The sequence below is a fragment of the Scomber japonicus genome, chromosome 23, assembly GCF_027409825.1.
Source record: "Scomber japonicus isolate fScoJap1 chromosome 23, fScoJap1.pri, whole genome shotgun sequence".
NCBI lineage: Eukaryota > Metazoa > Chordata > Actinopteri > Scombriformes > Scombridae > Scomber > Scomber japonicus.
In genome coordinates, this window is record NC_070600.1 from 13,941,133 (window position 1) to 14,012,248 (window position 71,116).

General features: G+C 38.3%; 6 protein-coding genes across 6 annotated transcripts; 1 reads left to right on the forward strand and 5 right to left on the reverse strand.

The window, feature by feature from the left end:
• Positions 1-15,957: 15,957 nt before the first annotated feature.
• Positions 15,958-20,924, reverse strand: ube2nb (ubiquitin-conjugating enzyme E2Nb). The gene is made up of 4 exons (XM_053344089.1): positions 20,816-20,924; positions 18,595-18,841; positions 17,492-17,632; positions 15,958-16,377 (listed from the first exon to the last, which is right to left on the reverse strand). Exons 1-4 carry the CDS (start codon positions 20,843-20,845, stop codon positions 16,334-16,336), a joined length of 462 nt encoding a protein of 153 aa, XP_053200064.1. The 5' UTR covers positions 20,846-20,924; the 3' UTR covers positions 15,958-16,333.
• Positions 20,925-22,871: 1,947 nt separating this feature from the next.
• Positions 22,872-25,491, reverse strand: mrpl42 (mitochondrial ribosomal protein L42). Its single transcript, XM_053344090.1, has 5 exons — positions 25,391-25,491; positions 23,886-23,949; positions 23,690-23,774; positions 23,368-23,531; positions 22,872-22,983 (listed from the first exon to the last, which is right to left on the reverse strand). Exons 1-5 carry the CDS (start codon positions 25,467-25,469, stop codon positions 22,938-22,940), a joined length of 438 nt encoding a protein of 145 aa, XP_053200065.1. The 5' UTR covers positions 25,470-25,491; the 3' UTR covers positions 22,872-22,937.
• A 1,275-nt stretch (positions 25,492-26,766) lies between these two features.
• pwp1 (PWP1 homolog, endonuclein) lies at positions 26,767-32,422 on the reverse strand. The gene is made up of 15 exons (XM_053344079.1): positions 32,254-32,422; positions 31,193-31,251; positions 30,931-31,100; positions 30,748-30,833; positions 30,416-30,512; positions 30,126-30,236; positions 29,867-30,003; positions 29,338-29,408; positions 29,134-29,230; positions 28,972-29,033; positions 28,778-28,889; positions 28,240-28,330; positions 27,920-28,041; positions 27,654-27,759; positions 26,767-27,427 (listed from the first exon to the last, which is right to left on the reverse strand). The coding sequence occupies exons 1-15, from the start codon at positions 32,317-32,319 to the stop codon at positions 27,330-27,332; spliced, it is 1,485 nt and encodes a 494-aa protein (XP_053200054.1). The 5' UTR covers positions 32,320-32,422; the 3' UTR covers positions 26,767-27,329.
• Positions 32,423-35,488: 3,066 nt separating this feature from the next.
• smo (smoothened, frizzled class receptor) lies at positions 35,489-43,145 on the reverse strand. Its single transcript, XM_053344092.1, has 12 exons — positions 42,812-43,145; positions 41,276-41,475; positions 40,760-40,969; positions 40,458-40,630; positions 39,962-40,181; positions 39,743-39,866; positions 39,498-39,590; positions 38,972-39,080; positions 38,389-38,574; positions 37,566-37,714; positions 36,678-36,812; positions 35,489-36,511 (listed from the first exon to the last, which is right to left on the reverse strand). Exons 1-12 carry the CDS (start codon positions 43,119-43,121, stop codon positions 35,889-35,891), a joined length of 2,532 nt encoding a protein of 843 aa, XP_053200067.1. The 5' UTR covers positions 43,122-43,145; the 3' UTR covers positions 35,489-35,888.
• A 4,111-nt stretch (positions 43,146-47,256) lies between these two features.
• tspan33a (tetraspanin 33a) lies at positions 47,257-52,191 on the reverse strand. Its single transcript, XM_053344087.1, has 8 exons — positions 51,790-52,191; positions 49,661-49,718; positions 49,247-49,374; positions 48,967-49,041; positions 48,091-48,186; positions 47,816-47,944; positions 47,529-47,690; positions 47,257-47,398 (listed from the first exon to the last, which is right to left on the reverse strand). Exons 1-8 carry the CDS (start codon positions 51,883-51,885, stop codon positions 47,297-47,299), a joined length of 846 nt encoding a protein of 281 aa, XP_053200062.1. The 5' UTR covers positions 51,886-52,191; the 3' UTR covers positions 47,257-47,296.
• Positions 52,192-55,991: 3,800 nt separating this feature from the next.
• Positions 55,992-59,629, forward strand: LOC128353093 (zinc finger protein 883-like). The gene is made up of 8 exons (XM_053313782.1): positions 55,992-56,048; positions 56,192-56,394; positions 57,392-57,487; positions 57,571-57,666; positions 57,759-57,869; positions 58,058-58,178; positions 58,342-58,527; positions 58,614-59,629. The coding sequence occupies exons 1-8, from the start codon at positions 56,024-56,026 to the stop codon at positions 59,627-59,629; spliced, it is 1,854 nt and encodes a 617-aa protein (XP_053169757.1). The 5' UTR covers positions 55,992-56,023.
• The last annotated feature ends 11,487 nt before the right edge of the window (positions 59,630-71,116 follow it).

Sequence of the window (71,116 nt, forward strand, 5' to 3'; positions counted from 1 at the left end):
AAAAAAAAGGTCCAAACATGTTAACCCTAACATACCTGCTTTGACACATATTATACCTCTGGTGACACACTTATCTGGTGTGTAAATGGTGGAGATAATTACTTTCTAGACCCACCCAGAAATTCCTGTGTTGATGAACTAAATCACTACAAACAGTGGACATCACTTGATTCTGACAGAAATACAATAAGGGAGCATGCAGGTCATCATGTTACTTGAGGTCACACAGCATCATCATCTTGTTTTTAGCAGGCTTATACTAGCATTATGCTGATCTGATTACCTGAAAGATAGTTTTAGCTCATTTACAAATGCTGCATCAGCATCATTATCATGTTAAAATGACATACACATAATAAAATAAATAAAATAATTCATATAGCTGCTGATACACCCTTAGTATTGGAGATGAATAAATCCTGAAAAAAGATGAAAAATAGATTACAAAAACCTTAAAATTAAACAAAATTAAAAAGAAAAAATTATATATAACTCAGTTAACTGTATACAGTGTTTTTGATGGATTAAGAGGTAAAGTTAGTCCAGAGGTGACTAGATTATGTAAATCTGTCTGAACACTTTTGAGGATTACTTCAGGATTAGAACAACTTTCGACGATCATAATTTCTATCAATGCAAACCTGGGTTATGGAGGCACATTGAAATGTATGTATTTTTAGAAATGTAATGCCCTTTAAATATGATATGACAAGACTAAAATTAGAAAGTATCCCGTCAAATCCAATCTTGCCCTCAAATATAACAGCAGAAGTTGTGTCATGCTACCATCTTAATGGCAACAGTCACCTCAGGAAACTAAATCTGTCATCATGCTACTTGAAGTGGTTTATTATCATCTTCTTGTATTGCAAAGGAGGGTAATTTAGAGGTCCCCTTTTAGCTGAAGTGTGAGGGTAAGAAAGAGATCCAGTTTCCCCTGGCTCACATCGAGACAGATGGAGGAACGACGGAGCCAGAGCTGAACGTCTGGCTTGCTGTCCTCACTTTATTAGGAGAGTCCGAGGACATCTGCGTTATGACGGCATCGTGAGCTCAAACTACACATGGTAACGGAGAGAAACACACAAACAAATATATAAATACATACACTACATGCTATCTAGTATACATGTGTGGTAATATCTATAAAGGTATACAAACAGACATGCTCTCACACTCACACAGAGTCTAATCTGCCTCCTCATTTGCCCGTGATCCACTCAGTGTTTGCAGTCAACTCAGATTACACATATAAAATCCTGAGCTGATTAGCTCACCCATAAGTCACTTCTTTGACCTCAGTGCCAAGCTTTGATGTGAGGCATGTGAGGGAATGGCTACTTGCCAGAAAAGGAAAATTAGGCCCTTAAAGCTAAAATGCTTTCTAACTCGAAGGATATAAATGTTCTGATCAAGATAGCAACAATGAGGAATCATTTAATCACCTAAATTTAGTTCATGGATAATCATTCATTGGCTAACTCTAATTTTAGATTAGACCATCTGTTTTCCGGTTAGGTCCCCATTATCAGACCACTTCAGAATGAAATTAAGCTTTAATAAACTCATCCTTCCTTTTTATTATCAGTAATATTCACTATGACAAGCTGAGATAGGAGAATTGTTTGTAGATACTCCTGGTGGGGGGAATGTTTGAGTTCCTTCAATGATGAAGTGAGCTCCTGACAGCTGGCCAAGGCTGCAAAGATGGATGTGAGCTTCTGTCAGTGTTGAATATATAGCCAATGACGCCTCTGCAAGTGGATCCATGCCCTCCATAAAGGTGTTTCTCCACCAAGGTAGCAACAGTGAGTGCAGAGAATGTGAGACCTTCTACTTTGTCCTGAGCCTTTTAGCCCCACTGAACATCATTTTTTAAGCTATGCTAAACCTCATCATTATTTGCCCAATATTCTGAGAGATAGTTGACATTAGCTTTGTAGCTTGGTAGTAGCCCTGACTTTATTAGAGCCACACAGAATAAGCTAATGATAAATGCTAGCTGGAGTTTAAATAATTGTTAACTAGCTATATGACGGTTAAACTTAATTGCAGTACATAGACATGCTGTGCCTAATGTTAAGCCAATTTTGTGTGTCCCTTTATATCAGTTAATGTACAGTAAATGAAAATCCTCCATAATGTATTTTTGTGTAATTTCAGTATCTTTTCATACCTCAAAGGGGCATTTGGAGGCAATAACTAGCTGTAAAAACAATATTGACATATTACCTTATAAAGTTATAGTGAACGTGCTGGCAAATAGTTTCCCACTTACACATCGAGAACAGACAGAGATACAATAGCATTCATCTTTGTCGTTTGTCAGTCTACCTGGTGAATGTAAATCCCATATTTACTCTTCTTATAGCTTTGTTTTGGTGTCTACCAACTCCTGAAGGAAATGTTTCTTTAGTTTTAGCTCATTTCACTATGTTCAACAGCTAGACACTATGACGCCTGTGCAGTTTAGTGCTAGGGTACAATTGGTTAATCAGCTCTTTTGTTGAAAACAGCTGCCTGCTGAAACTGGGAGAACCACATCAAGGAGAGCAGCGAGAGTGAACCAAAACAGCAAAGTTACGGATTGTTGAACCAAAATAATGAGCTAAGATGCTAAAAAGCCTAGCAGAGCTGAGGGTAACTAGGTTGACAATAAAGCTCTGTGGGTTGTCACAACACCTTTCACATTACACATCGTCATTTGACCCATTGTTAATAGGCTACAACAACACTGATTAGTGCAGCTTCCATTTAATCACATACTGCTGCTCAGATTATGCCTGCCATGAATGGTTGTATTATAGTCAATACCAAATATAGTTTGCAATTGTAAGAAGGTCTGAAAGACACCAGCCTTTTCCACTCAGTGCCCTGAGAGATCACACTGGGAAACATCCACATCTCTCTTAACAGTTTATATAACTGAATAAACAGAGGGCTCAAGGGCACGGATAGAGGAATGACAATAACTTGGTTGTGAGGTTTGTTGGTGCATATTAAAGCCTGTCATTATGAAAGCTGAGCATAAAATAGACTCAACATGGGTAAACATCACTTAGGGATGAGTTATCCAGCGCAATCAGTGAGACAGGGAGAGATAGGGTGGAGTCACAGATTATCATGTTTTATCAGCAGATTAATATTTAAAATAATACTAGTGTGTCCCAGTTTTGATGTTCTAAAAAATTTTAGACTGGATATTCAAAGCCTCATGAATGAAGACTTTACTATGCACAGTCATGACACTGTTAACTACTGCTGTTCGCATTGTTGAGGCTATCTTTGGGCAAATTGCGCTCACAATGATGTCTCTGTCTCCTTGAGGTAGAGCAAAAACACAGACACTCTATAATCATGTGAAGATTAGGCTTTAAAGGGTATAAACAAAGCCAGACGGTGAGAGTGCGCCTGCCAGAATGTGGGAAAGTTGCCTGAAACAAAACCCCACGGTGATGACACACACAAGCAAGATGTCATTCACACAAACAGGTGGGTCAAAACACAACACGTGACTGTGGAGAGGCATGTGTCAGTGACTGAAAGGGGAGGAAGAGAAAATCATCATCCATGCGCACCTGAGAGCTGACAACTGTCATCGCTGCAGTGCCTTGTCTCAAAGGCAGGGCTGAGGTAGCTACTGCTTGAATGAAACTGAATGAAAATTCAGTGCTGCTTTGAGGAACAAATGTGAAAACAAATGATTACATGCAAAAGGCAGTTTAAACTGAGATAAACTGAGAAACTATCACTATCACATTTGACACCTATTCAATACCCCGATCTACACGTGGGTAGGTGACAATATCTGTGAAATGTTCTTAACAAGAGGTTTTAGTGCATATAGACATCACAAGACACCACACCCATAGAGATGGAGCTCATAAAAGATGAGTGATTCAAAAACATAGTTCATTAATATGTGTTCTGGCAGGCGTTGTTTTTGTTTTTTGACCGTGTACTGTAGTTTTCAAGGGCAGGAAATGAAATGGATGACACTGGATGAACTGCATGGAAAATCATTAATTTGAATGGCTGCAGCTCAAACAGTGACATCTGTTTTATTTCCTGCATTTACTATTTGCAGGCAAAACAGCCAAGCCTATCAGAATTCACATTTTTTAGCATTTTAGTGCCATCAGAAGGAAAGTTCAAGTGCAACCCATCATCAAATCTTTTGTTTGTCATTTAACAAATATGTTACGACAACACAGACTGATGACTCATGCATAGAGCATGTTGGAAGTAGACAGATATTCAATCTTGAAACATGCCTCCATTCTTAATACAGAAAGGATAAAAAAGCTGTAAGTAATAATTGTTTGAAATGTTTCTTATTGTCACAAATGTCATGTGCAGAGCCAAACCAACAATTAACTGATCCTAACTTACAAGTATTGTGTGTATATTCAAAGCTTGATATCTATGTCTACAGACAGTTGGTGCTAAATAGGATGGGCCAGAGGGTTGATTTGCAAAACTCTTGCAAGATGTAAGTCAACCTTAATTGTAACCTAATCCTAACCTTAATCCTAACTGAACTCATGACATTTGATCCCTCCAGCCAAACCAATCTAGCATTTAACTGGACAGTCTTTTGTTAGTTCGTTGTGCTACACATCACAGGCTCTTGACACTCAGTGAACTTCAGTATCTTCCTTTAAGTAATTCACTTCCATAATATATTTCAAATCTATCTAGGGTGTGCGTTACAATGTCCTCTTTACTCCCTTTCCATTGGATGATTGTGTTTCTAGTTATTATATATTTCCTGAAGTTGTTTTAGTGTTGTTAGCTGAACTGATGGTAATATTTTCTTCTTCTTCATTTTTATATATAATATAATATAATTTTGTATTCAGCATCTTTTTGACAAGAGTTTATATTCCTTTTTTCTTGTTCTCATTGCATCTCAAAAATCCTCAGGTTTCTTGGTTCTGGGCACACAAAGTATATTGTTTATATGCTGTTGGTTCAATGTTGATAGAAATGCCTCAATCTGTAGAGGAGTAATTTTTCCATTTTTTTTAAATTATTTTGAGGGTTAGCAGAGGCAATAAGCCACCTGAATCCTAAAGTATCTTGTCTAGTGGTCAATTTAGTCAGTGAATAACGGCCCAGACAATAGCCTCACTTGTTAAATGTATGGTATTTGCTAATCTCTACTCTTTGTCCCTGAAGGTTAATATTTTATTTCATAAAAGTATATTATTGTTTGATCTAGTTTGTCTAGTCTTAAAGCTCAGCTTCAAAACAATGCAGAAAACCCGCCATTGCATTTTAAAAATGGAGTCTTTAAGGCTCATTCCACCGAATGAGTGCCATTTGCTTGTTGTGACACTTCCAAATAAAATAACATTTTTTATATTTTTTGGTACTGAATATTCTCACACACATATTTCAGGATTCAAAATGTGTATTGGTCAATCTCAGGAAACTTAATTAATTTTTTAATAAGGTTTCTAAACAGAAGATGATTGTATTTTTTCTCAGTCCTGTTACCAAAACTTTAATTTAAATGGCATATTCACAACCATGTCAACCTTTACCTTTGTTTTCTAGACAAGACAGTGTTTGTTTTACAGAAGTGGTTGGTTACATGTTCAAATAATAATTTGAAAAAAACAATTTAGTAACAGGAATAAACTGTGGATAACAGGAATATGTGTCCACATGAACATATATGTATGTGTGTGTTTTATGCGTGTGTGTGTGGGACAGATAGGGAGGGTGTGTCTCGTTCCTTCCTCTACAGCATGCCATAGGTGGGTGTTTCTGGCTCCTGCACAGTATGGGTTTTCTTCTCTTCTGCATAAAACGGACCTCTACATGTGTTTTACTTGTATCTGTGATGACACCAGGTCACAGGTCACTATTGTTCTTTCCTGCCTAGCTCTAGTTCACTCCTGTATTTCTCACATTCCTTCTCTAAATATATCTCCTCTCTGCGTCAGCATTATGTTCGAGCTCGATTCCCTGTAAGTATAAAGATTCACACTGTAAAACTGATTTTAAATGTCAACAACCTACATTCCACCTATAAAACTGAAAAATCAGGTGATTAAAATTATATCAACTAATATTATTTTATTTTTATTATTATTTGTATTATTTTTAGCATAGAATTAGCAAAAACATTAAATATAGCTAAATGGCGTCCATGCTAATAGCATGAGGACACTGAGCACATTCTTATTAGTAAAAATGTGTATTAAAATACAAAACAAACATATAACATCTAAGAAAGATTTTAGGTAACAGGACAGAACATTGAGAATGACCTTCTCAGTTATAGTTACAGTATCATCAAATATGTATATATATAAAAAATATTTTTTTTTAAAAGAGGGAACTTACTTTTGGTCTTCCCATGTTCTTCAGAAGATGCAGACGATGCAACTTCCTGTTGAACATGTGATTTGTGGAATGTTCCAAATTTTATAGAGGGCAGAATGTGTGAGGACAGGACTGAGTGAAAAGCTGGAGCCATGACTTAAATGTGTATTTTAACCAAAATATTATGTATTTCTTAAGAAAAAATAATAATGTAAAGCATAGATGGGATGTGGATTCACACAACAATGCAAAAAAAAAAAATCTGAAGGATTTAAATGATTATATTTCATGATAAAGTGTAGTGTTTGAGATTGGGGACAGGTAACAAATGCTATTTTTCAGTGCTCTAGGTAGTTTTTGTTAATGTTGTAAATGTTTAGCTTAAATGTGTAATTAGATCATTGTGCAGGACACTTTGCTTAGTAATAAAATGAATTTTAGAGTTAATTTTCATACATATTTAAATATAATGTAATGTCCTGGGGATGGAAATGGCACCTATTTGGCAGAATGACCCTTAAGTATAATAATCTACAGGGCTCTGGAATACAGTATTGATTAATTTGACATTAGTATTTACATTAAATTGTCTTATTTTATATGTAACAGCTGTCCTTTTAGAAAAGTGGTAACAGAACTCATGAAATGTAAATCATGGTAACTGTTTACAACATACAGATAAACTAAAATGCATAAATACAGTAGAATACAGTTGGACCATGGTCCAGCCTGTACTGGAAATACACCAGTAATACAAATACTGGAAACCTGATAACTTGGCTCTCTGGACATACAAGGTTTTCCATCTGCAAGCCATGCTAATAAGGCTATTACTGTATGTACATTGCACCATGGCCTGACATGACCTCACACAAGTACTCACACTGCAGCAAAACCCTCCTTGTGTAGACATTTTCTATATGTCTCAGCACCCGTCTCAAGTCTTTTCCCTCATCCCTTCCCTGAGGTGTGGTGCTGATTTATGAATGAGCTGTTATGCAAGAAAAAATGACCTGAATACAGACAGACAGGGGGAGAGAGAGAGGGAGACAGAGGGGGAGGGTAGAGAGTGCTGCTGCAATTTATATGACATAATTTTGTTCAAAAAAACCCCAAAAGTCCCAAATAGCACAATAGGTCACATCAGGTGCGAGTGCTGTATTCGCCAGTGTAATCAGGCTAAAGCTGGAGATTTACTGGTGTTTATCAAGATGTTCAAGGTATAATCATCTTTATGACCTGATGATAACTGGCAGTGACTATGTGGTTGTCACAGGCAGCATCTCTGCCAGGTGGTGTGACAGTGTGCCAAGGAAACAGAGTTTTAGTTTAGGTGCATGTCACCACCTTGCAGGCCAACACTTGAAGACTTTATGTTGTTTTGCAAAGTGAATCCTCTTAAGTTTTCATCTCTGCCAACAGCAATATTTTACTGATTAGACTGTGAAGGGGAAAGCATGTGTAGGTGTTAAATCTGAGAAAAGGATGAAAGGTTTTGTTCCAAAAATGAAATTACTTCAAATGAAAACATGGTGGTTTTTAAAAGATATGCAGTCACACTGAAGGATATGACCACTATGAAATAGATTCTTTGAGTTATATTGATATTGGTCAATTATCTGAATAATGTTTAGCAACATATTTAACTATAAAGAAGTCTCTAACTGCAACCTACACTGAGTTCAGTCCTTTTATGCCTGCTGTTATTTACAACCCATCCTATTCTTGCCATATCTCTGTTTAATATTTATGTGAATTCTTAGTTCAGTGTCACATCTGCAACATGCACCATGAAATAATAAATGTTGCTTTCAGAGCTAAAACGATTGCTTGATTATTTGATTTACTGAATATCCCAAAAAATTATTGGCACCTATTCCGGTAAGTATTAAAACTTCTGTGTAAAAACCTTATGTCATAAATAATATATGTGTTAGTTTAAACAATAAACAAGTTATTTTAATACGTCGATTTGATCTGTGAAAAAGCAACTAGGTGCACCAATAATCCACCAGTCTGCATTAATCTAATCTTTCCAAAGTAACCCATAGCAGCATAACTTGGTCAAACAGATGAGACATATTGAACCCTGTGCACTAATACCTCACTATCAGCACACTGTTTGACAGGTTATTGATTAGCATTGTCATCACCAGGATGACCCCATCTTACACAATCACATGCTAGTTATTACCACACAGTATTGGTTCCATTTTCAGATCTGGGTGGTGGTTGCTCTGCCCAAGCCCCATAAAGAAACTCAATGAATGGAGACTGTTAATTATTAACATACAACACTGCTGGGCGAGACAATCACTGTGTCTTTAAACATTTGGTGATGAAATCAGCTCTCAGACCTAATTTGCAGGATTTGATCACTGATCTAAACAAAAGAAAGTGGCAGGATGTCAGCTCTGATTTATTTACTTCATTAACCCCAACGCCAGCCGCAGGGAGTTGTTTGTTATGAATTATTTATTAAACACATATCTTTGGTTGAGATATTGGAAGGAGCAGTAAGATTTTTTATTGTTTACAAAACCAAACAATTTTCAAAACACACACTCATACCCTGCTTGTACATTCCTATCCAACGCTACATATTGTGCCAGCTTTGGGAATCCAACCAAGTGTGTTGAATTTATGATGTGTTTATTTCAGCGATCATCAGTAAATGAAGAGAGCGAGGCAAGAAGATGAGGCCCCACAACACGTAGAGAGGCTGATCTCTGAGTGTTTGAGTTGGCATGGAGGAGCGAAAAAGTGTGAGGAATGAGGGAGGAGGGGGCTGTGTGTTTTACTGTCAGTTAAAGTACAATAACCTTTACGGTACACCTGACCCAGCCTATAAAATGAAATGGGTTCAAAACTGCTACAAATTAACATGTAACAAATAGTTTCAGTTGTTCAAAATGTGTGACTTGGTGGCTGTAAATATCCAAAGCACACACACACATACACATATATATATCAGATCATGTTCACTTTTGGGGATATCACATATCACATTTCCTGTAGACGTACTATAACCCTAACGATAACCACTACTTGCGCAACCCAATCAGCTGTTCTTGGGGACATGGTTTTAGTCCTCAATTGAACACGCCATCTCCAGTTAACTGGCCCTGAATCTGAAATTTGTCCCCAAAAGTAGCCTATGACAGACCACGGACACACACACAGACGGCTATCTTTCTCTGCAGTGACTGTTATATATAGAGAGAGCAGAGAAGTGGAAAGATGGCACAGGACAGAGTGTTCTTGCTATGAGTGACGAACTCATATGGGACAAAGAAGAATTCCCTTCCATCTCTTTCTCTATCTATCTCTAACACACACACACACACACACACACACACACACACACACACACACACACACACACACACACACACACAAAACATTAGGTATAGTAAATATGACAATATATATCATAAGGCAATATAAATATGTCAACCATGGTGGTGATCCCTTAAAACCTTGGACTATATATATTTATATATTGATCTAATATTCATGAATTCTAATCTAATAAACAGTGTTATATCAAGAGGCAGTAAATATTGATATTTACCTCCCATAAAATTTGATTTTATCCATATAGTTCGTCACTAACATTTATACAATCTAGATCTAATGCACATGAGCCACTGGATGCAAAAATCACAAGAAAAAATGTAGGGAGGAAAAACTACATATCAGAAATGGCAAATATTTTGTTAGAAAAAAGTTGTTTTTATAAATTCTTTATGTTTTGTAGATATACAACATTTGTCACTACATATATTATTTCTGCTGATTGTTCCATTTAATTTCATTGACATCCTTTGTCCTTCTGTACAGCACACTAGTTATTTTTTACAAGGGTTAGGGATTAGGGGTACATATTCAGATTGGTTGTGTGTAAAAGTGAAATTAGTGAGTAAAATTTTTATGTATATTTTTCATATCCTTTATACTGGGAGATGATTTAAAGCCAGTTCTCCTTTAGCCATGCTGAGTAAATTGGAATGTGGTACCACTTACAATGCGCATGATTGTATGTCAGAGCAGTCTAACCTGTTCTAAAAATATCAATATATGACAATGCAGTGACTCTGCAATCAGCCTGGAAAATATAGGGAGAGAAACATGAAGGAAGGGCAGCTTCAGGTTCAAAACGGTTAAACACAGGGAAAAGGATTTATACTCCTAAATACCTGAGTGCTAGAAAGGCTGAAAAGATTTGTTCCTAATTTGCACTCACAGCAAACTAAGCACTGACTGCATTAGTATTCCACTGCAGCTGTCTTGTGTAACATCTGTGATAGAGCGCGTCCTTTACCGAATCGAACTCTTGAAAAAGTCACACAGAGGTTCAGAGAATGAGACCGAAGTCGTTCCAGAAACCTGCCGCATGGCCAAAAGCAGGGATTCCCTTTTAGCTGGCTAACTTGTTTTTATGCTTGACAGAGTAAAAAGGATGGTTACATAACGTCATGAGGGAACAGGTGATGCAGTCCACCACCAACTGCATCTGCAATGAGACAGAGAGGAGGAGGAGGTGGAGGAGGACAGGAGAGGAGATGACGAACAGGGTGAAAAGAGGGGAGGAAATAAAGAGGGAAAGGGAGAAGAGAGGAGAAGGAGAAAATAAGCAGATAGAAGAGGGGAAAGGAGATGAGAAGAAGAACACTGGAAAAACAGGAGAGGAAGAAGGAAGGGGAGAAGAGTGGCATAGGAGAAAAGGGGAGGGAAATGAGAGGAGACGAGAGGGAAAAGGAGAAAAGAGGAAAAAGGAGAAGAGAGGACAGGAAAGAAAGTGAGAAAGGAAAGGGCAGGAGAAGAGAAAGGAGAGGAGATGAAGAATGAGAAAAAAGGGAGGAGATAGAAGAAAAGACATGTAGGAGGCAGAACAAGGGGAATGGAGAGGAAAATAAAGAAAAAGAAGAGAGAACAGTAAAGAACGGGAGAAAAGGAAAGCGGGAAGAAAGATGAAAACAAAGAGGGAAAGGAGAAACCATTCCGATATTGTCTTTACCCCCAAAACATACGCAGCACATTTTACTACTGACCAGCACAGGTGTCAGATTTCCACCAAGTCCTGATGCAGATGATGACATGTGACAGCCAAAACAGGATGTTTGTGGTCACCTGACCCTTCGACATCAGCAGCATGTGACCAGAATGTTTTCACCTGCACTCAGCAATCACAGCGAGAGACGATCTGCCCTGTCAGAGGAGCAGGGCTAAGTTTAGGATGTCATCTGTTGCAGAAATCATTGTGTAATGCAGGACACCTGAGCTCATATGTATCTCTCTTCTCATAAATGCTAATGGGTAGACCTGCTGTCAAATTAAACCTGAGGGGTCATATAATTGAATAACTGAGATATTACTGTATGAATTAAGGTTATTTACACCTTTCAGCACGGCTTTTCAGCTTTCCAATGAGCGTCCCAGATTTCAGCCTGAACTGTAATTAGGAAGTTAGGAAATTAGGAAAGGCACATCATCTGGGACAATTTGCCAAAAGCAGCACTTTGATATTCTGAGTGTGATATTAGCATTCACTTTTCTGAAATGATTCTAAAACACCTTGTGGATTTCAGAATGGTATTTGGTGCTGATATAGTTAATTATTTATACCCTCATATTAAGTCTGAATAGATAGTTGACTGGTTATTATTATTATTATTATTATTATTATTATCATAGGCTAATAATCATCCTCATCATTATTATTATAATCTAAACTCCCAACTCAAATGTGATTATGTAATTAGAAAGTAGTGGCTCACATGTCATATCATAGGTCATACTCATAAATACTTACAAAAGTCTGAGAGCACTTTCCCATTGAAGTGAATGGGAAAGTGCTCTCAGACTTTTGGACCCCGCTGTATATAACCCACCAGGAAATGTTTCAGGTTATATTGACTTCCTGAAAATGGACAGTGCAACAACAAACCCATTTCAGAGATGACAGCCTCCGAGGCGAGTTAATGTTTTGTCAGATATTTCAGATAGCGTGGGGAATCGCTTTCCTGCCATTCCACTCAAAGAATAGCCGCATACCAGTGTCAATGACTCACTGTTGCCATAGGTCATAAACCGAGCCATGGTCATAAAACATTGTAAAACATTTGTTTCCTGGTGATGGAACATGAGAAACTCAGACCTTGAGGACAGTTGGAGGAAGAAAAAAAATGAAGTGAAGAAAAATATGTTTGATATTGAGTTCATGACAAAGGATAAGAGTTAAAATTGTGTTTGCACACTACCTGTGTTTTCATTGGATATTGGTGAGAAATAAATCCAACTTTCTTTTTTCAAATAAAATTGATCTAAGACCCAAGAGTAGATTTAATCTCAATGCCTGAACTCACAATGACAACATATAATTACATATAATAACTATTTTTAAAAGGTACCTCTGTTTTGCATCCCAAAGGCATGAAGCTGACTGGTCCAGGTAACATTTGCTTGTAGCGCCATCTTGTGAAACTCTATGAGACAGCAGAGGGAAACAGCACAACAGCTGCAATACAGCTTTTTTTCACAAGTCATTTTGTCACAGCAGGAAAAGACCAGTTGAAGCAGCCATAAGCAAAACTACAAGCTACCTACAAGCCAAAATGCCTAAATATGTATTAAAAGTGAGCAAATAATCCTTTATATCAGCAGTTAATGAGTCACTCAGCCAAACACTAAAGCTATTTTATTTAAATTGTGTTAATCGGTTGAGTTTTTTGTTTTTCTTAGAATTTTTTTTCTTGTGTTTATTTTGTTGAGTTTTTCTCTTTTTGTGGAGTTTTGTGTTGTTTTCTGTGTATTTCTGAGTTTGTTGAGTTGTGTATTTTTTGTTTTGTATAGTTCTGCATGTTTTTTCTTAGTTGTGTCTCTTTTCTTGTTGACATTAGTGTATTCTAAAGGTCCATCTAGAGACTTTTTGCAAACTAGTATAGGCTACTAGCACTGCAGAATATGCGCACGTCCCTATAAAAAAAAGAAATGTACATAACTGTGAGCATCGCATTTTGTGTGTTAAGTGTCAATGTCTCCCTCAGCTGGACATAAAGGGTACTGCAAAAAAAAAGATGCAAATGTTTTCTCTTTTAGTGCAACAAGTGCTCCTGTCTCAGGCACATACATCATAAAATTATCCATAACTTATATATTTGCATTGATTATAGCACCTAAAACCCCTCCAGTCACTTGCATCAGAGGCCCATGAAGGGTTTGATAAAATGGATTTTCAGACTCCAAATTCCTTCGAGACACAAAAATGATGGAATTCAAATCACAACCACCCTCCATTACTTAAATCTTAACTGGAACACCTTTAGAGGGAACACAAACTCCACACAGCACAAAACAGACGAGCCTCTACTTACTTACTCAACTCAGTTTATTTACAGAGCATTTGAAGAGCCATGTATGCAAATGTACTGAAATTACTGACAGAACTCTTCTTTTTACACACGGGGGAGCTGATTAATCAGAGTTTGATCTCTCGATAATAATTTGATCTAGATGCTTCAAAAATCCAGTGAGTGACTGTTCCTTGGTTTAGATTACTGTCAAGTCCCTCAGGGAAACAATAAATTAACCAGGTTTTAAGCCGTGAGACATCTTCCAGACTTGAGTAAATGTTGCAGTTAGAAACAGTTAGTTAGGTCTAATATATCTGGGCGAGGACAGGACACAAACAAGTCTAAGCAACACCAATGCCTGCAACAGTCCAATAAAAAGCAACCAAAAAAGAAAGCTTAACAAAAATATTTTTACTAACATTACAGTCCTCCCTCAGATGAGCCATACAGAAGCATTACAGTATCATGGAGGGTCTAAACTACTGAGTAATGAGTCTTTCATGCTTTCCTTTGAGTCACAATCTGATCTTTCCACAGCGATCTCTCGAACCCACAAACACAGGATCCTTTAAAAGGAAAGTTTAAGGATTTCAGAAGTCTTTTCTACAGGTTAACAAATCCCAACCTACAATTTCAGGTTTCATGTTACAAGGAATATGCTGTCAATTCTTTCTAGCCAATAGAAAATCCATAATAGCATGATAATTTATTTTAATCTTGAACACCTTTTTATTTGTAAATCACCTTTTCTGCTACCACAATGATCCACTCAGAAGTATCAGTTAAGTTCACTTGCATTATCATCACAGATCAGTATCACAGAAGTAGCAAAAGTAGGTAACTCAATGAAGAATCAAGGTGGGGGAAAAACTTTTTAAGGAACAACCCAACCTCCAAAAAAGCCTCAACTTTCCCTTCAAAGAAAATTCAAGACCTCACAAATGGCCTGAAGAAAAACTCACGTGAAGTGTCCTGATATCGGTTTGGTTATTGTACATGCCTTGTTTTTTTCTTTTTAAACAAAGTAACACTGAAAATAAAACAGATAACGGGCAACAGAGATTGCATGGACAGAAAATTAATAAAAAAGGAAAGTAAAAACAACAGCTCAACTTCCTACACCCTTAAAAAAAAGTACATAATTTGCAACACAAATTAGTAGCCTGCAACAACATGCATACGGCTCCTTTTCAGCACAACACAGTGATTATTTTGTTTTAAATGTGACTCACTGTGTTAAAAAAGCAACTTCTATGTTGTCTCATTCTACCTTTCTGAATGTGTGAATTACTTTTTCTTTTAAATGTGCGGAAGTGTCTCACTGATCCAGATCACCCTCCCCAAACTGTCTAAAAAAGGGTTGTGCAGATATGAAAAACACACTGATGAACATTAAATCCAGTTTCTGACATGCAAGTGTTGAGGTTTTTAACATTTCATACGTTTGATGTGACACTCAAACTAGACTTTAAATCATTTGATTTAACTTGATTTGGGTTGCTTTAAGCCAAATCTTCAAATAATTTGTATAAGGCATCTAATCAAACAATGATCTGTCTGTAAATCTGCAGGGGTGACAAACTGACACTAAATTCTGGCCGCTTTTTTTATGATCTCTACCGACCACTATGGCAGGTAAACAGTAACATTTAAGAGTTTAACAAATTGTTTCACAGTTAAATGATTGTTTTAAAAACTCTGCATTAATGGGGGGATGAACCCTCCTCAGCTATACGTGGATGAACATGTTTCGTTTCTGCTCTCTAATACCTCCTCTGTTCTTTCACTTCAGCAAAACTCACATTAAAGCTAACACAACAGGCAAAACAATTAGAGGAAGTGTGGAGGAAGTTCAATTTCAGATTGAAGTAGTATTTGAGAACAAGTGTGAGCACTTTAAGATGACGTGCTTTGACATATAAGATTATATCCTCTTTTTGTTTAGTATTTAGTGCCCTGTGTACTTTTGGGATGGTGCTGAATTAGATGCAACATCTAAGTATTCAGTGTTGTGAAGTGTTACGCATGCTTGTTAGCAACCAGAAACATTAAAGACAAGCAGGAGTGAAAATCCAGCTACCCTTCTTGTTGAATATAAGGCCTTTTTTTCTCTAAACTCATATTTGTTAGAAAAAGTAGAGTGAAAATCCACTTATATATTCTGTTTGCTACTTCTAATGGGGGAGGAGGGGGGGTCAGCTCTCTATGTGTTTAAGTAACAGAACGTGTCATCTCTCACAAAAAGACATACAGATGTGCTGACAAATGATGCATGTGTTAAAAGAAGGACAGCTTTAATGCATGTATAATCTTGCAAACATACCAGTATGTGCCGAGTTCAGGACAACATATCGTATGTTATTTGAACACGTTCTTTTTAAGACTGTAGTGGGGAGGGTGTCATTCTCTGTCCATGCATTTAAATAGCAACACAGGAAAAAAAAAAAGAAAGAAAAAAAGGCTAACACACATTTAACGCGTCACCCAGAGGTCTGCAGCAGTAAATCTTGTCATTTTCAAATAGATTTGGACTTATAATCTTTTTTTTTTTTTCTCTTTTTTTTGTGTCCGTTTAAATTCAAATGTTGACAGAATAGGAGTACATTTTGTGGATCACATTCAGACGCCTCGTCTCTCTTCTTCTATACTTCAGTGTTGCCCGCGTAGAGCCTGGTCCATGTTCGGGCTGGGGAAGAGAGAGAGAAAGACATAAAATGGTTGTGGTGGGTGTGACAGAGATACGGAGGGAGGGAGGCAGCGCTGCGGCTAGAGAGTGCTGAAAAAGTATACATAGACATACTTTATCAAAAGTGTAAATCAAAACAAACAGGCCTACAGGAAGACAACATTTAGATGCAATGACAAGACAATCTAAGCAAACCACAATCACTAATGAAGGCCATGTGCTTCAGTTAGAAGCTGAAATAACTAAAAAAAGACTAGTGTGAATAGTTAGATGGCAGCAAAAGTCAATTTCACTGTCAAGCTACATAAACAGAAAACTAAAGCTGTACAGCGCCAGAAACAACCAAAAAATACTAAATATAAACACTTGAAATAATAAATGTTATGTTACTGCTTGGCCTGATATTTACACCAGATGATCATTTTATTATTATTTCAGTCTGGGGTTGGTGTCTTTTTTGCCACTTACAGTCAGATTTAGATGACAGAAGCTGTGCTAGTTTGACGGTTACAACACCAGCACGCAATTGAGGTAATGTGTTGTTTTTAACATGTTAAGAAATGTATTTATTATTGCTGTGAAAGCCCAAGGTGCACAGGTTCTTCTACTTTCTTGTCCAACACGATGACCAACGACCAAGAATCCAGACTATAAACCAAGAATCTCCCACAAGCTAAATTTCTCAAGTATCAGAGGGGTCATCTGAGTACTGCTTCCAAACCCTTGGAGGAAATCAGCAAAAAGCATCTTTCATTTGGAAATTCCTTCAATGTGTGGTGTTGTTCTGAAGAGCTGTTATTTCAGTCAGTTGATTAGCAACAGACGTAACATCTGCTGTCACGCTGGTCTGTATTCGCAGCTGCACACTTCTGTCTCACCTTCAGAAGGTGCTGATTGGGTTGTTCTTGGGTTTTTTTCCCCCCTCTCAACAGCCATTCATGAGAGCCACACCAGATTTTTGGAACAAAATGCAGGCGATGACTCAGATCTGCAATTGAGCTAATCACTGCTGCCATCTGACAAAACATTTGTCATACTGGAAAAATGTTACCATCTGCGGCGGAGGTATGTAAATGAATTCTTTGTCGAGTAAGTGCATGAATCCAGTCCTCACCTGTCTCAATGGCATGGCTTTCGTTTTTCTTCCACTGCTCTGCGACATCGTTTGCCAGGGGATCGTCTGGATTGGGAGCACTTAATAACGCCTGGATAGATAGCAACACTGTGCGGATTTGCAGGGCTGGAGACCATTTATCTGGAAGAGGCATAGTTCAGAGAAAGGCGAAGACCGAAACAAAGATGACGAGTTAAAGGTTGAACTTGCAAAACCAGAAAGGCTTTGTGTGATATAACATTATGAAGCAGGTACAACATGCCAGTGACACACACTAGAACATTTTTACAAATCAGAATGAAGAAAATATATAAAGGTGATGACAACATTTGAGTGCAGATTAATGTATCTGCAAACCTTTTTCTGTGACACTTTACTGTCTGTTCTGCTCTTGACAAATAAACATGACCTTGCGATTGTTTGCCTCAAAACTTGATTTAACGGTCGCAATGGTGACACAGAGCATTATGGGATACAATGCATCAGCTTCCTGAAGCTTAGTCTCACAAAAGCACTTCCCGGAAATATAACAGATCTCTTTTGCAGCCACCTTATATTAGAAAAAAAAAGATCATTTCTGCCTTCGTTATAATCTGACTGTGACAGCATGAACTAACCCTAGCCCCATACATATCATTACAGGTAGTCTTTACCCATAAACAAGACTAGATAAGCCCAGTGTTTGCTACATGGCCAGAATAAAATAGCAATGTAGAAGAGTGTGCAGTGAAGAGAGAGTAGCTAAAAACCCAGATACTTGACTCCATACTGCATAGATTCAACAGAAACATGACTCCAACATGATACCCATGATGCTCTGTTAGGACTAAATATTAAGTAGGCAGTTGCTTTCTAACACATTAGGAGTAATGACTCCATATCGCGTGTTTCTTGTAGATTTATAGATCGCTGCTGTCAGTTTCTTGCTGGTCAGAAATTGCAAATTGAAACTTAACTGTTTATGATGCACATTATTTCTTGCTACTTTTATGGATGGAAACAAAAGAATGTAGGCAAAAATGCTATTTAACAATCCTGCAGCAGCATATTAATGTGGTTCCACATACAAATCATGTAAATAAGCATGTCATCATGCTTCTTACCTTTCAAAATGTCTAAACATATTCTTCCCAGTTTGTCGACATTGGGGTGGTAGATTTTGGTCATGAATCGCACTTTGGGAGCTGCCATGGGATACTCTTCTGGAAGAAATAGTTCAAGTTTAAATGTGCCTCCTTCAAAGGGAGAGTCTTGAGGCCCCGCAATGACCACATGGAAGTAACGTGCATTCCCTTCATCAGGCGTAGCCGTGATCCCTGGAACGGGCTCTGCCATCAACCGCTGTGTCTCCTGTGTGTGGTCAGAAGAAACAAAAAAAAAAAATACTGTGTTGACACGCTGAATAAAAAGTGAGGTACTTACAGCAGGAAGGACTGTGGAGGTGTCAGCAGACAACCGACTTTCAATACATAATGGATGAGGACATACAATTTCCACTGCTTAGTCACACATAGACTTTCACCTCACCCACATACAGATACAACAACAATTTACAAGCTATTGTTTAACAAAAAAAGGTAGCAAAGGGTTGGAACACCTCATATACAGTACTGGGAGTTACTTTTGATAAAAAATGTGCATTGAACCTCCATCACGATATTCTAAAAATATTCAGCAGTTCAACTGTCAATTATTTTCTCTATTAATCAATTAATCATTTGGTCTGCAAAATAGTACAGTAAATGGAAAATAGTAAATCAACTTCCCAAAAGCCGAAAACGGTTTCTTGAAAAGGCGTGTTATGTTCAACCAATACTTAAAATCCAAAAATATTTTTGAGGGTCATAACCAAAAACTAAGAAAACTTGCAAATATACACACTTTGAGAGGCTGATTTTGCTTTTAAAAAATATAGCTGAAATGACTGATTATGACAGTAGTTGCTGATAAATTCTGTTTTTTGACTCATTGATTAATAGTTTCAGATAGGGCTGGGCAATATATTGATACTATATCGAGGCTAGATATAGTCTTTAGACTTTGGATATTGTAATATAGTGATGTGGCCTAAGTTTTGGTTTTGGTTTTAAGGCTGCATTACAGTCAAGTGATGTAAATTTATGAATTTAACACACTTTTCGATTATTTGCCTTTGCACACCATTATATCCGCATCACTGATGATTATTTATCATTGTGTAAATATTTTGTGAAAGCACCAGTAGTCTTCCCTACAATACTGCTGTAATTGATAGAGGCATTGGGCCAAAAATATTGTGACATTTAATTTGTCCATATCACGCAGCCCTAGTTTAAGATGTTCATTATTTATGCTTCATTAGATTAGACTTCAGGTAACACAGATGATTCATGTTTATGTAATGTGCACGACACACTATTATTATCACTGGTTGACTGAGAGATTTATGAGTTTTAATGCAAATCAATAAAGCATAAAGATAGTAACAATTGATAAATATTAATAATAGAAAGGAGGAAGTGAAAGACCCTGCATATTTCTGCATTTAATCAAGCAGGTGCACTGAAACATCTGCAGTCAGCAAGAAGGAAGCTGGTTTTAATCTTGTTGTATATTACATTCATTTCCTCGTTAGCTTTAGGGGGAAACAACTGCAGGTCACGTTATTACGAAGCTGGGTCGTGTTTTCACTCAGTCAACGTTGTGCTAGTCGTTGTGAAAACCTGCTAAACTTGACAAATAGCTTTCAAGAAGTGGCGGAAAAAGACTGATCGCGCCCACAGCCAGGCCTGGTGAAGCCTGCGGGAGGAGCAAGCGACGCAAACAGGCCTTACATTCAAGCTTGATTATACTGTTTCATTGACACTAAAACAACCACAGTAGCATATGTGTGTTATTACGAGCATTTTTTCTGTACGTTTCGAAGACCGCAAGGGCAGCGGCAGACATGTGAAGCAATCACCGCACTCACTTAGCCTAGCTTATATAGCGAGTCCCATTCATATGTCGTCCAGGGCCAAAATGTTACAATTTTGTCGACTCGTATTAGAAATTAGCAACTAGGTAGAGTGAAAGGTACATTGTTAACACGACAACGGTTCGACTGGTGCCGAAAAAGAAACCACGGACACGGCAGAAGGGAGTAAACGGAAGTGGCAAACAAAACACTTGCAGACACGGAGCAGCGAGCTAGCCCGATTAGAGCTAACTGTGCTAGCCGAGCTAACGTCAAGCCGCACGCTGGATGGCAGCAAAAATCAAACGCACACTGTGGTTAAATAAATACACACGATATCCCAACACGAGTTCATTAAGATGTATGTACAGTGCCTGGTGTAAATGTACCTTGATAATCCTACGAGGCAAACCGGCCATCTTGTGTTAGCTTTTATATTTTTAGCCGTGGACTCGCCTTCTCTTCAGGTCGGGTTGAGTGAGCTGCCGGGGCGGGGACTAATGCCTCCATGGGCGGGGACAGAGAGCTCTGTGTTCCGGTGGTTTCAGATGACGTAACGAGATACTGCTGCTGCTTCCCTAAAACTCACGAAGCCCCATTAAGTCTATACAGCTAAATATATATATTAAAAAGAGATTTAAAAGAGACATTGATGTGAGTTGTAGTTTTTGTCATGAATGTCCAGAAACTATTGTTTCTTTATTCTGCCATTTGGCCCATTTGTGAAGATATTCTGTCAAAACCCAAACCGTGACACTAAATATAGATCCCCATCCCTCTAGAGTGAATTAATAGTTGTAATGTGTACATTTTCTTTACATATATATATATATATTAACTTTTCGTTGTATTTGTTATATGTACCCAGAAAGTTTTTCTTTACTTTGGAAACCTTATGACCTTGTGGGACTGATACTGGAGCATCTTTGACTGAAGTTGGTGCTGTGATTTAGACTTTTGACTGAACAGCCTTATTGTGCTCACATACTTTCCTCCCTATGTCTATACCACTGGGCCTTGTGTTGTTGATGTTGCATTTTGTGTGTCCTATGTATTGTATATGCTGTTGTCTTACAACCTTACACATTTTAATTTTAGTCATAAAATTTGGTTGGACCTTTGATGTCATTTTCAAGATTAAATTCACAGTTTAAAGGTTTGTGTTACTAGCACTTTTGTTTTTACTCCTAAATGCTAAATTAAATCACATTCAAATTTATTGTCATTGAACAAGTACAAGTGCTTAACAAGATGCAGTTGGCATTGAACCAGAGTGCAATTTAGGCTTAAAGTGCTCATGTGCTCAACATAAATCATTGTGAGCAGTTTACAAGATGTAGATATACTGATACTTGTGCAGTAATGCAGTGTCATATAAAGTGTTTTTTGTGGTGAGTGGTTCTGTTTTTCAACAGAGAAAACGCAGTAGTACTGCTGTGTTGGACCGCAGGCTACGTGATGGTAGTGGAGCAAACAGCCAATGGTTTAAACTCTCCAAAACTGCATAAAAACAAAAAGAGTACATACTCTCTTTGACTGTATTTACATATCTTGTATTTATTTTTATGATATTGTCCTTTGTATCATTAACTTTTGTATTTGATGCTATTTTCATTTTATACTGATTTATAATACACTCCTCAAGTCAAATGGAAAATGAAAACTATTTTGAACAGTGTGAAAATGATGAATTCACTCTCAAAAATGAAAGAAGTCTTTGTGCTTTCTGTTTCTGTCTCTGGACTGAAAGTTTATTGGACAATTTCCAAAAATGTGCTCTTTTTCATGATATTTAAAACATAAAGCAGAAAACCAACAGGTATATGATTTCTATTGAGAAAATTAACTACAGTCCAAATATGGGAGAATAAAATGTAAAATGTATGTGCTGCTAACAAAGCTTCAAAATTACCATATGAATATTTAATCTTTAATTTGGAATAGAATTTCTTTTTTGTATGTTTTGTGGTGGGAGATCAGCTAGAAACATTATAGGGGGGGGGGGGTCTAAAAATATTTTTTGTCAGTGTTTGCATGTCAATCAAATTGTTTCTAACCCTTTTGTTTGTCCAGTTGTGGTGTGCAGGATCACACAAGTCTCCAGTTTTTCCTGCAGGCACAGAAACATCTATTTTTTCTCAGATCAGCAAATTTTGCCATCAATAAATCCTAAAATGCCCCACGGACCATTTTAAAGAGACTGTCTAATTCATCCAGTTAAAGTGCCAGAGTGGTCTTTAAACACAGTCATTACAACAAATCACTATATGATGTTTTGCAGGCAAATCTACTGGTACTCTTCAGGTATCATTTCTTTTGTTTTTACTTTTGCTGGAGAAATAATAACAGGCCCTCAAATCTAGTCTATAAAATGTAAGTGTGATGTCAAACTTATAAAGTTGTCCCATCATAGCAGCACCCACTTAAAAAGTCATGACAGACAAGTAAATATTTAACAGTTTATTATACAGAATTGTGGCAATTTGCAGTTTTCTAACATTGAACTTTGAACTATCTGTCCTTTGGTGGATCCTTCTTTCTGCGTCTCATGTGGTACCTGTAAACAGTGAAGAAGAGGGAAATACATTTTGAGCAGTAAGTACACACAGATTTATGTTGAGCTAAAATACTCTTGCCAAAGAAATAAAGACTAGACAGGAGCCACTGACATATATCATTATCAAAGTTGACAGCTGATCTCATGCTAGCAGGCCAGTGCTGGTCATTTGATCATTTGATTTGATCACAAATAAATCTAAAAATCACATTTACATGTGAAAAGAAGAGTAAAACAGATGCTGTATTCTCATTTCTGACCATCAACACATCACCATAAAGCTTCCACATTATAACTTACATCAAATGAACTCTGGGTACTTTACTAAGTGGCAACTTAGACACACTTGAGCAATTCATTTTCATGTACTTTTTGTGTACTTACTGTCCTACTGGATACCAGCGGTGTTTGGTGGTGAAAAACATCTTGCTCAGCTCCTCTATAGTGGGCCCCTGTTTGCCCTTCAGAACCTCCTTGCTGAGATGGGCCTTTATAACCTGGTCATGGGTCTCAACCGGGGTGGTCACAGGGTCCGGACGTTCTAAAGGCTGCAAACATTTACTGTCATGAGCACAGTATCCACTGACACATGTATCCAGAAATAGATTTATTTCTTTTGTGGAAAAAGTAATGTAATCCATGAGATGTACACTCATCATCAGACAGCTGGCACACTGACAATAATGAGACTAGAGCACTCTCCTACCTGGGTGAGCTCATAGGGAATGTCGACACTGGGATGGTAGCACACTATGGTTTTCCCATCTGTAGTCGCACCGATGTCCACATTACTAAACACAAGAGATTTGAGTGTTATTGTCCTGCTTACAGAGACCCCTTTTATGACAACATGCTACTTGAAATTCACTTTAAATCTGTATGCAATCAACCTGCTAACATACCAGTTATGGCCATCAAGTGAAGGACCACTGATGTTGGACTTCTGTCGAAGTGGCACCAAACATGCTGCAACAGAAAAAACAAACAGGTGAGACAAACACATATCTTACAGTTAACATAATAAAAGAAAATCTTATTAGATATTACACATCAAATCATGGGTCACTTAAGCAGTTTGTGTTGGAATTAGACTCTGGACATGAGGCAAACTGTTTCACACAAACTTCATATTGTGCCACAAGTCAGTTTTTTGTACTGTGAATGCACTCAACACTAGAGACGACCTGACTGTGGTAAGTATGGTATGTTTTGCTGCTCTCTTTTGAGCCATGTTGTTCTACATAATTCAACTCTTGTCACACAGAATTGTTTTGTTCTTATCTACTGCAGCTTCAACGGGTACGCAGGCAATTTGTGTAAGTGCAAACTCCTGCCCATCCGCTGCATCAGCCGTGACAAGAGCTTACCAGGTACATGTATCATGTTGTAGTGGAATCTGAGGAGCTGGAGACAGAAACGCATTTTAGGTGGCAACTTAACCAATGCTTTGTCCCCTGGCAAAGCCTCTACTGGCTTGTGATCTGCCTCCAGTGTGAAAGTCAAAACAGTAAAATAAAAGCTCAGTCTCTCACAGGCCCCAGAGGCGGTTTTTTGTTCAGTGTCAGATAAGCTTCTTGGTAAGTGTAAAACAGCACTCCTCCGATGATTATTGTCCTGCAGCTGAGTAAGCCTAAATGAAGATGAATTAGTTGAATATTAAGTTTAAGCATCAGCATGCCATCCACATCAGCTCTACTAGAAAGATTGCTGATTGATTGGAGGCGGCATGTTCGGTATGGCCCAGATATTATATTACTGGCCATCAAATATCATCATCTCAAGTTGGAAAGGTCACACTTCAGTGTCAATCATTTACCATTTTTTTTTTATTTTAAGAAAAAAAAGGTCCAAATTCACCAAATCCAGTTTTTGGAATGGATATATCCTGGTTTATTTTGTCTTCTATGACAATAAACTGAAAGTGATAAATAAACAAACTGATCTTTGAGTTGTGGACAAAAAAAATGACATTTGTGGTCGTGCAGTGATGTTTCACCCAATTTTCTAACTAATGTATTAATCAAGAAAATAACTGACATTAATATTTAGTGAAAATGATCTTTTACTTGTAATTTTCCATTTGCTTCAGCCCTACTTAGGATGGCTACTTCAATGCCCTCCAAGAGAGTCTCATGTTGAAGTAATAGCATGTAAGCTTTCTGCTGCTGGTGGTACTTTGGTGGAAACTATTTAACCACTCAGACTCCTCTGCAGATGGCAAAATATACCACCCATTACCTCATTTCTCTCAGGGTGACAGTCAATGTTTGTGTATCTAACGTCAAGGTTAGCCGCTGTTAGCTTCATTCACACCGTCGCCGCATTAAAATGGTTATTAATGGCAAAATGACACATACTGAAATGTCCCTTCACAAATATCTTGTTAAATAGTGTTAACATAACTTACTTTGTGCATGTCGTAGTTGGAAGCCGTGAGGAATTCGCGTTAAGAGACTGTGTAGTTTGCAAAGATGACCCGACGCCATGCTCGGTTATTTTCCTGTGTGCGTCTCTATAATGATTCCGGCTTTGTACGCGGACTCACTCCTGTTTAGTTCCACCCCAGCAGCCTCACTTTTACATCAGCTGCCATTGGCCACCATGATATTATTTTATAACAACCGATGAACAAATTATTAGTGATGGGTGATGAGTACATTTACCCAAATATCTGCATAATTTTGAGGTATTTCTACTTTACTACTTCTGCAATTCAGAACTTTTTACTCCTTTTATAATCTATTTAGTTACTTTTCAGGTTACAATATTTTAGTTCAATTATCTTGTTAAATTACCCTCAATAAAAATCCAGAAACTATTAATAAGCAACATTTTTCATTACAGAATTTCAACGGTCTCCTACTTTACTGTAAAGTCTATTTTCAGTGTATGAGTCATTTATGTATAAAAAGAAGGCTTCAAGTTTCCACATCACACATTTATAAGAATTGGCTTCTAAACTATCTGTCAGACCACACATCATGCTTGTAGGTCCACCTCTTAAAATTGGATTTTTCAGTGAGCAAAGAGAAACTTTCCACTTTCAGCAGATGAATGTGAAAACAGCCGTCTAGTGTCAAACTCTGTACATGTATCTCTGCACAGTGAAACTCAAACTGCAGGAACAAGAAACATTTCACATAAAATCACTATGTAGTTGTTTTTCTTGTCATGTATCAGATGTTTATGAGTTGTCAGTCCTAAACAAATAAAACCTAAAGAGACAACTGCAATATTTCACAATATTTCTCTAACCCCATACAAATGTATTACTACTACTACTACTACTAATCTCACAGTCACACAGGTCTATCTTGTGACTCTTATTAAGTCCTAATGATAAAGTAACAATAAAATGCTGCTCATGCACTGACTCAACAGTTTTAATAATGTACTTAATTAAATGTATTTGATATAGTCACTGCCTGATCTTCTACAAAAACAAGTTATTTTACTTTATTTACTTTTAGTAAAAAATGACCTTAATTAAAACACAGAAATTATACTTCACAGGGCTGGATATACATGTATCTAAGTGGATACACATTAAATTTAATATCAGTGGACATTAAGACAGGGTTTAACAGTTTAGATTGTCATAATGTTTATGAATGTGACAAAAATGTGCAGATTGCAAAATAATGTTGGGCTGCTGGAATTAAATTAAAGCATACTGGAGTATCTGCAGTTTATCAAATAGACTTCATATTTGATAAGTCTCAGATTTATCATGTCTCTTCTGACAATGCTGTTTCAGAATTAAAGGACAAACCAAGATTTACACCTCATATAAACTGAATTTATTTATTGGATATAGAGCATTTTAAATAGCCCGTTTGTACAGAGGCTTCTTAATATTTCAGCTTAATGTTCATACCAGGGTAACAGGTATACAATATCAATGCATGTTTTCCATGTGAAAATAGTCTTAATAGCAAACTACATTTGGAATTGTACGAAGAAAAGCAAACTGAAAGGGATGTTGATTATGACAAATTCAAACCACTGCCTTCACAGAGAAACAATTCCTATAATATTCACTGATATGAATATTTCATATTTGCTTATTTTCTTTACTTTTATCAGTATTTCTTTGAGCATGCAATGCAACTGTTGGTATTTGTGGTCAGAAAAGGTCTAAACAAACTTCAAAGTCTTTCAGGTGCTTTCGGTCCAGTTTGCACTTTGGCCACTCAGTCAAGTCTTTCAGGAGTGTAGCTTCATTCACTCCACTCCTTTTGCTTCTCTATGAGGAACAGGAACACGGCATAAAGCGGAGTAGCTTGATGTGTTTCTGGGGAAGCTCAGTTTTTTGTTTACAGGCTGTTGTTAGACCCAGAGTGTCACTAGGACACTTCCATATCGGCGGCTGTGGCTGCCGTGCCGGATGCCTGTGATCCTGCGTTAACCACCAAGCGCTCTCGACCACCGAACACCTCAGCCACTACAGGAAAATAATCACAATAACAAGCATTATTTAATTAACAATTATTATGAGTAAAGGTCAATCACTGAATATTGCCTGATAAATATACAAGAAATACATATGGCAGCTTAAAATCAACAAGCAAAAGAAAGAAATGTTTAAACGTTTAATCTGATCTCAATGGCCAGCATAAAGTATGTGATGTGAAGCAAGAAAGAAATAAGAAATACAGTATCAGCTGTACCTGCTGCAACATCACTCATATCCCAAACTCGCAAGCCGTCCCTCTGTCCTCCAAAGGCATAAGTGAGGGGCTGATCAGGGCAACATGAAGCGCAGAACAGCACACCCTGTTCACAGGTGACAAACATTGTTACAACACCTTTAACTAGCTATCCCACTGCTATATGCAGGACTTACACTTAAAACAAAACAACCCAAAACTACACTGACTTCAGTGATGGTGGTGAAAGAATGTGAGGTCTATGTATTGTAAATGCGAATTATTACCATTTTCATGTCCCTTGAATGCACCAGATTTGGTTTGTTCCCCAAAATGTCCCAGATCTTAACGTGTTTGTCAGCTGATGAAGTGACCAGGCATCCTTTAATCTGGCTGCTCAGATCCAAACCTGCAGAAATAGAAGATTAGATGTGATTTTTTTGTTGAACCGTTCATAATTGTAACTTTAGTTCCACTATTAAATAAACCTATAACATACACACACACACACACACACACACACACACACACACACACACACACACACACACACACACACACACACACACACACACACACACACACACACACACACTCTTCTACTTACCTGACACTTCTTGATCATGTGCCCTCAGTGTGAACACAGGTTTATCAGAGCGTGCGTCCAGACAATAGACAAAGCCATCCTCTGTGCTGGCCTGAAACACAACCAACCACACACTAAAGTTAATGATGGAGGTTGTGTAACAAATAACAGAAGATAATGAATAAGCATGCTCTGTGGCAGCTTTTCTAAGCAGCACTGATGAAAAGAAAAGTTAATTTACTACTGACAAAACTGCAGGTGTCACTTTGAGAGAAATATGCTTGTTCACTTGTCTGGGCCAAGGATCTTTGCATATGAATTAGTATCACACATTTGAGTGATGCTGGTAATTTACTGGCCCTGTCTCTAATTTGTGTTTAGGAAAAAGCAGCTCTTTAAAAAAATACTTTAGTCCCAGTGTAATTTCAACCAAATCAACCGCGGAGATGAGATTTTATAATATTCACAGTTTGCACATGTTAGACAAGCCTTCAATATTTACACAGATATGAGCATTTTTTTGTATCTTATCGAGTCTGACAGTAAAGTTAGAACCTACCAGGAAGTTGCAGGGTGAAAAGTGATTCCAGACTAGACGCTCCACTTGACCACTAAACCTCCAGGTCCGGTAATTGTCATCTGGACTACGACAGTCATAGAGAACAGCTGTCCTACAGAGGGAAAAAAAATATGAGTCTGAAACCAGTTGTGAATGAAAATGAAATATATTATTTAATGCCAGATGACACTTACTTGTCATACGATCCTGAAATCAGAGTCTGTGGCTCAAAGGGGTGAAAAGCCAACGTCTGAACCTGGAGGATGAAAGATTTCCAGAAGCTGAAGCTGCAAATTCTGGGACCTTGATACTAAATAGACGCAATAATACTCAGCATTGTTTATCTTATTAAATACCTTATCGGTGTGTCGGCGCAGAGTTGTGGCTGGTTTGCCTTGAGACAGATCCCACAAAATAACTGTTTCATCTGCTGATGCGCTGGCCAACACATTCCTAAGTGTGATAAGATTTGTCTCAATTTATGTGCACGAGTGAGCTCAACATATACACATTTTAGATCTAAACACATCAGTGAATGATCAGATATCTCAAATACTGACCTAACAAGTTTGTTCCAGGATAAATCCAACACTGCATCTGTGTGTCCCTCGACAGGCTCTGCTGCTGCCCCCTGAGATCATCAAAAACAAACAGGAATGTGTTGGTAACATGACAAAAGAAATAATGCAGCAGGGAGGGACAAGGTGTTTACTTACACTGGTATTGAATTTATACATCTTTTTATATGTATATAAGAAGTCTACAAAACTGGAGAGGGATGAAACACATTACAAAATAGTGTCAATCACTGTAACCACATGAGGTCCTTGAGCATACAGTCATAAATGTGAACAAAAATATTAAGTTGATGGGTTCAATAGTATACAAGATTAGCTGTGGAAAGACACACAGACACACATGAACAAACACAATCTAGATAAAAAAAACATATATGAAATAATTCCTGATAAAATCATTATCATCATTATAACTTGTTAAAAAAAGTCAAATACTCAATTAAGACTTGATTTACAAAAATACTACATAGTTACTGGTTGAATTACAGTTTCTACATATAAAAGCTTGTACCTTCTTGCTTTTCTTTTTCTTCTTAGAGGCCTTTTTGCTCCCCAGGGTGAAGGCTGGCTCTAAGCAGTCCACCACATCCAGATCCCACACGTCTATCTGTGGAGTCATGTTGCCCACAGCCGCGTAGTTAACTACACCTAGAGGACATAGAGAAGATTCAAGTCAATAGATAGAAACAATTTTGTACTTTTTTGGCTTAAGATTGAATACAATTCTAAGATTGAGGCCTAGTTTGGAAAGGAAGAGAATATTTTCCTACCTGCTCCATCTCCAGGGTTTGGGTCAAAGTTCAGCCACTCTATACACAGCGGGTAAGCTGGCAGCAGAATATCATGATGAACATACATAGAGTCCTCCTCGGAGTTATAAACTGTAAAAGAAATTAATACATTTTTGATTATATGTATTTCAGGAATCTCCAACATAAAAAATATTATTATTATTCTTGTTAAAATTATTTGTTGGATTTTATGTTTTTTAAAGGGCAATTTTCCTGTCTCTTCAAAATATTCACTGCCACCTCATCATGTTACATATGAAGATATTTACTGTAGATCTCCAGATTGCAGCAGTCCTTCTCTGCCCTGCCTGCGAGGATGAGATTGTCGCCGGGCTTGATTTGGAAGTCTTCTCGCTCATACTGGTCCTAGAAAGACGAACCAAGACAGGTGAGCGATTCGGCTTTGGCAAGATAAAAGGAGTATTGAAATTAGCATTAAAATTCACAGTATAGACTCTGAATTTCATTTATTTTTGTAAGAATTTCTCCTTGTTCAATTGTCAGAGAGGAGGGAGTTTTCGGGTGCTGTTCCACTATCCAACCAGCACTTTCCTTGAGTGTGCTGGTTCATTAAATCTGTATTATCATGAAGGGTACTCACTGTATCTTTGAGAGTAATGTAAGGATCCTCCTCATTGGAGCTGAACACTGTGAGCCCAGCCAGACTGTCCCCAAGATTAGCAGTCACTGGATTGGAAAGACAAACCAGGTTGAACAAGTCTGCACACAAGTAACTAACTAAAACACAATTATGTGAAAATAATTTGTTTCTACGCTCCCTCACCATCTTCCTCTTCATCATATTTATCCAGGCCGTACTCTGCTAGCTCGTCCTCTTCCTCCTTCTCTTCTTCGTTCTTATTCTCTGGAGCTCCAGCGACATCCGGTGCAACGTCGTTAACATCCGTAGCTATACCTTCATCGTCGTCTTCTTCCTCCTCGGCTGCTTGTTCCCTGAATTCACAGTGTATATTTAAATTAAACATGACATCATGCTGACTCAGCTCTCACTGACATGAAATGTGTATTTTGTTCCAACAACGTACCCCAGCTCCTGTTTTGTTTCAGTAATGATGCGTTGTAGCTCCTCTTGGGTCAACTCAACCTGAAGTGGAATAATGACATTAATGGAGAGAAACACTGTGCATTATCTGTCACTTAGTTTAAGAAATCCTGGAAAGGCTTGGAAAACGACTTCTTTACATCCTTGTGGACGCATCAAGAAAAAGACTTTAAGAATGTTTCTAAGAGATTTTGACATAAATCTCATCAAACTCAGAAAACAGGGAAGCCCGGAAATATGTATAGTATTTATCTAAACATGGGAATGTAACTCAGTGACATTTCTTAATAGATTAAATCTTGGCTGCTTTAAAACACTCCTGAAGTCTCTTTTTTTGTTTTCTTTTACTTCTACTGATTATCTTATTTGCTTGTCATTTCTATACATTACCGTTGATGTAGTATTTTCAACAACACAACAACAACATCAATAATAATAATAAATATGAAGAAGAATAGAAAAATCTGTCATCTTTTAAAGCATTTTAGCACAATAAAAAACGTAATTATAAATCAGGAGTGAAATGAGTAGAGTTTGACTTAATCGGCTAATCGATTAGACAGTTAGAAACAATATAGACAACAATTAAGATAATCAATGCAAAACTTCGCTACCCAATTTGATTATTTGATACTTTCGTTTGGCATTATATAAAAATAAAGGGTGAAGAATTGTTATGGGGGACATTTTGATGCCATTCTTCTGATATTAGACTAAAACATGAATTGCTCAATCAATATTAAAAATAATGAGTTGCAGCCCTAGATTTTGGTCCTACACAAATTTTTTGAAAGCTTTTTACAAATGAAGCTGGTAAACTTCAAGAGGTTGACTTATATTACCCAAATATTCATATTCAAACCACAATAACATACAGACAAGTATAATACTGCCAGGGAATTAAGTTATAACATTACACAAAATAATACTCGGTAAAAGGAAGCTCTTTACGTTAAATAAAAATAAAATAATATAATATAATCTGTTTTGTTGGCACATTAGCAGCTGCGCAGCTAACTTTAGGTTGCTAAGCACCATACTTACTTTGTCAGGGGTTTCCTTAGCAACGCCTCGCTTCACCCAGCCGACACAAGTAATCTGGGAGCTCATTTTGCAATAAAAATAGGTTTAAAACTCAATTATTACTATTTTATTACTATTATTACAATATATCGGACTGGATCGACTCAGGCGTGTACAGTGCAGGGGTACATGTGAGGAAAACTAAACACTCTGTCGCATCTATATTACGTCAGAGAAGCGTCAAAAAATCTGCCTGATCAAAAATGTGGCAGAGAGAGACGTGACACCAGAGCCATAGAGAGCCATCTATCTATTGCTTTGCGTGACACTAAAGCAGTGGGGAAGGTAGTATGAAGATCCTGACCTTCACTTGAGTTAAAGTACTAACACAACAATGTAAAATACTCATATTACAAGTAATAGTCTTGCATGAAAAGAGTATTTACGTAACAGCAGCAAAAATGTACTTTTAAAAGTATTTTAGTGAAAGCGATGTGCCTCAAAGCGCATAGGGGCTCTACCATCAGCCAACAGACTGTACAACACTAAAGCTCCTAGTACCTCCCACTCCCACCAAAAAAGACTGATGCTGTATGTAAATCCCAGAACATGCACACATGTATATCTCAGGAACTGCAGCATGTTTTTATTTATTGCAGTTATCTCACATACATTGTTTACTGTATTTTATTTTGTTTTATTTTATTTTATCACTTTCACCCTTGCTGTGTCAATTTGAATTTCTAAGGGGATCAATAAAAATACATCTTATCTTATCTTATCTTGGTGGTCTGGTCCCTCTGCCTGATATAGCCTATTATTACATCAATAATAATATTACACCATTAGATCATTAATACTCAAGCATCAGTGTTACTATTAAAGGTGCAGGAGGTGAAGGTACTTTTAATACAGTTAGCTACTTCAGTCCAGTGTTTATCAACCTAGGGGTCGGGCCCCTCCAAAGGGTCACTAAATAAATCTGAGAATAAAGTTATGTTAGCAAAAGGTGTTTTAGGACTTTTTCTGTAGTTTTTTATTTTTGGTGAAATACTGGATCATTTGAACATTTATTGAAATGAAATCATGTGAGAAGTTTAGAGGGAGGAGAAAAAAATCACTATTTGGTGGAGCTGTTAACAACTCATAGAGATCTGAAATGTGATCACAACTACACACTGCCAATACCCAAAAAGTTTAGAAACCATTATCTCACATTTATCTTTGGCAGTTTTAAAACCTTGTTATATTATATATTGTGTAAAATCTTCATCTAAAAAGTAACTAAAGGTGTTCTTTCCCAAGCTCTCACAGTTGATGGTGATCTTCGTCACCACGTTCTTCTAGCCAATCAAACTGTTAACACAGCTTTTTTTATTTTAAAGGTGTGACAGACAAGAGGCCAGAATTGACATGCAATGACATTAAAAAGCAGCAGTTGATGTCCTTTTCATGAGAAGCACTTCGAGCATGTCATTTCTTTTGTTGTAAAGCACTCTGAGTGGCATTTCTTTTTTGAAGTGTGTGAATTGTTGTGAGACTTCGTAAAAATAAAGTGATGGGAAAATAAGTGCACATGTCTGACAATATGGCAACACAGTCAAAAAGTGTAGGATTACGTTTATTTACATATAAAAACAAAAAAAGTACAGCTGCACAATAACTGACAGTAAATGTCTTTTTTTTACACAGTTGGGAGACTACACGGATAAAGCAACACACAAAGACCTGCTGTTACATGTTTTGACAGAATACAAAAACAGAGTTTATCATTTTTAAGGACATGAAAAGTAATAGTCAATAATTTCCAAAGAATTCTTCATTTAATTTCTTGTTAACCGCCTTATTGGGTGGATATCGGATTATTCCTTATGCCAAACTTGCTATATTTTTGAATTCAGAGCAGTTTGATATAGCCAGTTCAGCTACTGATAACATAAATAATTCACTCTCATGGATGTCTCACATGAATAACTGGACTTAGATTAGGCAAACTAGTTTGCAGTGGCTAAAAAGCAATCTATCACAGTCTACTTTAGCATCATTTATCCATAGTAAGAGAGAAATGACATACAGGGGGAATTTTTGGTTACAGCACAAGTACAGTGACAGCTTTTAATAGCACAGTTGACTCTTCCCTTTTTATTTATCATCTCAGCAGAGTAATCAAGTGATTTGATATATAAATCTGTACAAATAATACCCTTAATGAGAAATCTATGAACAACCTATATACAGTACACACAATTAGAAAGACAGAAATTGGGGTGAAAAGGGTAAAACTTTTAAGGCCACTGTAGTGTATGATATATAATACAAAAGATTTTCACCTGGACACACCTGGAGAACAGAAAAAACACATGAAGCCCAGTTTAGACAAATATGAACAACAGAATAAAACAAATGTAGAAATACTGCTGTAAAAAATAACCTTTTACTACACAAGGAGAACTCATTGAGAGAAGGTGGCCACTCTATTCAAATCTGTCTAAAAGTAGGATGGTGTTTGTTTTTCTTCAGGTAAAATAATACCAGAGGTAACAGTGTAATAAAATAAAAAGTATGTATTACAGTTGGACATTTTTAATAATGCTAGCTATTCAACAAAATGATGTCACTATTTCTTTGCTAATGACCAAATGAGGGAAAGTAAGGACAAAGTAATAATTTGGGTTATTCAGTTTTAATTAGAAATAACTGGTCACAGTGTGTTTTGTCTATGTACTTTTACCATTTTCTTTTTGTATGTCTAGACCTCAGTTTAAGTCTCATTGTATTTGAAAAATACAATACAATTTAAAAAAAAACCCTCTGGAAATCCTACCAGACCAGTTTGAGACACCTGTTGTAACATTAGTATTAACAGAGCAACAGCGATAATGGTTAATACATAAATACAAGTAATTATTGGCTAAATAGTGGTGGGAAGACAGCAATGGAGCCTTAAAGACATTAAAATATAATACAAAACAAGACCTGGGACAAACAGTTTTTTGCATATTGCCCGTAGCTTTTTTTGTTTTTTAACCTGTGTGGTTCACCATGAGTCATGTTTTAATGCACTGGGACAGTTCAAATAATTATGACACAAGTGTTCAAACAAAGATTCAACTGACTTAAAAACATCAACAGTATAGTACCTAAACCTCAGAATGGAGTGTCCTTGCTGGTAATCCCCCAAATGAATAGACGACTGGGCCAACTGGCAATAATGACAATATTTTTGACTGACAACTTGACTTGTCTGACACCAACATGACTAATTCTGTCACAAGCAGGGCTGGGCTGATAGGAATCAGAATAAAGATATCTGTATTGTTTCAAGCCATGTACAGTTTAGCTGCCTCATTTGTCTTGTCATCATGGAGTTGCCAATGAAATTGTATTGGACACAAATAACGTATAAAAATACTTTTCATACATTTTCATTAACTTATTCACAACATATTTTTCTCTTTATCCCTTCCCTTTTTCTGAAAAAAACGAAAACCCAAAGAAAAAGAAAACTAAAACACTGACTAGCTTAGTTCCATCTTCACCTCCAGGAACTGGGAATTAGGCACACTTTAGTAAGAATCTGAAAGTATCCAGCACTTTTTCTCGCTTACTGTCTGTGTACCACAAAGCAACCGCCAGAATACAATGGAGCTCTGCTCTTAGAAGTCAGAGTCAGCATCCATGAGTTCTGCCTCCATTAGATTAGTCCGGGAGTGGATGGGTCCGTAGCCGGCCCTCCGGCCTGCTGGTACCCGAGCCACGTGGGCCAACCTCTCTGACAACCCATCAGTGAGATTCATCTCCCTGGGGTAACGGGAGGATATGCTGGGCTGGCATGTGTAGGCTGGGGGAGGGCAGCGTGGGCCAAGGCCCAGATCCTCTGGGCGGTCGTTGAAGGTCAGTGGGTTGGAGTGCAAGCTGCGGTCATAGCGATTCCGACTACTCTGGTAGGGCGGGTAGGGACACCTCTCCTCACAGGACAGAGGATGTGAGGGTTGAAAGTCTGGGTAAGACCCTGGCAGGACTTCTTCCTCCAGCTTTTGTTGTTGCCTCTGCTGTTCCCGCAGATTGGCGACCAGGCTGGGATGGCAGGGTAGCTTGGGCAGGCGGGGCACTGAACTGCGGCCAAACTCACGCTGGTGATAAGGCTGGTGGTCCACTACGTCCTCCACCGGACGGACTTCCTTCTTTCTCTTCTTCTTCTTCTTTTTCCTTTTCATCATTTCTGGTGAAATCTCAGCCTCCACCATCCATAGCCTGTTCCTCTCCTCTGGGGGTGGCACTGTGAAGAAAACCACAGGAAATAAACTGAAAATCAACAATCCTCTGGTAGAGAGAAGAGGAAAAAAAGGTAAAGAGGGGTAAAGGGAATTAAGGAACACAGGATTTGAAATGCTCTGCATATGTAATGCAGTAAGTATAATAATGTCAGAGTCACGGCCTCTCACCTGGAGTACCAGTAGGAGTAACAGAGATGTCCTGAGGCAGGATAGCACCTCGTCTGGCCACCATCTTAGTCACATGTTGTGCCCAAGCTGATGACATGTCGTTGGACGGCTCATTTATCTCAAAATTGATTCCAGCTATGAATGAGAAAAGACAAACCACACACTATCCATTTAGGGACAAGTAAGGATAGCTTTACATCGAAGGCTCCCCTGTGGTGCCTCAATAGCTCTGAACTGCTCCAAGCTAAATAAGCATGGCAGCCACAGCAGCCTCACAGCTTACATGAGCAGAATAATGTGTCACATAGTGCTTAGCTACAGACATAACAGTTGTCTCTGACCACGTAAGCCTCTTTACCACAAAAAAAGCCAATGGAAAATCTGTTCAGCTCAAATTTGAACAAAGTGGTTGAAAAAAGGAGTAAATCCTTACATCAACACAAATGGTGCCATTTTTAAAAATATATTACTGAAGACAACTAAGCTCAGTTAACCCCTATTACAACACTAGTTCCAGTCCATATTGCTCTGGGTTAGGACAGAAATCTCAGAGATGGATATATCAGAACCGGAGTAAATAAAACCAGAAGTACTGATCCTGAGGAAGGGGCAGGGGGGTAACAGATAAAACCTCTACAATAATCACATTACTGTAACATGACTATGAATGACTATGAATAATCCAATTGTAGTCTTTGCAGTTTCAATTATTTACCACAAGGTGGAAGTGTGATACACAAGCCAAAGCAGTGAATACTCTTGGACCTTGAAAAAATATAGAGTAACCTTCTCTGTAATCATTCTAATTTATCCTAAAGCTACATATATGACATTCTAAAGCCGTCAAAAGGTGATTTTTTTTCTTAATGGCTCAACTGAATTACTCACCCACTGGTCCGTCATGAGACACGGTGTGCATACTGAATGACAGCTCCTTCTCTGGGTCCTTGTGGAGCTCCTTCCTCATCGCAAACGCCTTGGCAATCATCTTGCTCTTCTTGATCCTCTTGGGTTCATTGTCACTACGGCCAATAATCCTAACACAAGCACATGAGGACAGTTAATGTTTAATGAGAGATTCTGAAAATAATAGCAGTACATAAGACATTTTCTCTGAAAACACACACACACTGGAATTTTTAGGTTGAAATTTGTTCCTGATTCCTCATGCTATAATAAAAGTACTGCATGTTTTACATCATTCTGGGTAAGACAGTCTTAATCCTAAACTAAAAACAATCATTCCAAGCAGCTGAATTACATGTTTTTTTCAAAACTGGAACAAAACAAATTCCTATGACTCTAAATCCAAGTCACAGTGAGCCCTTGTGAGGATTAACAGTGCAAACATAACTGCACTGGAGACGCCCTGCAGGATTTTGACAAAGTTTATGCTTCAACACTGTCAAATGATCAAGTGAAAATCCCCAATTATTTCAGAGATGTTTGGCAGGGAAACACTGCTTAGTTTATGCATGTCTGAGTCATAAAAATTAGACCTACAGTGTCATCAAATATTCAAAACCATATATGGATGTGGATAGATAGCCATGATGTGAACACAGGCAATGAGAAGAGATTATTTTAGTGCACAGAAATATAAAATAAAATCTTCAGCACTTCATTTTCTGACACTTCTTGGTGAAATTTCTAAATGAAAAGTACAGCCACAGTCGAAAGAGAGGTCCAACTTCATTTCATGTTTGCTTACTTGCACCAGGTGCGTTTCCAGATGAGGATGGTGGCTTTGGTCCAGACCCACGTGCTCATGGCAATTCCCGTCCCAAACATGGAGAACAAGTTGATTTTCTCCACCATTAGACTGGGCCGGTTCTTAATGGTGCATTCTGGGATTGGCTTGTTGGTCTGAGAGGCGATTGTCACATTTGCTTCACACCTGTTGAAAATATCAAACATCTATGTCATGACCATGCCATGTGTGCCTCCCTCCACCTTCTTGCTAGATGACTGAGGTACATTCAAATGCTTGATCTGGTAAATAAGACAGCCTTTTACTTGTTGGGCCAGGAGAGAGTGGTTTACATTTTTGAGGCTAAATTAATTCCAGTCCAGCCAGTGTCAACATTGTGGGGAAATAGGGCTGCATTCACGGCTGTAAGCTGAGCGGTTGAGCAGCGGTTTGGAGACTCAACAGCATCAGATTGTGGATTTCTGTGTATGCTTCAACGCAAAGCTGACACTCTCACACAGGCAGGTGTAAAGTTTTGTTACTACACAGTGGGAGACCAAGGGATTTCAGAAACCTAACGAAGGAAGACGAGGATAAAACTTACAGCACATATTCTCTGAAGCTCCTCTCCCATTCAGCCTGGTTGAAGAAGTCGTAGAAGTGGCAGCCGAAGGTGATGAAAACAAAGCCGAAAGCGAGGAATCCAAATATCCCTGACAAGGAGGAAGAAGACAAAAGAATTAGATATTAGATACCGCACACTTCACTCCCAATTCCCATCATACACAAAGGAAAATATAACTAAGGAGGATATAGAGAAAAAATTTGGATGGTAAAGTGGAATAGTGAGTCAAATCCAGCTTATTTTCCTTTGACTCATTTCTAAGACATAGCCTGGGGATATTAGAGAATGATGATGGTCCAAGCTCATCCTGCGCAGAAGACATTATAAACAGGAATTTCCCATGGGCTGGCACATCAAAACTGTTTACATTGTGTGTCCAGTGTTCCCAATGACATGCTGATACAGACTCAAAATAATGGAGGGAAAGGGTTTTTTTACGCTCATTTTTTTCCCAGGTCATCAGTGTGTTGTGAAATTGTAATGGACAACAGATGACAGAACGTACCGAGTCTAAGCATTGTCTCATTGATTTTGCTGGCCGCTTTCTCACTCAACAGTCCTGGGTGGTTACTCTTGATGGAAAACAGTGTCATCACCCCTGAAATGAGAAATGAACTGAATTTGAGAAACACTTCAAAGCCAGAACAGATTTGGATATAAGAGTCACAATTGCTTTTCAAAGGAGGTAACTGTGATGTTTGACTTGAGTGTCAAACATGAAAATGTGTTACTGATCTTTAAGCTACTCACCCCGAATGAGAAAGTAGCCACCAACAACAAGCACCACTCCGATAGGTGCCAGCACAAACCCAGCACGGTATCTGTAGTTTTTGTAGCCAACAAAACAGATCCCACTAACTGAGTCTCCATCCACCTGTGGAGCACCACACAACACAGACACAACACATTAGGAAATGATTAGTGTTATAACATTACAGAAGAAAAAGTCCCAAATGGCTCCTTACACACCTCAGCGATAGCCAGGATGGCCACAGTGAGGACGAAGGGAATGGACCAGGTGACCATGTGGAAGTAGGAGGTCCGACCAGACAGCGGCTGTTGGGTGGTGCCCAGAGCTTTGAAGGATGTGTGCCAGGCATAGGTGAGCATGACGAACCAAATCACGCCTGACATCAGGGAGTAGTAAACGATAATGAAGATGGTGACACATGACAGCGTTTCTGATGACCTGTGGACAAGGACGCAACAGCACAAGGGACTTTTCAGGGTTTTTTTTATGCCTTGTCTGGTTTATTTTTGTCTAAAGGCAAATAAAGAAAAATGTGAGGTATAGTATTTGCTGACAGATATGACAAAAAGGAGGATTACAATGTTAAACTGCTAAATAAACCACTTAGCACTTCACTGAATTTAACTGCTTTAACAAAACTTATTTGAGCAGTATGGAGATATGACTGTAATATAATCTAAAGTCATGATTGATAGGTTGAGAAAGGTCACTTACGACGGCTCCCCAAGTCGCATGGTGTTGTCACTCTTGCACACAATCTCTTTGCGCGCTCCATCCAGAAACTGAGCCAGCCAGCCAATGCTGCCGACGAAGAAACAGGCGTTGATGTAGAAGAGAATGACAGCTGGATATCGGTTGGAGTTCTTCCAGTCAGCAAGAAATGTGGCCTGAAAAGAGAGAAATGGTCCAAGTCAGATAAGGGAGTTGAAAAGAGAAATATCTAAGGGATATTGGGAAATTCATCTGTCCCAAAAAAGTGTAAAGACAGAATCATGGGTGCAGTCATTGAGACTCACCAGGGTGAAGAAGGTGCAGAGGAGGGTGATGGTTCCAAAGTAAGCGATGTAAGCGTGCATGTCATTGTGCTCCTCCACAGTGAACAGAGGGTTGTCACACTGGATGCCACAGCCCTCCACATCCTTGTACCAACTCGACTGAATGTCCGTCTTCACCAGGGGGGCTTCGCACTGCCCTGACATGTTGAACTTCAGCTTCTGCACCTCATTCTGCACATGATGGGAGGATGCAAGGGAAAAACATGAGCTTGTAATCAAACGTTACAACAACTCTGCAACTTCATGAACTTCATATGTTAATTCATAAGTTCATTGTCTGTTGAACAATGAATGAATGAATGAATGAATGAATGAATGAATGAATGAATGAATGAATAGTTTTTCAGCACTACCAGAATGCATTCACCCTGCTAAAAAGTCCAGGGTTCCTGGAGTCCTGACCTCCAGACATTTCCCCAAAGGGACCAAGTAAATACCACAAGACATTAGATAAAAATAAAGCATGCTGTTGCGCACCGGGCAGCCCACGGGGAATTTGTCACATGTGAGGAAGTTGGGCCAGCCTCTTTCCTGGTCCACGATGCTGCATGGCCGACGTGTAGCCAGACACAGACTCTGGCTGGGCAGCTCAACTCGACCGTTTTCACATTTTGGCATGTAGACGGCACAGAGCAGAGGCTGAATGACCGACCAGCAGCGAGGAGCATTCCGCAAACCTAAAAAGTAACATTACATCTTTAAATTTAAAAAAGCAACAACTGAAACCAATCTTGAGATACCAGACATAATGCAAGATTGACAGCACATGTGATGGCAGTGTATCAAGTATACAGACTTGATAATGAATATGACTGATAATAATCAATTTGACAATATAGTTTTTTGAATGTGACATTAACAAATGGTCTTTACTGATGATGAAAAACACAGAAGACAGGATAGAATGTCTCTATTTAGGCTGCAAGTAATGATTATTTTCACTGTCAAGCGATCTGATCTATTGTCCCTATTAATCAATGAATAGTTTAGTCTGTAGAGAGGTGACTTCATCCAGTGTCTTGTTTTGTCTTGCCAAATGTCCAAAAAATAATCAATTACCTCAGTTGCTGCTGTGTCAATTCCTCATCTATTAATAGAGTGATTGTTTCAGCTCCAATTAAAGTGAATTCTGTGTGTGAACTTCCAGTGGTGACACACCAGGACATTTTGTATGAGTGCAGAGGAACAATGTTTCCATCAACAGGCAGCAGTTTGGTAGAAAGAGGCAGGTTTAGATCAGACAAAAAAACATGATTTAAAATCCTGCTAACAACAGGAATAGTAACGCATGACTACTATTTCTCTCCTACAAGCATGTGCAGGATGATGATCATATAGTCCTCTCCCTCCTCCATATCCAACAGTTTGGAAGACCTTGACACCTGAGAGCCAACGACCTGCATCTGACACTTCATTAGTGGCTGCTTATGAATGTGAAACGCCTCTTGCAGGATATCTAAAAACCTTTTATTAGTGAGATTCACCCATTGTTTGCTGGTTAACACCTATGGGTGATTCCTTTTGTTGCCTTTAATGGCTTTTAACCCTTCATTTCCTGATACTCTCTTCCTATTTCTACCCCCTGATTACTTCTCATCAGTCCCATTGTCATACCAATAAATACTGTTATTACATTAAAAACAATTAATACAATTAAAACAGTCTGGTTCAGTTATTAAAATAAATCCCTTATTTATGCATTGATTTAATATTTGATAATAGATACAATTGGAAGCTCAAATTATTAAATTAAATACCTACACACAGCCTATATGTATATACAAAAAAAAGTTACAGTACTTAATATCATTCCCTCAATTAGATAGCCATGATAACACCTATAATAAACACTCTTATAGCAATTCACATTATTGATTGGTGACCTTAATGCATTTACTGTAACAACTGAGATTTATTTGTCTCTGTTCTTTTCTTATTGGATTAACTCAACCTATAGGCAATAAAATATGAAAGATCATCTTTTAGTTTTTTCTTGGACCTATTAATTCTTACCAGACCACATGGTCAACTTCTCAAAAGCCTCTTCTTGGGTGCTGGAGTCCTCCGCCAGGACCAGAGATGTGTGCGTATACGGTAAAGGCGACCCCAGACATGTGTTGTATTTAAGTGCCTCACAAGTTGTCGTTTTCTTGCAGTTGTCCTCAAATATGGTCCCGTTTGGAGACAACACTGCCTCACAGCCGGAGAGCCAGGCAGCCCAGACGCAAAGCATCCCGTAAAATCCAACAATGGGGCTCCAACTCGGGGAAGACATCTTGGGAGAAAGATTCAACCGTGCAAAAATAAGATGACTTTCTACCATAGCACTTCTTCAATGATCCTGTTTCCCGATCAGCGCAAAGAGGAAGTTTTCTTCATCAGATTCCAAATAAGTTTCCAAACGCGGCATGGTGAAGAAAAGCTGCGGGGCGCTTCAAAGTTTTCTCGCAGTCCTCCCAAACTTTTTTATTCTGCACTTCTCGTCCGATCCTAGCTGGATCCTCCTGAATTCCTTCATTATCCAAACTCCAAACAGTCCCCCCAAAAACTGTCTTCAAATCGAGAAAAAAAGCATCATCAGCGTAAAACCATATTAAGTATTGATTAGAGGCGTTTAGGCTTGGTATGAAAAAGACATCAGGCCGAGAAGGTTACGGATTTGCCCTCCCCCCACTTCCAAAAATCTTACCATGAAAAAGTCTGGATCTCTGTAATAGGATCTCTAGCTCAGATGCACCACCCACTTCTCTATGCGCCCCCCTTTCTTTTCTTTCAGAAAAATAAATAAGATGATAATTATCCTGTGTTTCTGTAATTCTTCTCCCGGTGAAGTTTCTGATGAGTGGTTTCTGAGGTTTTGTTGTGTTTCTCAGTTGCAGCTCTGTGTCTGGTTGATATTTGTCTCTGGTATGCACATGGTGGGGGAGAGCCAGAGCAACAAAACCTCCCCTCCCATCCCCCCTCTGCAAGTGGAAGAATGTGCCTTATGGCAAGCCCTTCTCAAAGTTTCTCATCTCAAAGACCCCCAAAACAACATAGACCCTCGCATGATAGGTTTGCTTAGTTTGTTTGGAGTCATGACACAAATGGAGTCTTACAGAGCTTGTCTTCAGTGACATCTTCAAGGGAGTGAGGTGTAATTGTTTCTCATTTTTATGAAACTTTGATGAAACTAAATAAGACCCAGTTGGTGCTTCAGCCCTAAAACAATATGAAGGGGCTATAAAGACCATGGTATTCTTTAAGAATAAGGTACATTCAAAATTGTGTCAATTAACAGATTTCAGCAGTTTAAGTTCCCCTATTTAGTATTTATTGGCAGTATACAAATATACATATATAAACATTATAGACATTTTAAATGTGCAGATTTGTTGGGAATTATAACTTGTCCTATATGAAACATATTATTAATAATTGTCATTGATCATTTGTTTTGTACACCAGTTGGGTGCCACAGACAGAGTTAAAGTTGTATATCTGCTATCTGAGTTTTAGTGTGTTAAAGACCATTTATCACTTAACTGTGAATAGGACTTCATGTCTTACCCCACCTTTGAATAAGGATTCATATGTAACAACATCACAAGAAAGGTAAGAAAACAGATATACAATTGTATTAAATTATATACATAGTAAATAAAAAAATAAAAATAAAAAAAGCAACAGCCTATACATAAACTGTGCAACTATTTGTACACAAGAAATTCAGAAATGCAGTGGTGCAACTCCAGCAGCCATGATGTGTGTATTAATATAAAGAAAGCTACAAGAATGAATGAAAATCATATATAATAAGAATAATAAATGTAATATTAAAGAATACTGTGATATAGCTATATACTGTACAGATATTATGCATGCGGCCTGCTCTCTGATGCTCTTAGTAGGTATATAGGGGAGCGTAGACACAGTTCACTCCCACTGCTTTTTAGACTAGATGGTACCAGCCTGTAAGGGATTACGTAAGACATTATGGTGTGAAAACATGTTATGCATAAAAGATAGAGAGATAGTATTCACAGAGTTTACTGGGAAACATGCATTCATAAATACTCTTTGTTTACAGCATATTGATGGCAGTTTGTCTCAAGATGATAGTAATGTGTTTGTGGGTGTTTGGGTTATTGTGTGGAGGAGGGAGCAGAGGGACACAGTTAATAACTTTAATAACTACTTTAAATCAGTTTCCTTTGGGACATCCATAATGGACTGCTCTTCCTTTCCCCTGGTTAAGGTGGCTTCAGGAATCTCCTTTACAATAAACAGGCTGCTAAACATACAATATTAACATAACCAAATGTAAACACAGTTACATAACGTTGCACATATTCAGTAAGACTTATTTTCATTTTCTTCAATATGCCAGTAAAAACAGTTATGTGACAGGTCAAATCTCCACCATGGTGCTGCTATTATGGCATTAATTGGACAGTGCACTTGTGGTATTTGCATGGCTGTAGATGCTTTGTTCCTCCTGTGCTGTTCCGAGAGTAAAACTGGGTTAACTCTGCTCCCTCCTCTTTGTGTGTGTGTCTGTCTGGGCCTCCTTAAAACCCACAGCAACATGGCCGCCCTGAGTGAGTCAGAGGCAAAAAAACCAGGACCACACACAGAGCGCAGGAGCCTTGGCCAACCCTCTCTCTCTCTCTCCCTCTATCTCACACACACACATACACCAAAACACATTCACTATTACAAGAGACAGCTATAGAGCCATAAACTGAGGTTACAACTGTCACAACTTTTCATTGTACTCAGTTGCTTCTACTAAATTATATCATGACACACCATCCCTGACGTTCTTTCAGATTGGTGGTACAGTCACTGTGAGGGCAGATCCCACAGCTTTAAACTAACACAGAAATGCCATGTTTAGATTGAGGACCTGCGTCAAAGGCTGTTAAACATGCACAACTGTTTCTGCTCCCAAAGATTGCAAGCATCGGGTTTCAGGCTGGGAATGTCTTACAACTCAGGTTTTCATTTGCCAGGTAGAGAAATGGGGTGGAGATGAGAGGTTGTGTTGGTTTATGCTCCTTCGTGGGTACATTGGACTTTTGGCAGTAGCTTCGCCTAGGTTAAAGACTGAAAAGGTCCCTGATTAAATAACAGCTTTAGAATTAAATTATTATATTCAGTACTGAAATTTAAAGCTGCTGATGTATTTCACGTGGACAGGTTTCAGTACTAGACATTTAAAAACATTTTGCTCCTAAATCCATAGAAAAAATGTTAAATTCAGATAGACTTTCCTCTGCTGTCAGATTAAATAAATCTCTGATGTGAGGCAGTTTTTGGTGAGGTGACAAGACAAGGCTACATCACTTTGAGATGTTCACACGGCTGTTTTGTTAAGTAGGAAAGTAGAGTCCTCATTATTTTTGTAGAAATATTGTTGAAAATTACTACACAAGAAAAAACAAGTCAGCATAAGGTGAGAACAGGATTCAAATGATGCATACAGAATGGATGATATATCAGCCGCAAAGTATGTACAGGGTATTAATGGTGTACATGGTGTACATGGTCTGTGTTGTTTGGCAAAAGTTTATTTGCAATGGCAACGTGTTGAGACATGCACTCCACAAAATCCAGCAGTTGTGTAGCCATGCAGGCTGTCAACTGGCTAAAACATGAGGAGGAAATGACATCATGTGCAGTGTGAGGTCCAGACCAGACAACATGGTCATGTTCTAGAGAGAAAGACCTATTAATATAAACATTATCTTTGCAGTTCTCACCAAAAACAAAAAAATTGTAACAAGGGTACAAGACATTTTAGACGTAAATATCTATTTTTACACTTGAGTCTGTAAAATTATAGCAAAGGTCATACCAAGTGGCACATGTGCATAGTTAACTTTGTGTCAAGTTGGCATACTTACACTGATATTGTAACTATGAAGTGAAAACATATAATATCATACAGTAGACATGGCTAAAGCATGAATATGAAAGATCTATAATATATTCCAGAGAGTATCAAATGTCAAATCAATCTCAGAAATGTTTACAGCCATAAAGTAAGAAAATATAATTCCCTTTTTAGATAACATTGCAGTATAATGGATGTCTTTGAGAAAAAAACATATACATACTTTACTGATTTCAGAATCATATATGATAATATGATCCTGTCCATGGGACCTTAAGCACCAAATGACCATTCCCCAATCCGCTTTGGTATTACTAAATACTGTAAAAAATGTAGTAAATGCAAGCTCTGTCTATGTCCAGAAGGTGGCGACAGAGTCCTATTTCCCCACTTGTTTCCATCTTCCACTTTTTACCAAGTTTTTTAAAGCATGTTACTGGATTGTCCATGTGCTCTTTTTTGTTTGTTGTTGTTGTTGTTGTTTTTTTTTATCAAAGAGGAATAAGACTTAATGTTCATTCCAGACCGATGCCTCCTTTTGACAGATGTTTTTTTTTAACCCGTAGCTAATGGAGTTTTTCTGGTGCCATTCATCCAAATCTGCTCTGACCTGGCTTGGGTCATCTCCACGGGTCAGATTGGTGCTTGAATTGGTAGTTCTGGAGCTCGATTTGGTCTTTGATCTGGTTGATTAAAAGCTGAGACAGGAGGATCCCGACCAGCTGTAGGGGAGAAAACATAAGACAGATGCATCACTGCCAGGTAGTTGTAGCCTCTTAAGTCTCTACCTGTAGAGACTTGAGCACAACATGCATTTGTGTGTTGGTATGTATGCTGCACACTATGTCCTACCTGTGGTATTGCCAGTCCCAGTGCAATGCCTCCTAGTAGGAAAAGGTTGCTGTGAATCCAGTTGACCAGTTTGTCTATACAGCCATTAGTGTAAATTTGTTTTCCAGCTTCAGTATACTCTAATTCCTGCATGCCCTGGCCACACATGGTATTAATAACCTCCTACACACATAGACATACACAAAGGGGGAAAATACATATATATAAATATATAGACATGTAAAAAAAAAAAAAACAGAACAAAACAAAATTAAAAAAGTAGCAACAGAATCTGAAAAGAAGATGACCTTGTTTTGGGATATGATACAACATGAGTAGGGGACAGAGCAGCGTTCTCTACTGGGATTGTCCTGGCTGCAGTTGAAGTACATGTTCTGGGACCAGTCGGTGTATGCTACGCCACCACAGCAGCCAAACTGAGGAGACATTATAGAGATCAGACACAAAAACTACAAAAACTGAAATATTATTATTTCTCTGGTATTTATAATGATAAAATAATGATGTCTATCGTGTGATGCATGGCTCTTAATTCAAAACTATTTTTGGACTGAATCCTCACCTCTTTCTGACCATAGTCAATAAGGTTTTGCAGATCAATGTCATCTCTGTAGTGGACTATAGAATTGTTGATCACCTCAGTCACTTTACTTCGTGCCTGGAAAAGCATTTGAAAGAGTAATTAAGTAGTTTAAGAATATGTAAAAACATTAGATGATATGAATATAAAATGTAAGTTTTCACATCAGTGGAATCTATAAGTAAGACATAAAACATTTTTTAAGTATATGCTTGATGCAAGAAACTGAAGCTGTCCAAAGCCAAGTCATCTTAAGCTCCTCATGTCTTAAACAAATAAGATTTTGACATTTTGAGGAAGTTACAGTCAAAGACCAGCACTATTCTTCACAATCAACAACTTGTCTACAAAAGTCCAGTTTATTGTCCAGTTTTAGCTTCTTGTGAATGACTATATTTGATATATCAAATAATAATAATGTACATACAGCACAAATAATTGATAATGCTTCTAGATTATGTGTGGGATTTATAATAAAACTAAACCAAATTAACAAATAATAATAAAAAACAACAGAAAAAGTATAGTCAAGTATGACCACATTGATTTTTTTTACAGGACCTATATGTAGGGATCAATCAATCAATAAATCAATTGATGAATCAAACATTTACTCAGAGAATTAGAAAGAAACAAAAACATTATGGACATCAAGTACAGTCATCACTTAGAACACACACAATGTACAATGACATTTGAATCAATGTGTGTTAAGTTTTAAAGAAACTAAACACAAAAATCACCTTTTCATTCACTGTAATTAGACAGTGTTGAACTTTAAAAAAAAAAAAAAAAAAAGAGAAAGTTCTAGCAGATAAATTCATGCTTAAAACTCTTTCCTCGATATTACTTCATTACCTTATCTGAGAAGATGAAACCCAAAACACCAGCAGCCACCTGGAGCAGGAAGATCACAGTCAAGCAGATACAGAACTACAAGGAGGAAAAAGGAGAGATAGTACACCACTGTAAGCTTTTACACTTTTGAATTTGAAAGGTTCTTCATGGGCACACAACTGTTGAAGAAGATGTACAAACAATATTGGAAAAAACTGCACAACTGTAAGCCAATCAGACTAGTTCCTCAAAAATCATCTTCATAGAATACAGACTGATGGTTGAAAAACTCCTGACTTACTGTCTGCAGCAGGCAGATGTTCTCTCGCAGGGAGCCCACACAGCCACAGAAGGTGAGGAAGAACATGAGGACCCCCACCACCATCAGCATTATAGCGGGGTCCACAGACAGGCAAGCCCAAGCTGCTTCTGAATTAAAGAAGGGGAGGGGGGGGGGGGGGGGGTCAAAGACTGATGTGTACAGAGAAACATCTTTGTCTTATCTCTACATGACAAATATAACATCTTGGCAACAATAAACATTTATGCGAGCGTATTTATAATGTTATATTTCTTTTCCTGTACAACACAGATTGTGATATTGTTTTCCTACTGTGAGAGCAGCTTTGTGAAAACACACGACACTCGATACCCTCAGTGTCTCACACCCAACATGGAGAAAGACTATATGTCCCGTCAATGGAAGATAATCTACCTGCATGTTTCATCATGCGGGCATACACTCCGATAGACACCATCACCAGGGAGATTATCTAAAGAGAGAAAAAAATAATCATTTGTGCATTTTAAAATATTACGTATCACATAAAATGTATCATGCCACCTGGTGAAAACTTTTTCTATGTCCATACCTGTCTGGGGAGCGGCACAGTTCACCACAATAATTACTCATGATTGTGAAAAAGGTTTGCGGGAGGTACATTTGCATCACACACATGGCTGTACTAATAAAACACTTTTCCAATAATACATGACCACATTTTTATAAGAAGTATACGTTAGGAGATTCTGCAATCCACTCTGCTTCCATTTGACTAAATCGACCTGGCAGCAATTGGTACCTTTCTCTAAAAAAGAAAAGACCTTTTCACTCAGCGTACCTTTCTCAGTCTCAATAGCATAATAGGCAGCCCTGAATGAAATGGATCCAGTTACCACAGACACTGCTCCTTATTGGGGATGGGAAGGCAGAGCTAGATGTGCTTTCCTCTTTTTTGTGAAGGTTAAGCTTCACAGTGACTGAACCAGATGCAAAACTAACAAAAACTAAGTGCACTAAACCTCATTCTTGAATGGATTGAGACTGATTCATTGATAATACTTTGGTTCCAGCTGAGTTACTTGTACCAACTCATCAGGCAATTAATTACCAAGATTGTAGCAATAAATTTCTGTTCCCATGAAGTTTCTGAAGATTAAATATAATCTAGACTAGAAAAGAACCCCCCCACACACACACTGGAAGTAATCTTTGCTGTGTCCTATACGCACAGAGCTCATTGTGGCCAGAGGCATCAGAAATGACAACAACACATTCCATGTTGTAGAGCGTCAAGTTTTTACACAGCCTCGTCCTGTTTGTACATGGCCACAAGTTACGAATCACAGCTTCAGTTTGCCTGACACACTCATAAAGGTTTAAAGATATGGTTGAAAATATACAGTAGAAGTAACCCATGAAGAAAAGCATTACAGACTTCATTATTATTCAAGTATCAGGCACGCCCAAAACTTTCGGTCTGTTCCTTTTCTCAGTATCTTCCAGTGTGTTCACTAGCTTTCACTTCCCTGTATGTGTGGTTTTCTGTAGAATTTCAAGTGAGTCGTAAAACCAGAAAATGCCCTCACATTACACTAAACCCCCACCATGTTTAATCTGTGACCACATATCAGCTCTAAAATGTAAGTCAGAAATCTCCTTGTATTGCAGATTCCCGAGCACCTGACTCTGAGCAAAGCCCACCAATATGAACTTTGCTTTGTTTACATGCTGCTGCAACCGAGATTTGCTATTACTTAGACAAGAGCATAAGCATATGAAGCAATGAAAGTGTGTGTTCCCTGGCAACTGAGTATAGGCTATGTCATGAAAGGAATCAGTGAAAACAGACTGGTATAAGTATAGTATGGTGCCTGAAAAAGAAAAAAAACTGCAGCTTTCTTGACTGGTACTGAAGGTACTTTCTGCACTAGTATTGGCATGACAACAATAGATGAGTACTGAACTCTGAAGAAATCCCCTGAGACAAAAATCTGATGCTACATTCCTGATAAACAAAAAGAGAGTTAAACTTGTTCAATCAATCAATCTTTATTTGTATAGCGCCAAATCACAACAAAGTTATCTCAAGGCACTTTACACATAGAGCAGGTTCTAAACCGAACTCTTCAGGTTTTAACTTTGTTCACATGACTGAGCAGCAAACACCTGGAGTGTGAATGTGTGTGTGTGTGTGTGTGTGTGTGTGTGTGTATGAGGGGGTGGGTAAGGTGCCTTTTCCTATTTCCTAGACACTGTTTCACTTTTGGTTAAACACCAAAGTCAATCAACAACTTACTCAAATAAAGAAGTGTGTACTCCAGCTTCCAGCGGTCATAATCATGGCCTCACATGTTCAGGATAAACACATAGCCTAAGTAGGAAACACAGTGCCTGACATAGCTGGAATAATTCAAATCCTGAAATGGTCTTTAAACGTATTATTTTATTAACCAACAGATTAGTGTAAGAAACAGAATAAATCTGAACACACACGATAAATAAAAGGTGCCAACTTTTTGATCTGTATCAATGATTGTGTCTATTAGCATAAGAACACTCACCCAAAATAGGAAGTTGAACATGAACAGTAGATATTTGACCACGGGGCTGACATAAGAGTAGTCATTTCCAGCTGCGCCTCTGCGTCTTCCTCCCATGATGAAAAGTATCCACACGTTTTAATCAAAATTTGCGCTCAATAATTAGCTGTATTAAAAACAGTGTTCCCGAAAGCCAGTCAGGATAATGATGATGATGATGATGATGAGCTGCTCATTTTCTTGCAATACTTGAGTTGAATCATACAGCCAGCCGGTGGAGGTCTGTCTCAAACTGCCGCCGGCGCAGTCTTGCACTGACTGTGTGCGTAAAAACTGGGTGTGTTACCGCTGTATCTCACGTCGTCTCACTGGTGATCATATGATACCACCTACAGCAGGAGCTCAAGAATCTGACTGACAGGTTTCCGTCATGATTGACCCCGTGGACTTGGCAAATTCAAGTGAAGCTACTCTTTTTTTTCAGAACAGTGAGCACCTGATTCCTGGAACAAAGTAGCCTAGAGCACCTCCTCAAAATCAATACACTTCACTACTTATCTACACTACATTACCTTTAGGACATTTTAGAAAAATAATCCAAACCTCCCAAACTCTACTAGCAATTGCTTTAGATAATTAAACTATGTTTTACATTTTAATTATTTTAATTTATTCATCAAATGATCTACCTTAATTGGAAAGCTTTAATGGCTTTTTATTAGCTAGCTGTGTTTTTGCCTTTTTGTCTGTTCTTGTTTTTCATTTTCTTTGCTTTTGTAATTGTCTGGATGTCATTGTAGATGAAGACCACCCCCAATGAGCTTTTGAGTATAAATAGAGGTTTGAATGAAAAAGAGAAATTGAAGTTTTTCCAGATTTAAAGTATATTTTTAGGTTAAAGATAGTAAAATGTTTATTTACAGCAATGACAGAATACTTGCAATATGTTATGTTAGGTATTATGCGGCTTCATGCACAATGTTAAAATATATTTTAAAATGTATATTGATGAAACATGGAAGATGCTTCTAGTATGGAGGAGATGATGGGTTTGAGGGGTGCTCCAAGTTTTGAGGAAGAGCAGGAGATTGAAGAAGAAGAAGCAGATGAGTCACTACTGCTGTTCAGGCTGGAACTGGCCACGTCGACAATATCTTGACAGACCTCTGGATATAGTTTCCTAGAAGAGGCAGTGATAATAGAAATAATATGCTGCCCTCAATGCTTACAACTGATTTAACAAGTTGAAAATAAAGTCAATCGAAAGGACCTATAGCCTACATCTACAGCTGTCTGTGACTGATTCAGTATCAGTCACAGACATCAACATGCACTTCATAACACATTCAAATGTGTGTCTTACTTCTTTATTGTGTTCTCTGAGTTCTGTGTGTGTGATGATGCTTTTGGGAAGTCCATTGATTGACCATATGACAAATAACTGAAAATCATGCAAGACATGATCAGTTATAACTGTTAATATGTTATTATGCCTCTCAAATGTGGTTTAGTTCCTGTGCATTGCAGCATTGCATTGCTGCTTTAGTTTACCACTTCCTTTTTTGCATACAGTAGGTTATAGTTTTTTGATACTCAAAGACGCTTTACAGAAGCATGGGTAAACCCCCCACCCCCCCACCCCCCCAAAAAACAGTGAATAATCACTCAATTCAAAAGTTACAATGGAGAGAAGCAATATCAGCAAAAGAGGAAAGTCAGGGAAAAGCAAATTTGCACAAGAGTCTTAGTCTTACCACATGATTTCCTTTGTTTAAATATCCTTGCCAGCTGGAAGCACCCTCATTTTGTGGGAGATCTTTCAATGTGAATTCCAAGAGAAGAAGAAAATTATGGCCTGAGCAAGACATGTCACACAAAGCTGAGGGACAAACTTTACTGCAGGAGAAATATATGACAAAGCAACATGGTACCTGAATTGAAAAACATCAGGGGTAAAGTTATAATAAAATTACCTGGTACTAGTTTTAATTTAATTTAAAATAAAATAGTATAATTTTATACATACTGATACAGCAGAGGAAGGATCTTGCATTAGATTGTGTGCCACAGACTGCTGGTGGAAGTTGGAGCTGCATATGGTTATCATTTGATTGAGGGTAATGGTGGTGATTGTCCAATGGCTGTAGGTGGAAGATGGTGACAGAAGGTGGGGCTGCAGCTGTCTGATTTTGTAAGTAGTTTTTGGGGGCAGAACTTTTGGACAGAAGCTGAAGGCCAAGGCAGGTGAACGCTGGGAGCACAGCTGGCTGGCAGGGACTGAAGTTGGCAGGTTACTGTCAGAAGTTGGATTTAGAGGTTTAGGATGCATCTATCTGGTAGAGGTGGTGCAGGTTGCTGAAAGAGCCTGAAGGCAGGAGCTAAAGGAGAATGTAGGTGAATATTTGGGCTGCATATGTCTACCAACATCTGCAGGTAGAGGCAGCAGCAAGGCTGTAGGCAGGGGCCACAGGCGAAGGTTCAGCTGCAGCTTTTTGCCAGAATGTACAGATGGAGGCAGTGGCTACAAGACACTTGCAGAGGCTGTAACAGGAGCTAGAAGAGGCTGTAGGTGGAGTTTTGGGTATTGGCTGTGCCAGGATCTTCTGGTGGAGGCTTTTGGTGGAGGTGATGGAGTAGAATATAATCACTATAGATTTTTAAGTGGATGTGTCTGCAGCTCTCTGCAGGTGGAGGTGAGGAGGCTACTATAGAATGAAGGCAACATACAATTTATTGATGGAGGATGGAGGATTCAGAGGCTGTAGGTGGAGATGTATCTATAGTTGTCTCAGAATCTGCAGGTGGAGCGTGAGACAGCAGTTGGGGGGTAAAAGCTGCTGACAGAGGCTCTGTGTGAAAGAGGCCGTAGGTGGAGGCTGAAAGGTGGTACTTCAGCTGGTTTGCAGAGGCTGGAGTAAAGATAGAAGCTGCATTTATTGATGAAAAGATTCATGTCGCTTTTACTTTAACTATGTGAATGCTTTCAGTTGTTTAACTTCAAATAATTTAAAACTACAATATTATTTACAGGTTTTATCTTATATTAACTACAATAATATCTATCAATGTTTGCAATGTTACCGCTACTTTGACTTTATTTTAGTACTTAACTCTTGTTTTGGATGGTTCCCCAGGTTTTGGCTTTCCTAAAGTACCAAGGGGATGAGAGACTCCAACCCTGTATGAAACATCAACATGCACAAGTTGTTCTTCACAGGTTGATGTCATGAACATAGGATGATCCAGTCTCTCAAACAGCTTGTGTTTGACACTATGTCCAAGTTCTAAAATGTACAGATGGAACCGGCCATTCTTGTACCTGTGAGGAGTGGACTGAACATAAATGAAATAATAATGAATCATATAATTAAAATGTTTATATACAGTAAATCTGAGTGATAGATTGTGATTAGAGATATATGTGACTTCATGGTAAAATAGCTATGTCATTTGAAAGGGCTGTCATGTTGCAGAGCACCAGTAGAGGCCTGGTGGCTACTCAGGCCCACATTTGAGACCACTAGCAGGTCAGCAGGGTTGATGGTAGACAACACCGCTGAAAAAACTATTTTGTCAGTAGCTTAGATCCGTGATTATCAGTCAGGGTCCCCTATCTGTTAAAAAAATTTGGAATGTATGAAACCCATGATAGTCACACATTCTGTCATTGTGTTACTTATGGATGCAGTTATAGTGAATTTAATAATATTATTATGGATCCCATTGCTTTTCTTGGCAAGACAGCCTACTCTGCTTCTTTTTATTTATTTATCGTTTATTTGCCGAGGACAATGTATATTAATGTACAATTAGTGCAATGACGTCCTGTAAATATACCGGGTTTAGCTCAAGGCTAATTTCCACCCGTAGTCCTCACATTAAAAGACAGACAGACATACCATAAAAACAAACAATTTAAAATATATATATATATATAAAAAATAAATAAATAAATAAACATATATAGCCTATATATATATAAATAAAAGAAGGCACAATGCTTCTGAGAGAATGAATGTGAAAAATAGGTATTTTACGCCCATTTTCCTCTGATGATCTTTTCTATCCCTTCACTCAAGTCCCCATCACATTAAAATACTTTATTTTATTTTATTTATTTATTTTTTATACTTTCCGACTTTTATTTTGAAGGAGATTCATAACATCCGTTTAACCCGGAAGTTAAGCTATGGTATGTCTGTACAAGATGAACGTAAAAGTGGTGTTTTGTTCTTGGTTTAAGCATATTTGAAGTATGACAATGGCGTGGAAGAGCAAAGGTTTGTAAGACTGTAAATCTAATTACTCACCAGTATCAGTAGTCAGTTATTTAAGCGATGTAGACAGTTAGTAATGCAGTAATGAGACGAAAGTTAGCTATGCGACTCTCTGCCTTAAGTTGACTTCATATGGTTCTCTGCAGGTCCTTCTCTTCCTCTGGCCTCCTTAAGTCTCCTGATTCCTCCAATCAGACTCATGTCAGCTTTCATGTGGCGGATACTGCAGCAGCGTATCGTGACCCAGTACGACCAGCTCCTGGACTTCATCAGTCTGGTGACAGAGTCCGTCCCGGAGCTCCTGAGTTCAGCTCAGAGAGCTCAGCTCATCCTGGGCCTGAGAGCAAAGGTGAGGAGCTACACTGAACTGTGGGACTTGTTATCTGGCATCCTTAATAGATACACAGCAAACATACAAAGACTACTGAGCATGGGGACCCCGTGGCAAACATACTCAATACTCACACATAATTAGGTGCTTTTTGTTTCACTGGGACCCAAAAATATTGGTATTTTAAAAAAGCACTAATTAAAACAAGCACAAGGCATTGCTATGAAGTCATTAGGAACAAATTGATTGGCAAAATCATAAAAACCTGAAATGATAGGAAGCACCGGTTAGATATGACAGGAACATACCTGGGGTCTCTGTGGGTATAGGGTTAGTACCCCATTTAGAAGGGTTAAGGTTAAGGTGTCTAGTTTTTACTTTGTGGGGTCAAATATTATTGGCAAATGAACTGGATGCTTCTACATTTTTTTTTACTTTTTTCTTCGTGGTCCATTATGTTAATGGTCAGGTAGGAAGTGTATGGAGATGATTACTGCTTAAATAGTGTTTGGAGGTTGTTGTGCAACTTTCAATTGCAAAATATTTTTTTATTAATGCTTTTACATGTCAAAAACATTATATCTCTACATTCCCACTGTTTTTCTCTGAGCTTTAAACAGTGCAAGACTGACCCTGGATATTTGAGGCCATATATAGATATTTGAATATTAAAAATGTGCTAATGATATATTGTGTGATAATCATTCTTTAACCTATACACATGAACACATACTATAACAAATGGTACTTCTGTGCTGCAAATGATTGTTATTTATTAATTCAATGCTTTCGTATGCTGTTATATATGTGATGATATGTTTCAAACCTTTCTTGTGTCATGTAGTGTTATATTTTGTAAAATTATATTGTTTATATTATTACATAGGTTATAGTTGACTGCATTTTTCTTCGTTATTACTCAATGAATAATCCAAATTCAGGGTTTTTCAGCAGCTTTTCTCTGCTATTTCATGCTTTTTTGAGTAAAGTGTGTCTCATATGTGCACCGCTGCAGGTGGTTTTGGAGTTGTGTCGTGGTGACCTCGCCAACCTGCCGATCATCCAGACTCACCTGGATAAAATCCATGAAGTGAGCTCCACTAATGAGCAGGTGAGTTTCTGAAAAATTATGTGAATTACCAAATGATGAGCCGCCTCCTCTCTCATCTTTTATTTATGTGTACCATTTGGCAGGCCTGTACAGATATACTGAAGACCTCATACACCAGCTTTGCCAATCTGGTTCAGAAGTTGTTGACTGTTCCCTTTGAAAAGGAGTTCTTCTTCCAAGTGAGTGTGTCTGTGAGGAATCCACATCTCATGAAGATCTACTGAAGGGAAATAAAAGTTGTTTAAATCTAAAACTCTTCCTGCTTCTATAGGAGGTGTTCCCTACAACCTACGGCTCTTCCTACGACCAAAAAGTGCAGCAGCTGATGTCTGACTTCCTGTCCAGGCTAGAGCAGCTGCTGCCCCTACCGGACCTGCAACAGGTACGTCAGCAGCATATAACAGGCATGTTTAGGTGAAATTACATATTGAATTCAGGCCAAATTCATTGCATTGACTCATGTTTGAGTGATTTTAAGCAACACCCTTAAAACAGCGTCCATGTATTTTCTTGTTTTAGTGCTGTGGTTGTGAGGTTTTACCTTTTTTACCTTTTTTTTACCCACCTTAGACAGCAGCTTGGCTCTCTGAAACAACATTGGTGGCAAAAGAATTTGGACTACATCTGTCCGAACCCTTTGCACTGAAGGCTCTCCTGCTTCATCATAGACAGCTGGGGACTCTCAGCTCTGGTGAGTTGAACAGAGATCATGCAGCTGGTTTTTATTTGTCAGAGACTTCCTGAGAAGAGATTTCACAATTCACTTACATTGTATCTTTTGTTTCTTTAACAACAAGCTTAACTTATTTACAACAATGTGTGAAATGTTAACGGTCTTCCTTCTCTGATGACAGAAGAAGATATCCTGCCTATACTTGATCTCTGCCCTCAAAGTGAAGTGGAGAAGTACACTGAGCCCAACAGTGAGGATGATGATTATGACAATGAGGTAGAAAGACTTGTGTTTGAGGATTTGGAAGAAGACTCAAGTCAACCCTCAGATGTCTCCACAGATGGCTGCTCACCAAAAAAGAAACCAGGTTAGACAAAACCAGCAACAGCACATCAGAATTCTCCCACAATGAGTCAATTTGTTACACCAACTTATGTTTTATGCTTTTTTCAGGTCCTCTGTCACATTTATTCATCTGCCCTCAGTGTTCTTTTGCTCATCGCTCAAAGAGGAAGGTACAAGAGCACATCCAGAATGAGCACCAGAAAAAGGAATCTGTGAAAAAAGTCAGAGCAAAGACTCAGCAAAAAAGTAACGACTCGATCGCTGAAGAGAAGAAAGTAGACGGCAACTCGGAGAAAAAAAGGGGGGAGCGAAAACAAAAAGATGGTCTCGAAAAAAAGAGGCAACGCAAGCAGAAGAAGGACAACTTGGAAAACAAGGAGCGACGGCGACGGAAAGAGCCCACGGGGGAAGACAAAAGGTTTCTGAGCACGAGAGAGGTCAGCAAAAACTTCACAGAGGAAGAAACCAAATGCAAGACATGTAAAAAGGTTTTTGAACATCCAAATCAACTCAAAACACACATGAAGCTCCACACCTTCCCCTTCCACTGCAGCCAGTGCGAGAAGGGGTTCACCAGCCCGTCAGGTTATTACCAGCACCAGAGACTCCACAAAATAGGGCGAATATTCATCTGCGGCCAGTGCAACAAGGGATTCCTGTGCAACTATTCTCTCAAGCAGCACGAGCGCCTGCACGAAGGCCCCTCCAACCTGTGCACCATCTGCGGGAAAAGCTTCAGCAAAGCGGGCATCACGAGACACATGCAGATGCACAAAGGGGAGAAGAATTACTTGTGCACCACCTGCGGGAAGTCGTTTCTGTCTTCGGGAGAGCTGCTGCTGCACACGAGGTCTCACACGGGAGAGATGCCGTACACCTGCACACACTGCGGGAAGGGTTTCTCCAGCAAGAGTCACCTGAACGTTCACATACGCTCTCACACGGGGGAGCGGCCGTACCTGTGCTCGGAGTGCCCGAAGCGTTTCCTCACACTGAACTGCCTGAAGAGACACACGCTTAGCCACAATGGAGTGAAACCATTTAAGTGTCCACACTGCGAGAGAGAATTCTCCCAGCAGGGGAATTTAAAGAGACATCTGGCAACTCATAAACCTGACACGTAATGTTTAGTTGTTGTTATTATTATTGTGTCGTGCAGCTGGCAGAAGGCTGAATGTAGTCGTGTGTAATGTCTCAACAAGTTTTTTTGAAAACCAAAATGAATTTAGTTGGAATAAGTCAAATAAACATTCATATTCATAAAAAGCTTCTTCTTAAGCTGATGTTTACAACTCATAATGGGTGTGATTTCAGTGTTTTAGGCTTTTGTTGTCTTTTTACACACACACACACACACACAAAGGCTCTTTGGCAAGTTTGTTATATTTGAGAGCCACAGAAGAGCTTTGCGTTCAGTCTATTAGAAACATAATAATTGAACTTGCATATAGTTAAAAATGATGATGTAAATTTGGTAGTTTGTTGCATTTTGAGTTGCTGTCCATCAGCTAACTCTTGAAATTGCAGCTGCCAGTGCTTCAAACCTTTTTTCTTACAAACTGGGTCAAAACATATTTTTTACTAATGGCTCACTGTGATGTGTGACCAACCTCATTTATCTATAAGGTGATTTTAATATTTTAAAATGTAATGTTAAGTATAACAATGCACCAAAACATGCAATATCACTCAAATTGTCCCTTTAACAGTTATTGTGTTACTATGGAAGATCATGTATTAATACAGAGACATCTGTTTTGTATAAAGTGATCTTAAATTGATTAAACCCAGAGTCTACACTGTTATTATCATGGATTTGGATCGTAAAGCATCTGATGTGACCTGTGATACCTTTTCAAGTTCATTGATGAGTGATTCTGAGGCTCCCTGAATGAATGGTTCACATCCAAATGAGGTGTATTTGATTAGCTTAGAGAGTGAGTCATGTCTTCATACAGTGAGTTGAGAGTGTGAAGAATGGTCCATCCAGATAAAGTGTGTGGGAAAACATAGCAGAAACACTGACCACAGACATCTAAAGGTAAAAAAGAAGTGACAAACACAGCTGTATGAAATGCAATTTATTTGCAATTTTTTAATAACATCATTCCTCAGATAAAAATGCAATGTTACAGGAATATACATCAGATATTAATTTAAAACTTGCTTTCAAGGGACCATACAGTCTAAATATACTTTTTCCTTTTTTATTTACTGGTAGCGTGCGTTATAAGCAAGACAGACTCTGTCACCAATGACAGACTGACAAGTTACAGATACAAACTGTACATTACTTATTTACAAATCAACTTTTTGTTTGGTTTTTCGTTTCACTTTTTTTTGAAAATAGGAGTAGAAAAAGTGATTGAATTAATATTCTGATTTATTTCATTTGTATTCTTTCGCTTTCTAAAATCTAAAATGAAATGAATGAACAAATGAAAAAAAACAAAACAAAATCAAGATCTCTCCTTTAGAAAAAGATAGAGAAGAAGAAGAAGAAAAGGGTGTGTCAACTGTGAGACCATGCAGTTGTCACTGAGGAGACGTGGTAACTGAGGTGACAAAATGATGTTGGGCCCGTGTCACTTAGCAACCTCAGAACCAATGAAAACCCTCGCACAGTGGAGGGGGAGTGGCTTATGTTAAAGAACTCAAGTTATCAATGGCCACCTGCCTCCGAAGCTACCGCAAGCACAATAACACACTCTAGTTCATTTTTTGGACCATAAATAGTGCTGTTATTAAATACTACATTTAACAGTAGCGTCACTACTAATATTACAACAAATAGGTTGTTGATCTCTGTCTGAACACCTCTCTCTCTCTCTCTCAAATAAAAAAACTTCAAGGGAAAAGAAGAAAAACAATCAGCTCAATCCTGTCAAAGGCCCTTTAACACTTAGCATGAGTAGTGAACTAAGACTACAAACAAGATCATAACACACTACTGACCAGTGGAGAACAGAGCCATGTAGCACTGGCATAGGAACACAAAAGCCTTTGTAAAATACTACTGTATTTGGAGCTGTGGATCCCCTGCCATTTAACCATCAGGCTAGCTAAAGGCTGGGATTAATCCCTGCCTGGATTAAAAAAAAAAGATGAATGTTGCTTTCATTGTTTCAGTTTACACCTGCATGCTGTTAAAGAGGTGTTTCCACACCAGTAAGAAATAACTCAAGGAAGAAAACACTGCCAAATAATTCATTAAAGCTGCATTTGTGCACACACACAGGCATACAAGACCTAATTGTTTCTGACTCTTTGTGGTCAAATATGGTGCCCTAATGGCTTTCCTTTAAAGTTCTGTAAAGATGGCGTGTGTCAGCAAAGAGCTAAATTCAGATCTTTCATGTCTGTGTGAGTCAAAACTGAGCGAGTGTATCTAGGAAAATATCCAAACATAAATCATGTGCTAGATATAACTTTCAAATACTAAATGTGGATTTTTCCGATATGTGAGAATGCCAGTATGAACATCACTACGTCCTACATTCAAGGGCATGGAAATAATTATCATTCATGGTGCAATGTTAAGTAGCTCTTATGATTAAAAGTAGAGAGCAGATGCAGGGACGCAAAGACATTCGTGTTTCTACTGAGGACGAGCTGATTTAACCAAAAGCCTGCATGGAAAAGTTGCTGCTACACCCCTACAGCGGCTTTATCCTGAACAAAGATCCACTAGCTGGTACAGAAAAGTCTTCTCAGTCAACAGGCTGCGGGTGCTATCAGGAAAAGCTCTGCTCCTCTCAGTAAAAGTGAAACATGAAAAGCAATCTCAATGTTGAGACTTTTAGTGTTTCATATATGTGCAAATAGGGATCTTCTTTATGATTATAACATCCATACTACAAGGAATGAGTGGCAAACACATGAGGCTTTTGAGGTCCAAACAAAACTAACAGTCGTCCTAAATGTTGACATAGAGAGGTGCTGCTACACAATGACTTTTATATATACTATCAGATATCTCTATATCTAGTGGGCAAGCAAATTTGAGCTATAACTGGTTAATTTTCACGCTCACCAGCCACAGAAAAAGGTCATATTTTTGTCCCTCACCGCTGTCTCTTAAGTGAACACATCTAATGTTCCTTAAAGTGAGTGGTGAAGACTTTACATGCGTCTATGAGAAGTGTCATGCATGAACTTGCTATATGAAAAAAAGACAACCATTTGTGAGTGTTATAATGAGCCAGTGTAGTACAATATGCAAAGGGTTGGTTTAGATATTTTAACAATTTGAGTGAAATGAAACAGGGTTGACTTTGCCAACAAAATCCCTACAATTACTTGAATTTGTTCAAATTTTGTGGGCTGGAAATATAAATTCTGCACTGTGTCAAATTCAACAGTGAATTTTCACTCATCTTCATCATCTGCCAGTGTGATGCCTGGTTTCTTGATCACAATCATTCCAGCGTGTCTACTTTTCTAAAAGTGTCTATAATCTGTCACAATACTAAAGTAAAAGTACCACTTTTAACCTTAATCTTATAACTGTTATCCCAATGCATGTAGTCTGTTACTCTCTAAAATCCTGTTTATGCACTGGCAACAAAACAGACAAGGCAAGTTTTCACTCAAAGGAAACTTATCAATAGTGATTTCTAAACCTAATGAAACATCCAACTGATGATAAAACCAAGAAGTTTAATATAGAAAATGCAGTCCTGTAGAATGTAATACAATCCATAGTAAACCATGATACCTGCACACCTGGTGTAGGTTCTTTTCATTCTTCTCCAGACTGCAGCATCCAGCTCCAAGCTGCCATTTTAATATCTTATAATTTAGATATAGTTTTTCTAGATATAATACCTAAAATAGAACAAACTTGCAAAATAAAATTGTATTTCATAATACATTCTCCTTTTCACTGTCTGTTCCATTTGCCAAAGCCTTCATCACCATCAGCATCAAATTAACATCTGTACAACAAAACAAAGAGATGATGCTCTCCTGTTTCTCCAGAAAAAAGGGAATTCATGTTTAATTAGGTTTCATTAGTTTAATTAGAATCCTACCACAACAGGCTATGATGATTTTACCTTGAGAAAAAGGAAAATAAAATCTATATTCAAAATAGTCATCTTAAAATATTTTTTGTCAGGATCAAACAATGATCAACCAACAATTCGGTTTACAAGAAAATATAACAAACATCTGTTGGACGGTGGCAGATCCATGAGAGGAATGACCAAGACAGGAACAACAACCACACTCCTGCTTGCCAGCCTCTTTCTCTCTGAAACTGACAAGTTAATGATAAACCCACTAATCTATTCATTTTTAAATGTGTAAAATACTATTTTAGTTAAAGTGTGTTAGATGACATCTGTATAGCAGCTCTTCCACACAAACATAACATCTGTATGTCATCACTGTAAAGATGGCATCATGCAAAATATGAATTCAACATTTTTAGATAAAGTTTTCTCTTCTGCACTAAATCTGACATATACTTTTGCTCCATTTAATACTGTTAAAATAAGTTGACAAAGAGCTCCATACTGTATAATAAGATGTGAACGGATTTCTCTGCACAGATTTAATTCAAGTCCTCCAAATTCATTCTTGGAAGAAAACAAATACAAGCTACATGATTTTCATGGCTAAAAGCATAGAGGTCTAGTCCTTCATAGGTGGAATTTTTGGTTAGACGTTTTTAGTCACTGAAATATAAGAATGTCTGTGTGTGTGTGTAAAAGTGCACAGTGAATGTGCATGTATCGCTGATGTAGGACTAGTTAAAGAGAGACAAGTCTCTTGATGCTACAGTAAGAAAATGTCCAGACTCTGACCTGTGCAGACAGGTTGCTGGTAGGTTAACGTCTTTCAGCCCACTTCACAAAACATAAAACAAACACAAATGCATGTTAGATCTTACTACAAACTGAACAGTGGCTATCAAGGTTCAACATTAACACCACCCACTGCTGACCAGTAGAGAAAAATATTCATTTTTATATTTTGGAAACCCTTGGATTACGAAGAAGGAATGGATAGAGCAGGTTTTTTAAAACATGGTTTGGATATCCTCAACACAAGCCAAAGCAGACTGCATGGCACTGGGAAATGTCCTTTTGATAGCTGAACAAAGAATCTCCTGACGATAAAGTCATAACTCTGGTGAAGGCTAAATAAAAAACTGTGAAATAGACTTTAGACCGTAGTCTTAGAATCATCCAAATGTTGTGAAAATGTCCTAAAGTGTCATTCTTATATACCATCAATTAAAATATACAATGTTCCTTCCTCAATAAATGTAATTACAATATTCCCTGCTGTTTCATTTTGGTCAAAATACAGTCAAAGTGGGACTTTGATCAATAAATTCATACTGACGCCACAGTCAGTAGGCCTGTATAACACATTTTGATGACCATGATTTCACTATATTGCCAAATACTTTAAGTGTCCTGTCTTTTCCTTACACTAACATTCTGGTGATTAAATATTATATATTCATAGATATCTTGCTATATATGGTGTATAAAAATATACAATCATTGGCTAGTGGTGAGACAAAAGATATGATCATTCACATAGGACCAATACTTTATACCCCTACAGAGAGAGACCCATGCACATTAAACATCACTTGGATATATAATTCACCATGTGAGAACTTCACCACCCTGAAACCCAAACATGATCAAATAAAACCCTTCAAACTCCAAACCTTCAGCATTCTTACTCAGCTCAAGACACCCACTGCTGCTTTCTATTGTCATCAAACGCCAACTAGATTGTCAACTGTCTAAATCAAGCAATCATCTTTTCTAGCTTTCATTCAAGAAAATGACTTGTATCTCAAAAACTCCTTTTGTGGCATAGGTTTTAGTTTAACTGGCTGTAGGTGTAGAGGCAGAGGGCATAGCTGCAGCTTATCAGTCTGATAGATTGACAACTAGCTATCTAAAGAGAGGTGGAGACCACAGGTACATACACACACAATAGACCTCTCCTTTAATGGACAATGTGACTTGTCAAACACAGGCGTAACTAATAATGACTGCATTCCATTTCAGAGTTCCAGATCGTGATAAGCATTTTAAAAATAAGAGTTAATGAGTCCAAACAGCAGCTTTCAGACATGTATTATTTTTCCTTCATATTTCTTAATTTTAAATGAGAGCTATTTGAAAACTTTAAATTTGTTTCAATTAAGGTGAAGATGTGTTCTTTGGCACAAAATAGTCAAATGTAGGAATGTTGATTCAGAAATAATTTGTGTGTAATAGTAGAATACTTTAACAAAAGCTATGGCTATAGCACTGCTACAGTATACTGAATACTGGCCATCATTAATTTATTTTTTTGTGAATGTCTTGCTGACAAGCCGAAATGTCTTTTGAGAGACAGGTCTATTCCTGGCGGGATGGACCAGAACAAACAGTTAAACAGTGGATTTCATATTGACCACTCCATGTATCTACTTCACTTTGTGCTTGAATGCAAGTAAGCCATGAACATTGTATGTGCCATCTATGCACTCCTGCCAGTGTGTGTTTGTCTGTCTTGAGTCTGGATTTCAATCCACCTATACTTCCTGAAACTCTCCTAATTTGAGTGAATTACTAATTTGGTCCTTTTCATGAGAATCTTGAAGCTGGTCTGACTTCTACATGTCAGATGAGGAAAGTGTAGAATTTGAAATGAGACAAGAGACTGAGGACACATACATACCAGTCAAAGGTTTGGACACACTTTCTCATTCAAGAGAATGGGAAGGTGTGTCCAAACTTTTGACCAGTACTGTATGTAAAAAAATAGTGACACCTCTCTTAATTGTCGAGTAAAAATACTATAGTTTGTTAAACCTCTCATGTTTTGACAACTGTTTAAACTCAAATAATGATCTAAGAGCCCATAAGATATGCAAAATCACCTTTCAAAAAGCCCACAACTGCTAGAGAAGAAATACTGACTTCAATCATACAGTATGTACACCAAATAGAAATAGCTATTCTGTCATAATGTGATATGATACTTAACCTGATCATGACTAAATGACTGCAAAACCTGGCAACATGTGAACCTCATGCAATTCTGATGGTACACCCACGCATCTCAATCCATTTAAAAACTAACTGCAAATAAACAAGAGAAAGGGATACAGCCGAAAAAGTATTGAGTCAGGGAGGTAAAAGTTAGTTGTTTTTGCTGCTGAATCATCAAAAAATCAATGATCAGCTTTTCATTTGGGGTCTCCACTGGCTGGATGTTAAAACACAAGCATAAACACCAATTTTCAGGTCGCTGTCTCAACACATATTTTTGGAGTGAAGATGCAGATCCAACACTCTGGCACGTCAAAGATAAATAAATACATCTTTACTATACTGCACTGCAATGTACCTGATTTCAAGTATGTTAGGTTTCTCTGGCATGGAAACCACTGCGTTGACTTTAAAATGTAACAAACAGAAGAAAAGAAAAAACACATCTCCATGATATTGATTTTTTCCCCCCTCACTTTCACAAGAAGATTTACTTCAGGGAACCTTGTATACAGTCATAGTTATTGCATTGTTTTTGCATATCTTGTGGGATGCAGGATTACACCCACTCTACACCCCACCGTATACTGCAACACAACACCTCATAGTTCATGCTAACCTGTATAGAACATTTAAACTGCAATGCTGCTCCACTCCACACGGGGGAACCACAGGCCTCTGAATCTCTCTCACCAGCTTCTTCTGTAAAACCAGAGAGCCTCATTAACAGACACAACTAAACCTGGTTTGACACCTATACCATATAGGGTTACTCTGTGATGTGTGCATATAAGTAAATGAGTGAAAGTGAAGAGTATGTGTTGGATAATTCATTGAATATTTAAAGTAACTACCAAGCAATGTAGACAAAAACTACGCCAAGTTGCTAGGTTTAGCGGGGAGAAGAAGGTTTCCTGTCTTTTAAATTCAGGTGAAACAAAACTATACTATGACTAATTCAACTAAGTGTGGAAACATAACCCCAAGCACAGAGTATAAGTGTGCTAACTTAAGTGTAAAACATACATTAACATTATTGACCATCCTGAAATCTGACTTTCAATATTGAGACAAACAAAAGCAGCTTATACAGAAACTGATGTGAGCCACTAGATGCAAAAATAGCTATATCCAATAGTTAGCTTATGGTACCAAATTACTTCAATAAAGAAGAGTGCTTAGTTTAATGAGGTGTATCAATAAGAAAGAACAAAATGGTGATGATTTTTTTTCTAGAGCAAAAGGATCATTGATAAGAAAGACTAAATGTCAGGGAGGGGTATCCTACTGATACCACAGACTTCTTTAGGGTTTGCAGTTTGGCCGGAACCACAAAACAACGATAGCACTGCCACTAAAGACACATTCAACATTCACATTTAGTTTGCATAATAATGTCAGAAGTCTGTTACTGGCACAGGATGCAGTGTATGGCAGTGTGTTCATGCATACCCTTCCCTGCCAAAAACGTACTCTGCTGAATATGTAGGAATGAGAGCGCTGCAGTGAGTCTTTAAAGGTAAAAACAACAACAACAAAAAACAACAGAAACACTAATTGCCATGACTTGGCATGTGGTAGTGTGTCTGGGTGGGAATTCAATGCAATTTTAATTGAAATTTTAGAGGAGGCAACTTAAAAAAAATCCCTCTGAGAGTTTAAAGTAATGTTTTTAATGTTTTAAGCCAGACATGAATTTATTGACCTACTTAAAATACTTTTTCTGCTGTGTTGACTTGAGCCATTGCAATTTAACTGCATGTGGGCACTTGTCTAAGATACAGACCTTTAATACTTGATCTAGTTGATTTGGCATTGAGATCTGATGTTTTTCCAAATTTGTAGTGGCTAATAAAAATGGAAGTCCTAAACAATCTTGTAACAATCTTGAAATTGGTACTACCACTAATGTGATTTGGACAACAGTAATGATTTCTGAAGAAGATACGATATCAGTGTGAAACAGGGACATGTGCCTTGTGTAATGTACTGACGCCTGAGTACCATACCTGGCTATGGCCATAAGCATGACCATATCTAATCTGAAGTGAATCCAAACTACACTAGAGAAAGAAACAAACTATTATAGAGAAAGATCAATCAAATGTTGTCAGCCTGCTGCCTAGAAGCCATTAGAAAAAAATTAAAACAACAAACAAAAGGGAATCCTCCATAATACAACTTCCTACTGAGCTGACAGTTTTCTGATCAATATCCAATAATTTATCCCACTAAGCAATTATCATATCTTCTAAATTATCAATAAATGAATTTTTCATTAATTATTTTTTCAGAAATGACAGGAAATGAGTTTATCTCTAACAATGATAATAAATCAGAATGTTTTGTGATGTGAGCAGACCTCAGACAAAGAGATGTGTCTTGCAGCATCTGTACACCAGCCCTAATAGTTCATTTGCAGGTTTAATTATGATAGAATGATAACTGTGGGTTACAACTGGACGATCGGGACATCACCACCCTAGTTCATTCACGACATGTCACTGGGGTGGTACAAATTTGGTGCTTCTGCTATTCAGAGCAACCGTCCGCCATGAGGACGAAAAGCAGCAATCGCCAAAAGGTTGGTTACCTTCCGGCCAAGCTGCGATGCCGAAACTCATCGCCACTATGAACTTAAACTTCTTAACCTTTGACCTTGCAGGAGACATGACACCTATCTACCTCTACACAAAAAAAAATAGTTATGTGATGATTAATTTTTCGAAGATAGAGTGGCTTTTGACTCTGCAGCTTGGCTAAAAAGTAAAAACTGTGCTAAAGAAATCACAAAAGCTTTGGAAGCATGCCTGTCCATGGTAACCCTGTGTTAAGGAGGCCCATTATCACACACATCCTCACTCGCACACACACACACCACACTTGTAATGCTACCTTAATTTACTGTCTAGGCTTAAAATCAGCTTTTTAGAATACATAAGTAACCACTCGAGCACAGGCACACACACACACATACACACACCCACCCACACACGCACGCACGCACGCACGCACGCACACACACGCACACACACACACACACACACACACACACACTTTTTTCTCTTCTGGGAAAAATAAATAAATAAATAGATACAATCTGTAAAAGGTGCATACTTTTAGAGAGAAAGACCCCCCTTTTAGATACACACACTATCTCTCACACTCATACGCGCACACATCCTGTACTAAAACACACACATGCACGCACAAATATAGTTATACACTCACACACAAACACTACGCCCTGCTTCGATACTTAAAACCTCTTAAAATTCTCCTAAAATAAACCGAGCAAAAATACATTTATAAGACCAGCACCCCGATTATGCAAACAAATCAAGGATAAATTAAACCAATAACATCATGAATATAAAACAAAATAGTCATGGCTAGCCAGTTTTGCACAATATTGAACTGTTAAATACATAGTGGGCGTGGTCTGTAGAGAGAGTGTGTGGCAGCAATCCGATAGGATTCCACGCTGAGAGGAAGAGGAGGGTCTTGGACAAGGAGGTGAGGCTGACTGACGGACAGATCCTCTGTAGATCCATGCCCAGAGTCTGTTTTCTTTTCAATCTGCCACTCCCCTTTTTTCCTCCACCCTCCGTCTCTTTTGCCCTGTTCGACACACACGCCTCCCAGAGGGCAGAAAAAGCAAAAACCCAGCAATGGAAGGAGAGGGATGGTGGAATAACCAAAGGGGAGGGAGGAAGGAGAGAGGGAAAAGTGAGGAACGGCGAGGTATGAGGCAGAAAAGCGGGCTCGCTGTCTCTGCTTAGCCACCAAATGCTCCTCCCATTTCCTGCTGGGGGCAGGATGTGGGCATGGTCAAATGAGGAAAAGCAGCAGAGGAGGCAAAGCCAGGTCAAGGTGAGTTTGTCTCTCGCTGGCGCGACCAGCGAATAAAAGAGCTGGCTGGCTTCCTGTTGGCCAGAGAGTGTCTCTGCCTTTGGCCCCCTTCAGCAGCCCTGTTGTGGCTGTTGGTCCATCCCTCAAATCCTTCCCCCCTTTGGCTGGGGGTGGTGTGTCACCTTAATCCCAACCCCCGGCTGGCAGGGCTGTGCTCCAAGGTTCCTTAGCTTTGGAAGAGGAGGAGAAATGAGATTTCAAACAGGGTTTTCCTTACCCCTGTTTACTCAATACAGCGCTTCATCATCAGTGAACCAAGAAGGAGGAGTTGACCTTTGACCTCAAGTGGGTGCGGTCAGATTTAAATCCTTAACTGACCCCCCCCACACAAGCTGGTCTGCTGTCCCCTACCTGGCTTTATGGCGGCCAGACAAACAACAATAACACAACACCAAAGTAGGCATAGGAAATGAAAACAATTAACACACTATGTCGAATGCAGGAAATCCATATTAGGGCGTCCTGCTTCTGTTGTTTCCTTTCTACCTTTCCATCATCTCTCCTTTCCTCCGTCTCTACTTTTCTGCTCTTCACACTTTGAGGACATGATAAAACTGTGAGGCACTTTAGAGACACACTCAGACACGTGTGGAGAACACGCACACACGCAAATGCGCGTACAAATAGAGAAAATCATAGACCACACACACACACTCAACAAGCATACACTCAGATAGTATAGAGTAT

Bases quoted from the DNA above. Each gene is read 5' to 3' on its own strand.
- ube2nb (XM_053344089.1), bottom strand. From the start codon at position 20,845: ATGGCCGGTTTGCCTCGTAGGATTATCAAG. The intron at 18,842-20,815 runs GTACATTTACAC...GACCACACACAG, and splicing joins TGCCTCGTAGGATTATCAAG to GAGACACAGCGGTTGATGGC. The intron at 16,378-17,491 runs GTGAGGACTGGA...TCTCTTCCCCAG, and splicing joins AAGCCATGCCATTGAGACAG to CCCGAACATGGACCAGGCTC.
- mrpl42 (XM_053344090.1), bottom strand. From the start codon at position 25,469: ATGGCGTCGGGTCATCTTTGCAAACTACACAGTCTCTTAACGCGAATT. The intron at 23,775-23,885 runs GTATGTTAGCAG...TCTTGTGTTTAG, and splicing joins TCACTTGATGGCCATAACTG to TAATGTGGACATCGGTGCGA. The intron at 22,984-23,367 runs GTAAGTACACAA...CACTGTTTACAG, and splicing joins CGCTGGTATCCAGTAGGACA to GTACCACATGAGACGCAGAA.
- pwp1 (XM_053344079.1), bottom strand. From the start codon at position 32,319: ATGAGCTCCCAGATTACTTGTGTCGGCTGGGTGAAGCGAGGCGTTGCT. The intron at 29,231-29,337 runs GTCAGTATTTGA...TATCACACTTAG, and splicing joins TCCTGGAACAAACTTGTTAG to GAATGTGTTGGCCAGCGCAT. The intron at 27,428-27,653 runs GTACAGCTGATA...ATTTTCCTGTAG, and splicing joins TATGAGTGATGTTGCAGCAG to TGGCTGAGGTGTTCGGTGGT.
- smo (XM_053344092.1), bottom strand. From the start codon at position 43,121: ATGGTAGAAAGTCATCTTATTTTTGCACGGTTGAATCTTTCTCCCAAG. The intron at 40,970-41,275 runs GTGCGCAACAGC...CATCATGTGCAG, and splicing joins AATTCCCCGTGGGCTGCCCG to AATGAGGTGCAGAAGCTGAA. The intron at 36,813-37,565 runs GTGAGTAATTCA...TCTCATTCATAG, and splicing joins GTCTCATGACGGACCAGTGG to CTGGAATCAATTTTGAGATA.
- tspan33a (XM_053344087.1), bottom strand. From the start codon at position 51,885: ATGGGAGGAAGACGCAGAGGCGCAGCTGGAAATGACTACTCTTATGTC. The intron at 49,042-49,246 runs GTAAGTCAGGAG...TCCTCCTTGTAG, and splicing joins ACATCTGCCTGCTGCAGACA to TTCTGTATCTGCTTGACTGT. The intron at 47,945-48,090 runs GTGAGGATTCAG...ATGTCTCCTCAG, and splicing joins TTGACTATGGTCAGAAAGAG to TTTGGCTGCTGTGGTGGCGT.
- LOC128353093 (XM_053313782.1), top strand. From the start codon at position 56,024: ATGACAATGGCGTGGAAGAGCAAAG. The intron at 57,488-57,570 runs GTGAGTTTCTGA...ACCATTTGGCAG, and splicing joins TGAGCTCCACTAATGAGCAG to GCCTGTACAGATATACTGAA. The intron at 58,179-58,341 runs GTGAGTTGAACA...CTCTGATGACAG, and splicing joins GCTGGGGACTCTCAGCTCTG to AAGAAGATATCCTGCCTATA.